Here is a 72,089-nt window from a genome sequence, read left to right as displayed (position 1 = left end):
GGAACTCTACTGTGGACAAGAGACACAACTTTTTCCCAACCATGTCAAAGGCACGGTGACATTTCTCAAGTCTGTCGACGCCTTTTCCCATTTTGAGTCTTTTCAGCTGAGGAGAATTTTGTACTTACGGTAACACTTTGTCTACTGTTGACCCTCTACAACATGTCAGTTGACTGTCAACAAGATTTGTCTCAACAGACAAGCAACATGCATTCAACCAACCAACTACCAACTGAGTAGCTGTTGACAATTAGCTAGGAAGAAACACATTCCTACATATAAAACTGTTTCATGAGTGAATTGCCCTACTGTCCTATAACCCTAACCAATTCTTTAATGTGGCTAATCTTAAACCTAAACCTTACCTTAAACTTTACCAAGTTCTTTTACGTGCCTAACCCTAACCCATTTCTTTCATGTGGCTAAACATAGCCCTAACCTTAACCACAGTTGTTGACAGCCTATAGATAGTTTGTTGAACACTAGTTGATAGTCAACTGAAAATACCTAACTGATAGTCTGTTGAAACATTGCTTGTTGACAGCTGACACACTGCTGAATATCTACTGAAACACTGTTGAGAGTCAACAGGGGACTCAAAGGGGAAAGTGATACCTTACTTTGTACTAAGCATGTATTTATTTGATTAATATTAATTATGCACTTAACCATTGTACAACAATCAAATAAAAAAATAACAGGCTGTAGGACATAGCTTTTTATACACTGATCAACCAGCATATTGACAGACTCAAAAACAAATCATTCAGAATAGGTTAAAATATAAAAACAGCATATTTATTTAACAGAATGGGTTAATAAATAATAGTGTGGTAGGTTAGGCCTAATAAAAGAGAATTACATGGCATACACGGTCATGACAACGCTTATGAACTTATGAAATTTTTCACTCCAAAAGCATAGATATTGATATCAGCACTGCTTCATTTGCCAATCAGAATGTGAGTACCTGGGAGGTGAATCACAGTCGATCACGGTACTACAGATATTATCGGTGCAGCTTCACTCGCTGATATAAACTATCCTAATAACCATCTGTGGAGGGACCGGGGGGGATTCTGGGATTGTTATGCAAGACAACTGATGGGTCACTGTGGATGGTGTGAGCTTTCAAGCGAGGCTCGGCCCCATTGTGGTCTTACCTTTTGTCTGATGCCCGCAGGACTTTAGCAAAGACCTCCAGCTCACAAAACTCCCCTCCCAGCTGGCAGAGCCGGCCCTGCTGGTAAAGCTGAAGAGACAGAGAGGGGTTGGGGGGGGGGGGGGGATAAGGTGAGCAAGGGTACTCGCTATTCACTGGCAACAACATGGATGTTAGTTCTTCGATGGGAGCACAATGACCGTCCGTGGGTCACAAGTGATCCAATAAACACTGCGGAGGTGGGTAAGTCTCAGCAGAAGGGCCCTGTGTCCATTCTGTCCCACACTCACTTGTACATGAAATTCAAGGCCTTTTCAATGCTTTTCAATGTCTTGTCTGATGAAATTCAATTCAATTTGACATCACAGAGGCCTTATCTTTCACTCATGAGCTTGTCAAGTCAAGAAATCGTTTAAATCGGCTGCTGCATCAACACAAATCTCCATCACAGGGTTTTCCTGTTCCTGATGCTAGGGTTGATTGACTGATTGAATTTATTTGATAATATTAAAAACAAGTACAGGAGGAGAATTCAGCCAGAAAATATCTTCACGTAGAGTTTTAAAGACCCCAGGAAATGGCACCTTTACTTCCTTGATTTGAGGTATTTCCTGTTGAAACAGGATGTTGGGGCGGGACATAATGCAGTGAGGGATCACTCAAACGTCTGTCAGGGAGAGAAAGGCAGTTTGGTTGGACTTTATATTTACTGGTGCATCGTGAGGTCACCATTACAGATACTCTGTTTTCCGGGAAGTAAAAGTAACGGGGGTTCATTTCATGGGGACTTTAAAAAACATAAGGATAACACAATAAAGCTCGAGAGCTTCTTTCCATTGTGGTCCTTTAAAGGTCCTAAGGATGGAGACAGCAATGATGAATTTGGGTGCTACATTTGTATTTTAAAAAATGAAGTACTTTCAAGGCCATCCACTCATTTTTTCAGTTTTATTTTTCTCAAATCCCCTGCTACTATGTCCCAGCATCAGTACCAGTATCATATATGTAGCACCCTTTGCCATCTGAAAATATCAAATAGCCTATACAATACAAGCTGACCACAAATGACACGCCAATTATGGATTTGTTTGTAAGGGAGGCTTCAGCAAATGCTCCCCGCCGTTCAGAAGTTCAAACAAAGTGATTCGCTGATGTCTGGCATGTCATCAAAATGTGCTGAGCTGGAAGTTGGTAGTTTCACTGCCTCTAAACGGTGGGTTCTATTGTGGTCTCTCTCCCTGTCTCTCTCTCTCTCTCTCACTTTTAGGGTGCGATCACAACTACAGTTTGTTTTCTTTGGTCCAAACCATATTGGAAAAGTTCACTTTGTTGTATTTTTGTGTTTGGTTCGCTTGGGTTCACACACTGCAACATTACAAGTGAACCAGGACTTGTAAACAAAAGCCACACGGGCTCACAAGTGGCTTGTTTTGAGTTTTGCGAGGTTAGAGATTTTGGTGGCAGGGAGAGACAAAACAAATCCATCCAGCTGAGCATGATGGACTTGTCTGTGCTCTTAGCCATAATTAGTCATGAGTTATGAACAGCTATGGTGATAAAATCTGTTTGACTCACATTATATTTAATCACCACCTCAAATGTGTTCAAGACAAATGCCCTTGAGCATTTGGCTCATATTCACCAACGGGATGCTCCCTACCACTGTTCAGGCTGCATTACTACCACTGATGTTTCATTTTCATCAGATGACATGGCCATGAAGGGAGCTCAGATTAACATTTCATTTCTTCTTTAACTTTGACAAGTAACTTCTGTAAATGTTCCCACTTTTTCTGGTATTCTCCCTCATTTTGACACTCTTTCTTCTGATGTGCGCCTGTGATGTCAATACTGTAGTTCAGAGAAATTAAAATTTATAGTTAACATGTCTGTGCTCTTTCACACATTCCTGCTAAAGGAGTGATACAGGCTACAGAAATACATACAAAATACTGGCAGTTAAATAATGAGCTATGTCCATGATAAAGGGACAAGGAAACAAAATTACCATTGAGATGTGATCTACAAGAGAAATTAGATTTATTGACCAGACTGACCGAACATAACAGATTTCTGTATCTGATTTTGCTTACTGTTTGTATTTCTGATTATTAGGCTATATGTATTCATGAGGGCCCTACCCAGTCTGTAAGATGCGGACTAAGTAGATGAACTAGGAACTGAGAACCCACTAAGGTGTAAAACACATTTTGCATTGAAATTGACATTTGTGATATCCAAACATAAATAATGATAGCCTAGCCACAATTAGGCATGAACTTTGGGTAGTCCAGAAGACTAGTAAAAAGTGTTGTTTGTGTTTGCATGTGTGTTGAGGTGGGGAGTTTAAAGTGCTGGAAAACTGATTGAAGCATTGTACTGCCACACCATCCTGAGGGCTCCTGGTGCCGCGGCTGAGGAAAATTACAAGGTAACCCATTTTCACACCAAAAAAAAAGAGTTTTATGGCAGTGTTGGCAGCTCTGAATCAGAAAATGTGTCCATAACTTGGAAAAAAGTTATCGTGCTTCCACACTGTGAGCAACACAATCAACAAGTCCATTAATTTCCTATAGAACTGAGTGACAAAGGAAACTCGGACAATGTGTGGACAGTCAACAAGCTTGTCACCCGAAAAAAGTTGGCCACAGTCGAACTTTCCATGGTCACCGGCCATCAACGGCCAATCATATTTCCATGCTTCCTTGAGTGCCTACCAACGTGATTTTGCTTCATGAACAATAGTTCAAGACACTGTTTTTGGAAAGGCTGCAGGAATTTGTCTCAAAAAATGACGCTTGGAGAATGTTTTCATCCATCATTGGGGTTGATGATAAGCTCTGATGGTATTTTAGTTCGTTTTTTCTGTTTTTCGATTCATTCTACCTAATTAGCACTTTCTAGTTAGCTGTGTTAACTCATCAAAACTATGTAACATTATGAAAGGCAGTACCAAACAGTGAAAAATACATGATTTGCCTGCTGCACCAGACCATTACATAGATCGCAGCTTCTCGCACCACCCCATAATCACTCAGAATAGAGAGACCAGGGTTTCTGTTAGCCAGTATGTGCCAGTTTTGGGCTGGTAAAATGTGCAGTTGGCCACCAAAATATCATCCTCCAAAACGTCCGGTAGAAAACACAGCGACAGATTGTTACCATGGCGTTTGCACAGGTATTGCTCCAACTTTACTTTAAACAGAACAAACACTGTGTTGGGGCGGGCTTTTCTCCTGCTTTTCTTCTACAGCTGATTGAATGTTTACATGGCACGTAATGGTTGCCATGGCATTCGTACCTGCGTTTGTCGGGCTTTACTTTACACTGAATAAATCCCGGTTCTGCTCCGTTGTTTTTACTAGGTCGAGATAAGGACATTTTTTTATGCTGGTATAAATTATCTTTGTAAAGATGGCTTTAGAGCTACAAAAAGGACAAAACATTACCATGAAAGTACTCTAAACAGCATAATCCAAGTGTTCTGAAGCCAAGCGGCTGCACTGGGAGTTTTGTTATTTCTGAATGAAAAGTACTTGAGTGTTTGCCATGAGATCTTTCTGAGTTTGAAGATGTGCCAATCCAATAGAGGTGTGCTGGCTGAGTTGATTCTATGAGATATACTTGAGAAAATTGACAGTTTCTTGGCCAGCAAAGGGAAGGCCATTTCCAAGCATACTGGCCAAAAATGAAAACATAATTTAAAAACCATTCGCTTACTCTGCGTGCACATTTTGATGGAAGCACTGAGGGCTCGTTTTCAAGGTAATATTTTACAAATTTCTATGACGGATTAGCATGCCAGTGAATCAAAAAAGGCACAGTGACCCCAATGGGTTATAGCAACTATGGTGATGAAATGCGTTGGACTCAAATCATATTTAATCACCACCTCAAATGTGTTCAAGACAAATGCCCTTGAGTATTTGGCTCATATTCACCAACGGGATGCTCCCTACCACTGTTCAGGCTGCATTATTACCACTGATGTTTCATTTTCATGAGACGGCATGGCCATGAAGGGAGCTCAGATTACCATTTCATTTGTTCTTTAATAGCCGGTAATAACCATGGCAACTGTCAAATTACATGAATGGGAGGCTGGATTAATACAGACTTCTATTACGACCCTTGAGTTTTATAAAAACGGCTAAATGGCACTAGAATACTGTGACTGGGGAACACTGCTGACAAGACTTTTCTGGATGGGATGACAATAAGGAACATGGAAGGGTGATAACTGTAATCGCCAGAATCTAACATATCCAGTGACTTATCTAATATATCCAACTTCTGTAGTTTCATTAGCTAGCTATTTATAGATATCCTAAAGCTAACTAGCTAACGTTTGCTAGCTAATGCTGACCTTACACTAGACAATATTTGCAGCGATTTCACCGTTTTAGTCATATTTTCAAAGTCATTCACTCCTCACCACAACTGTTAGGTGGAGAACTCAGTTGGAGCATCTTAATGCTGTCTTTTTCTCATCTTGACCGTTACAACAAAATCAAACATGTTTAATATTATCTTATGTCTTTAGGCTTGGCTCAAACGGTGTGTGATGGTCAACGACGCGATGTATAATGCTACACTGTCAATAGCCAATAGGTGAGCTGTCTTTGGCTGACATAGCATCTGTAGTGACAGGTGACAAGACTCTCTAGTCTACAGACAGAGGAGTAAACACAGTGATGCCGGACCATCGAACTGGAGGAGAAACTGGTGGAGCTGTGGAGAAAACGAGAGTAGCTACCTAGCTACATTTACCTCTCGCTCTCTCTCTCTGTGCAGTGTAGACCATGTGTGGTTTGTTGTATGTGTGTGTGGATGGTGGAGGAGGGGGATGCTGTAGCTTCATTCACACTCAAACATCATAGTCCATTATCAGTGTCTTGAGCCTGTATAATCCTTCACATGCGCTGACAACCTGCGTGATGCAAACAAGGGACTAGTCCCAAATCTCTGAAAAAAAACGGTGAGCACCTCTAGGACTAAAACCTCATGACTTGAGACAGATTGTTGTTAAGTATGAGAGTGTGTCAGACTTAATGTCTTCTCATATATGGTAGGCATAAACGTGTCATCTCTTGCTGACATCTTAAAACAGTTCTTTATTTAACCTAAAGTAGCCTAAAGTTGAAGGCAATAATGACCAAATTCAATTCAAGTCATTACATATGGTTTGACATTATACAATACAAATTCAAATTCTGAAATTCAGTTTCAGTTTTTGCATACAATGATTAAATTCACGCATCAAAAATTCAAATAAATGCAATTCTCACTTTTTCCGTTTCTGATGACACTAAATTTCTGCCCATAAAAATCGCCCTGTCAGTGTTTACATGAACAGGGTATTCTGGATAATAGCCAAAGTGTTGGTTAAGGTTTCACTGGTAACAATATCATGAGATCATTACCAACAACCAAAATTTCATTTGATGATCTACCTTATTGATATTAAGGTAGCCAGCCAAATGATAAGTGTTGCCTGTCAGAAAGACATTAATGCACCTCTTTCCTCTTAAAGAAATTTAAAACAATGGTTCTTAAATGTTCACATATGCAGGTGACATAGTAACCTAAACACAATCTTATTCCAACACTGAGTAGAATTGTAACGCATTAAGTGCCGTTTAGTTGGTAGCCATTACATTTGGAGAGGCCTGGGTAAGCTTTAGCCCCAATACATGCCGTTCTCTTGTATGGAGACGCAGTCTCGCCAAAACCAATTCAAGAATCTGAACATGTAATGTTGTTTTTCTTACCAGTAAAATATACATGCTTGATAGCGCATTACTCAATACCTTTTACGAAACGCTTGGAGCATCTGGTAATTCGGCATACATATGACCCGCCGAGCGGTACTTTTTCCGGCAAAATTTCAACTTTTGGAATTTCCCACTGTGGTGTATTTTGCTGAAAGAAGGTCTTGGGAATAACAGAGGATCCATTTATAAACGTTAACATGTTATTTAAACAAATGCTGCTTTGTTTACTGGACGTATGCCGCGATAATGAATGATTCCTAACGACTCGTAAAAGGTCTTAGCCCATGTATTATACCAGGTATGTTGGTCGATAAGAAAGGCACCTTTAAATTGTCAGATTGTTAATGGAATTCGGCGCGTCGGTCTCCCCATTCAAGATCGAGGCTAGGTGGGTGGATTTGATAGGTCAACACAGACTCTTCACAGGTTAGAAACAAAACTACAAAGCCACGACAGCACTGTATTATATACAAATGGCTTTAACTATCGTTATTGATTTAACCAGCTTATGAATCAAGGAGCCATGGTTATGATTTCTTAGTTAACGTTAACGTTACCAGATGTTAAATTAGATAGCTAGGCAAACTCGCTAGGTAGAATCTTCAGAAAAGGTGTAAGGTTAACCTAGTTAGCAGGCTAAGTCAGTCAGAACCCCATGAATGTTATTTACGTTGTCGCTAGCTAGTAGTAACGTTAACAGCTGATTACACAAATTCAGACAGTCGTGTAGTTGTCGGATACGTCTGACATGCCGGGGCTGACAAATCTTACCTTATAGTAGACATCGAATTGTATATTTTCTGGAAGCGAGCGTATGTCCCTTCTCGAGCGACTATAGTTATCCACCACAGCCGAGATAGCGGTGTTATACAGTGTTTCTGGGATCCATTCGAGCTCCACTGCAGCCATGTTGTTTTCCCTCTCCAAAAAAACCCAGCAGCGACAGCCCTCCCCAACTCTCCCTACATTCGCTACCTTACCGCGATTAAAGCACTTCCTCTGCGACTCCTCATATAACCTTTGCTTTGTGTTCAAGTTAGAAATAATTGCACTTTCGCTGAATTACAACCACAGTCCTACAATCGCCGTTTAATTTCCATCTTTCCCCTTCATCTCCGATCCTTCGTCGTCCCTGCCTACAGTTCCGTGCCCCAGTCCCGACGCAAACGTTCGCTGGCGGTGACGCAATGACGTAATTTTGCAGTTGATGCAAAAATGCTTTTTATTTCCTAGAAACTAATTGTATCATAGTTTGCTCAGTCTTTTGGACAGATTCCACATACACGAATTTAACAAGCAAACCAATGAGGACAAAATCAAGACTTTATTACATTTAAATTTCTCTGTTTTTGATATAGAATGTGAACAGTTATTATTACAACCTCAAACAGCAAGAAAGCTGTGAATATACTGCAAACATTTGTCATCTTTGCAGTGTTTGTATAACTATGCACAAATGCTGGAAACTTTGCTTTTTGTCTGTCTCTACCACAGAGATGTAAATATGATCATTCATTACATATTTATGATCCCTACCCTCTGGTTTCTTTGATTTATATCCCGTGTTATGTGATGCTTTTGATTGATATATGGTTTCCAGTATACTTACTATTCATTTTCTATTCTTGTGCCAATTAAGTAAGGCTGAAAGTAAAAACAGTACTGCATTTATTTTGGATTTGCTCACGTTAGCAAATTTTGGAAAAATGTTTGTTATTGACCATACCTGCAATAACGTTGTCCTATTATGGCAAAAATATTTTTTGGCTTCTTCAAGTGTAATAGATATATGAATACAATCCTCTATTCTTCCTGTAACAAAGCTATACAATTGATGAAAATGTGTTTTTCCAAAAGTATTTTCATAAGGAAACTGTGATAGTAAAACTGCTGATAACATTTATGACGCAAGCACCAGATTGGAGACGTACATATTTGTATTTAAAGCTTCTATTATAACAGAAAATCTGCATTATACAAGGTAGCATACAATATTCTTTCTATCACAATTAGATTGAATTACATAACAGATATACTTAAAAAATATATACTGACATTAAACATACATTAAAGAAAAATTATGTGACAAAAGGAATCAATCTAGTGCTGTCACTGTCATTATGCTTTAAGACCAACTAAACCCAAAATCCAAATCTGTGGTGAAGCCTGACATGAAGAGCAGGGTACTGAAGTGGTCATCTGCTATTGGCTGGCACAGAGACCAGCCAATAGCAGATGACCAGTTCAGTACCCTACTTTTCACCAGTAGGTGTCAGGCTTCACCACAGATTTAGGTGGGGTTTAGTTACTCTTTAAGTAGTGTGGTGGAGCTATGTCAAAAAGCAAGGCTGCCGCAAAGCAGCTGTACAATGGATTCATGACTGAATGAATGTACTACATTGAGACAAACAGTAAAGTTTGAGATGGATAACGTGGATACATACCCAAATGGAACTTTATCCACAAAAGAGCCTGTTTTTATCAACGATGGCAGAGAACATAAAGAACTGTCTTGCCAACTACAACTCACCTTGAACCTCACCGTAGAGACAGTGGTACAGGAGGTCCATCAGAGGAGGTAAAAAAGTCACATCAGTCAGCTAGGAGAGGCTGCATGTGCCATAGAGGAGGTGGCGCCGGGGTACAAGAAACACACAAAATGGAGGACCAAACAAAGGGACAAAGACAGAGTAAACTGCACCAAAGACAATGAAGACAATGAACGTGACAGTAAGTGTGGTAGATGTGGTAAAACACAACACAAGGAACAGGAAAGATGTCTATCCTTTACATCTACATACAACAGGTGCAGTGAAATAGGTCACTGGGAGAAGATGTATAAAAGCAAACTGTTGTGTGAAGTCACTGAGGATGTTGAGCATGAATGTTATTTTCTGGTGAAGACACTTTCACGACACTGGTTCCATGGATACAGTTACTATGGATTAGGACTATATTGAGTGGCCCCGAGCATTGTTTGAGGTGCCTAGGCCAATTGCCAGCATACAGTTTTACAACAAGACTAAGAGTCTAACAGCCCCGCAAGGCTGAATTTTGTGGAAGGGTCTGGGAACTGATCTCGGGTGTCCCACTTGAGTGTCTGCAGTCTAACTCCCTGGGGGTCACGTGACCTATAAAGTTTGTGAACAGAGCGACTGACCGACCGACAATACCATCCACAGAGCCCCTGCTGTCATGGGGCTAAAAACAAACAATGCTCTTTCAAAGTCTATCAGAGGAGAGTGCGTTAATAACCTACTCAGCCAATCTGTCACTACTGAAAAGGGCCTGGCTAAATGGGTCAACGAGGTCCACAGTGGTGGGGTAGAGTTTGGCTTACTCAAGACAGAGCCAGTGAAAATTGTGCTACAGGAGAATTCCCAGTCCTACGCAGTCCACACTACATGCAGGGTCCCTATCCTGCTCCTGAAAGCTGTCAAGGAGGAGCTGGATAGAATGGAGGCCAGGGGGAAGCAGTCTATATGGACAACATTATCGCACATGGAAGAGACATGACAGAGCATTACCACAGCCTGCAGCAGGTTATGGAGAGGCTGGAGTCTGTTAACCAGCTGAACACAGGAAAGTGTGCACTGAGACAGAGACAGCTACACTTCCTTGGCCAAGAGATGGACACAAATGGCCTGAGAAAGCCACCAAGTGTTGGCTGTCACCGCCTGAGAATGTCTCAATAGAGGAACTCAAAAGAGTTCTGGGCATGGTCAACTATTTGGGGGTATATTCCCAACCTATTAACAGTTGGCCAACCACTGTATGAACTACTGAAATCTAAGTCAACACGGACAAGGGGTCCAGCACTACAGTCAGCATTGCAGGACATCAAAGCACTCCTGATGATCTCGCCAACCATAACATTCTAGAATGTCTACAAGCTCACAGACACAAGCAGTTCTGGGATTGGTGGCGTGATGCTGCAGCTCCACAGGGAGGACTGGATACCCATGGTGTACTGCTCCTGACGCCTGAGTGACGCAGAAACCACATGTGCCCAGATCAAGAAAGAATGTCTAGCAAGCATCTGGGCCTGTGAGAGATTTTAATAGATGAAGTATCCATACAGCTTAGTGGGTTTCAATTTGGTCACCGATCACAACCCTCCCACTGATGAACACAAATGAGCTGGGGCCGTATTCACAAAGCTTCCTAGTACTAAGAGTTGGTCCTAGTGGTGAAATTCTAAGAAAACTCTGAGAGTGATGACATTTTCTAAGAATTTCCCCTTAAAAGTAAGACTAAATCCTAGTAAAGATAAAAGCTATTCACAAAGCATCTTAGCCCTTAAGAGAGCTCCTAAGGTGGAAAACTGTTAAGAGTAGAGAGGAGGAATATTAGGAGCTGAGGAGTTTCTTGGCTGAAAGATGCAGAAAAGACACATTAATGCTATTATTATTGTGAAAGTTATCTATTATTATTATCTATTATTATTGTGAAAGTTATTGTGTTATTGTGTGTAAGATATTGAGCAACAGGCAAACAGTGCAGCAGTGATGATTTAGGTTTATGCAACCACATAGTAGAACAATCACACAAACAGTCACAGCTCCTTCACAGACTCATATTGTGACGCAACCTGTTTAATTCCCACTGGACATGCGCACTGTGCACCAACAAAACAGCAGCTATGGATATAGAGAGTTTTCTCTGTATTGTCTGGTCACTGATGGGGACACATGTCCGCATCATCGGCAATATACTCTTGTTCAAAAATCCTATTCATATAGGCTTGCCAATATAGTCTATAAATTATACTAATACTACTGAGTCTTGAGCCATTTTCACCAAATCTTAACATCAAATTAGTAAAGTATAATTACATTACTGCAAGATTGACAGGTGCAAGTACAACATCCATTTATCCCTATTCTGAGAGACTATTTGCTAGCCATTTCTCTATCGCCTGCTTAAAATTTCTCTCTGCTTCAATGAGTTTCAGCGATACTGGAAGTTTATTCCATTCAATTGCAGCCGAGTATAAAACGGCATTTTTGCCCATTGAACTCTTGAATCTAAAAAGAATAAAATCTGTTGAGCTGCCTCTTGTTGCATAGTTGTGAATGTCTCTGAAGTGATTAAAGTAGTTGGACAGATATTTGGTCAACCACAGCTCTGGGAACTTTCCTAAATCACTCCTAAGCTAGGACTCTTTGCTAAAGAATTTTAGGCTAAGATAAGAGCTCTCTGAGAGGACTCTCAGAATGTTTGTGGATACGGCCCCTGGACAATACGGTGCTATTAATGCGGTTGATGAGATTTGACCCTACAGCAGAGTATACTAATGGGCCACAATTCAATGCCAAGTTCCAAGAACTAGTCTGTGAGCTCGACTTCAGACATTTAACATCAAGCCCGCACAAACCCCAGACAATCATTGAGTGCATGCAGAAAGAGCTGTGCACTGCAAACAGCAAAGAGAACAGGAGCCAGCCCAGCAGAACTCTTTGTGGGCCAAAAGATCGGAAGATCAGAGCAACCCTACAGAGTAACCTAGTGGCCTAGTAGGCAGCATATTAAGGCCAATTATGCCACTGAAAAGAAGAAGTAAGCCTACTAATACAACCAGCGGCACAGGGTGAGACATTTACCTTCACTGAGGCCTGGAGACTGTGTCCTCATCAGACTGGACAACCAAAAGTCCTGGCTGACACCAGTGGTGGTGACCATTGAAAGTGTGACACGCCAAGGTCATACCTCATTGAGACGGAGCAGGGTACAACACTATGCAACGCAACTGTTGTCACCTCCAAGCAATGCCTACCACTGGGCAACCAGTGTCGGACACCCACTTCTACTTCATACAAGGATCCCGGCCAGTCACTGGACAATTTAGTAAGCCCTGGGGAGGGCCCACCTGTCTCTGGTGCTAACAAACCAACAGAAATTAACAGACTATTCAAAACCTGGACCAGCAGAGTCAGCAAACCAGTTGATAGACTTACGCTGTGAGAGAGACTCTTTCCAAAACAAAGAGGGGCAAAAGGGCAAATGGATTGTTGGATGGTTCCATAGTGAAAGTTTGTGGTTTGTGGTTGAGGCTGGGCAGTATCTACCTTTATGGTCCCCGACTCTTCCTCCCTACTTGCCTCCAGTGGTAGTTGTTGTCCATAGTAGAATTGTAGAATTTTGTCTGTCTCACAATCATTTAATACACATATAGGGTTACAGTGACAGTGAAGGAATATGCCATATTTTTGATGCAAAACCCCAAAGTTTTATAGAAAAGTATTAAAAATGAAAGAAGGTCCGAGGCAACCTGTTTTAAATTTAAAAGCCTTTATTTTACACTGTGGAATTTAAATAGTTCACAAGTGACTGATGTAACAGTAAATAAAGTGAAGACATTTTACTATTACTTAAGGAACACTCTGGACATTCTACATAAGAACATTCTGTATAATTAAACTTTTTTTCACAAATATTACATACAGAAATGTAAATGGATAAATGAAAAGGCCTTTGTTAAATTATAAATGCTATAAATGCTGCATTATAGCATTGATGCTAGAGCAACCAAATGTCACATAGGCCTACATGTTTGGGAAGTACGGAGCCTGAGAAAAATATTTTTTCTTGTGGCCACGATTTACTGTAACGTGCACACGATATGCAATTCAAACCCACATTTTGTTGTATTTGTGCGCACGAGATACAATTATTAGTTCCTTGGATTTGTGCTATTGACGTGCGCTCAACATGTAAAACGTGTGCACAAGTTGCCAAAATGTTCCCTCAAATAGTGTAATTATGCTCTCAATATATAAAACGTGTCCATGTCACAAGCTTATAAAAAGTCAGTACACATAATGGTGATTTTCCCCCACCAAAGGGGGGACTATGGATTGGTCTCCGTCCGTTAGTTAGTTAGTTAGTTCGTTAGTCACACTGTAATGTTAACTTTGTGCCGCTAGGGGGCGGCATTGACAATGAATGGGGACTCAGTGGTAAAGCAGGTCATACAGTTAAAGTTATCATACAATGTGGGGGACAATGAATGGGGACTCAGTGGTAAAGCAATACAGTTAAAGTTCTCATAGGTAACATAATAGTCTACACACGCTACACACTTGGAGACATCAGACTGGGTTGATGTGTTGAAGTGAGAGTCAATGGAGAATTTTTGGGCAAACCTCTAACCACAAGACACTGTAGTTATTGTACAGTTGTTGGACTGTTGTGCTGTTATTGCACTCATCACTGCACTACCACTGTGCCTCAGTGTTGACTACGTATATCATATTACCACTCACCTACTGTGAAATACCATATATCACTTATCATTTAGCATTTATATCATTCATAACACTCACACTCCTGGTGTTGTATGTTATATTGTATATTGTATTATAAATTGTATATTGTAGTATTGTAGTGTACATTGTGTAATGTACGGATTGTATTTATTGCGTATTGTAGTTCTTATATTTTGTACTGTACTGAGTAAAAACAGGACAATTACAGTTACTACATTTCAAGATATAACTTGTAAGCCTAATTCTGAGGAGAGTAGGCAACAGAAATATATGGTCAATCTGTCCTTTCATTGTCCCATACCAAAATGCTTATACAATTTCACTCATATTTCAAGTACACTCAGCAATCACTGACTGACCCAAGGGTGGAACTACATCAGTGGTGGGGGACAACATGTTTACTATTTGCTTGTTTTTCATTTCATTGTGGCTTGTGGCTGGTTTTGTGATAATTTCGTGCTGTGTGAGGTCCGACCTCTAGAGGGCAACAGCCCTGCCATGTTGTCTATAGTGTTTCTTCGGTGGGCTAGAAGAAGACCGATGGTGACGTCAACGCGTTCGAGCATGCCTACTACACTCGAACATAAACAAAGGCTGGAGTCTGCGCTGCAATAAACTCAACTAAAACACTCCCGTTATTGTTTTATAAGCTATTAATATCGGCAGATTGGAGAAAGATCTGTTCTTGAGCCATGGAAAACGCCTTATTGATGAGAGTGAGCGTGTTTACCGACCAAGGAGGCAGAAAATACATGGAGGATGTCACCGAGGTCATAGTAGAGCCCGAGCCGGGAGAAGATGAGCCGACGTCGGGTGAGACAGATGAGAGCAGCGGGGAAAATTGGACGTTCTCTTCCGTGGCTGGGAGCTCGCATCCAGACCGGACTACAGACGCCGTGGAGCCCCTGGTGGTTTCAGCTCCGTCTTCTCAACCTGGACAAACCGAAGACCAAACTATAACAACGGAAACATCACTGCCGACAAGTCAGAGCCCGCTGCCGGCTGAGCCTGGCACCGCGGGTCGTTCCCGCCGCTCCGTGGCTTTTTTCGCTGTGTTCGACGGTCACGGGGGTCGCGAGGCTGCGCAGTTCGCACGGGACTATTTGTGGGAGTTCATGAAGAAGCAGCGGGGCTTCTGGTCAGAGTGTGACCGGGAGGTCTGCTCTGCTATACGTAAAGGATTTGTAGCCTGCCACCATGCCATGTGGAAAAAGCTACGTGAGTTGACAACACTAATGATAATTGACGTTATCAGCTAGGTGCCTTTTAAACCCAATATGTGCCGTTCTCTCCCTGTATGGATACAGCTGTATGCCAAACTGCATTCAAAAATTTGGAAATTGAATGTTGCCTTGCTCATCGACAAACCTACACACCTCGTAAAACATGACTTAACACCGGTCACAAATGGATAGAAACCACTATTTGATCCGGCATGCATGGAATCCACCAAATTGCGCTTATTTCACCAAAAGTTCAACTTGTGTAATTGACTTGCCTGTTAAATTCCGACAGTCTTTCCAGCAAAATACACCGCGAACGGCTGTAGCGAGCAGCCTGCACCAATCGTAAAAGTTGAGATTTTATTGAAATAACGTGCTGCTTGGGAAATCATATATATACCGATTTTACCTGAAGACCCATTTGATCCGTAAATGACCTTAAGTCACGTTCTACCAGGTATGCAATTAGACCGAGAAGCAAGACAACCTTAACCTGTCAGATTTTTGAATGAGGTTCTGTCCATACGAAGAGAGAACGTTTCGTACGGCTACAGCAAACCAAGGTAGCAGAGCTAGTTAGGTTAGCCGTAGCTGACTTCAGCCCAACATGCACAATTATATCGCATTGCATGGACGCACACTGTAAGATTGTCACGATATTTAGGTACATAACTCATCCCACATTGTTTGGGAAAATGTTTTTTTTTTCAAATCGCGGCTTTCTTGCAGTAGCCGGTGTGTGCTATGCCTATAAGAAACCAGCAGGCTGTTTTGGTAACAGCCTGTGATATGTCCGGGCATGTCATCGACTTGAAACAGCTGGTCAGAGGTGACGTGCCTGTGTCATTGTATGCCTATGGAAGAGAGGTAGCCTACTACAAGACAGATACACTCTAAAATTCAGTGGTTCTCAACGTGGGGTCCGGGGACCACCAGGGGTCCTTGAGGGCATTCCAGGGGGTCCCCAGCAAATTGATGAATTGTTAAACTTCATTATTTTGTCATTTTAGAATGACTATTTTGATCATAGTTTCACTGTTATCTCTCTACCTACAGTACAGATAGTCATGGAATTCTGGACAAAATCATATCTGACAATAAAAAATCTTCTCAGATTTGGGTCAGAGAGACAAAATGTCATCAAATGGGGGTCCGTGGCCCTAATGTAGACTAAATTAGGGGTCCTTGATATGAAAAAGGTTGAGAACCACTGCTCTAATTCACTGATCTGACCATATGGTTATAGTGTTGTGGTCCGGATTTGGTCATTAAGTAGCCTAGTACCTACAACATACTCTGAAGCAGATAAAGTCACCAGTACCATAGTGATAGCAACACAGAACATCATGTTTTAGGGCTTTTGTTGTCCTGTAAATGTATTCGTCCTATCTCTCCGTCTCCTCCTGTTAGCTGAATGGCCAAAGACGCTCACAGGCCTGCCCAGCACATCCGGCACCACGGCCAGTGTGGTGGTCATCCGGGGCAACCGCATGTACGTGGCCCACGTCGGGGACTCGGCGGTCGTCCTCGGAGTCCAGGATGACCCCTCGGACCAGTTCATCAGAGCCGTGGAGGTCACACAAGACCACAAACCTGAGCTGCCCCGGGAGAGGCAGCGCATCGAAGGCCTGGGGGGGAGGTAAGTCTAAACCTGGTCTAAACCCGAAACTCTCTGGCTCTGCGTTTTCCTTCACTCTGTTATTGCGTTTGAAAGTGCCATCTTTGAGGTAGTTCAGCTTTTCGCAACTTGATGTACGCATAATTGCTCATCAGACAGGAATGTATCGCTCAGGTCAAAAACAATCAAAACATAAACAAACCTCTTTCAGCTGGAAAATTAATTTAAAACTCATCGCTGTCATACGGGGCTGCTTTGAATCCGACTGTCAGTTCTTGTGACAATCAGTTAACTCTAAAAAAAAAAAAAATGTCCCCAAACTGATTTTTGGTTTTAATTCCATTACCGAAACACTCTGAGGGAGAACGCTTGGAATCTGCAGTTCAGCCTTTAGACAATGCAGAAATAGAGGCTTTTCTAATTCAATTCAGCTGTGACTAGAACATCAGAGACAGGCTAATAACTTCTAGTAACCCAGGCCAGAGTAAGACAAGCTCCAGTTCAATAACAGCAGATTCCATCGCCCACAACCCCTATGATAAAGGAGCGAGTTCAACCAATAAGCTTATCTTTTGCACAGTAGCAGATCAAACTGGTATCTAGCTCGGGAGATAGTGTCCTTTCTTCCGTCTCCCTGTGTGTCTCCTGATAACACATTGTTGTACTGACAGGCCCGTGCACGGCTAAACAACGACCACAACTCTGTACTTATACAATTGAGTAAGCTCCATAGCCTTGTGACATGCAGCCTAGTATGATAACAGATGGAGTACAGCATTTCTTCATAGACATAGGCTCAGACAGTATAAAAGCAAGATTACAGTGTATAATACTGTTATATGTTAGTGAGGAGTAGTGCAGGTTTAGTCTAAAACCCTTTGAGAGTGAACACTTAGGATTGTAGCAACTGATAATGTAACAATTGACATATAATGTAATAATTTGTCAAAATGTAATAAAAAAAATCCCTCTAAATAGTATCTAATAAATATAGATAGATATAATAAACTGCTGGATAATGTAATAACATCTTCAGACTGATAGTGTAATATAAGAAGGAAGTTACACCACTTATAATGTAATAATTGACATATAATGTAATAATTTGTCAAAATGTAATAAAAAAAATCCCTCTAAATAGTATCTAATAAATATAGATAGATATAATAAACTGCTGGATAATGTAATAACATCTTCAGACTGATAGTGTAAAATAAGAAGGAAGTTACACCACTTATAATGTAATAATTGACATATAATGTAATAATTTGTCAAAATGTAATAAAAAAAATCCCTCTAAATAGTATCTAATAAATATAGATAGATATAATAAACTGCTGGATAATGTAATAACATCTTCAGACTGATAGTGTAATATAAGAAGGAAGTTGCACCACTTATAATCTAATAATTTCTGATTATTGCCATAATATATTACATTACCAGGAAAGAAAATATTACAATATCAATCTACGTTTTCTGGCAATGTATTCCATTGACAGGTTTGATTACATTTTTCATTTAGAGGGATATTTTATTAAATTTTGACAAGTTACTACATTATCTGGAAGTTATTACATAATAAACTGCTACAGTGATCACAAGTGACACTCAAATAGGGCACTACATGCGCTACACTGGCCTACTCATCTACAACATAAGTCATTTCGGCATTCCAATACTGTGTTTTTAGGAATAAAAAAAAAATGGACATGCTATTTTAAAGCTTGTTCTTCTGTATTTTTGCAGTCGGACAAATTCATAGTTGTAAATATCTATCTTCTACCCTCTCTGCCCCAGAGACACAGAGGATCCTACTCAGACAGCTGGTTTGCTTTTGGGCAGTGTTCCTTGTCAGGGAATCTGTGGGTCTGTAAAAAGTCTGGAAAAAATAACATTTTCCAGCTTTCTGCATGGTTATGAGGGATTTGGGCTGTGAATTGGCATGAATGAATGTTGAAAATCAGGGTTTGTGATATTTCAAATATTGTATGACCAATACCTGCATTGTTTTCCCCACGCCTTTCCTAATCCCAGCAAACACACCACCTTCCTGGTCACTGTGCAAGGGTAACCGGCCTGTTGTGACTTAAAGCTCTAGTTACTTTTGAGAGGCTAATCATTTTGCGTGCTGCTGTCAACCTGCAGAAAGCCCAAGTTTAGATTCAGTGTCCCTATGCAGTGAATTGCTTTCTGAACACTGTGGGTTTGCCAAGTTTGCTAGGTTGACAACTGATGCCATTCCTTTAATCAACTCAAATAAGCAACAATCTGCCAGAATCCACTGCTTTTTATTGATAGTACTAGTATTTTTTTAAATTGAAGGCAAATATGTTGAATTTACTGCTCTTTCAAGGTTGCACAAACTGCATTTAAAGTCACCAACATGGGTCTTTATCTAAATTTAAGGCTTTAAAATAAGTATACTTTAGAATTAAAATGTGTTAAATACAGTTATTACAGGTGTTATTTTACTCACTATCTAATTAAGTTACATTTTGATGCAAATATGAAATTAGAAAGAGGCATTAACAGATTCTTTACATGTGGTGATATCTAGTCAAAGCAGATTTGGAAAGTAAGGCAAATGAAATAAGGTGAATGCCATGAGTTGTTTAGTTTCACCCAAAGATGTAAATGGGACTAGCAGCCGTGTCGGTTTTATTATGTTGCATTATTTGCACTTCCAGGTTCAGAACATTCATTAGCTATGTTCAATTGGTAATATGTTTTTTTTCTCTCTGCTATGCCCTCTGCTTCCATTCTCTGTTCCCAGTGTGATCAAGAAGTCTGGAGTGAACCGGGTGGTGTGGAAGAGGCCCAGGCTGACCCACAACGGCCCGGTCCGCCGGAGCACCGTCATCGACCAGATCCCATTCCTGGCAGTAGCCAGGGCTCTGGGTAGGAAAAGCAACCATCACAGTAAACACAATGACTGATGATAATGATAATGATGATAATACTTTATTGTCAGATCCAGTCTGAAATGTTTCTTGCATCACAGCAGCTCCATTTGCAACATCACAGAAAAGACAAAAATTAAGACAGGACACAAAGATACATACATTCAACATATCATTACAATCACAAAAGACAATATTCAAGGCCCTTCAACGTACATTTGATCAGGGATTAAGCTCCATATTTAATTTTAGGATTGACTGTGTACAAAAGAGTGCTTCAGTCTAACCCTATTAAATCGTGGAACCCTAGATCTCCGATTTGATGGTAACAATTTATATTCACTGTTCAGGACGTGGTTGGGGTCAGAGGCGATGTTGTTGGCCAGCTATAATATGTTATTATGTTAGGCTGATTCATAGAGTTTCTCAAGTGACTGGCCTACAATCTTTGAGCAGATTCTGACCTGTTAGGGAAGTAGTCAGCTTGGACCCACATGGGGAAACGTGCCTCAGGCCATTGACAGATTTGCATAGCATGATGTTGGACTTCAAAGGTTTCTGCAGTGCATCTAACCGTGCATTCACACTGCAAGCAACCAAGCTATTTTAAATCGTGTATTATTTGCTGCTTTGGTGTTTCCTTACGTAATGCTACAGTATTTTAATGAAGTAACATAGCTTGCTAGAAAGCACTAATTAGATGACAAACTCTAGTATTAATCAAAACCGAAAAACTCAGTAAAATGACTAAAACTTTCCATTGATTTGAACAGTGGATGCAACTGTTCTACAAGCATCATTTTTTAGATGTTTTAGATGTAAAAGTTGTAGAGAACTGGGAAACTTTGAAAGGCTGTAATCAATCAATAAACTGTGGCTATTGCACAGAACCTTTAGACCAGTGATTCTCAACCTTTTCCATCTCAAGGACCCCTAATGTAGTCCACATTAGGGCCACGGACCCCCATTTGATGTGATTTTGTCTCTTGGACCTAAATCTGAGAATATGTTTTTTTGTTAGATATGATTTTGTCCAGAATTCCGTTGAGAGGTAGAGAGATAACAGACAAACTACGATCATAACAGTCATTCTTCTACATTCTCTAATTGTGTTCACTTCTTGTAAATGAAATAATGCTGAAGTTTAACAATTCATCAATTTGCTGGGGACCCCCTGGAACCCCCTCAAGGACCCCTGGTGGTCCCCAGACCCCACGTTGAGAACCACTGCTTTAGACAACCACAAAATGGCAGCAGTGGCGAGTTACCTGAAAATAACTGGACACCCTCTAGCCAGTCAGAATGGAGTATATTCACCCCGACGTCCGGTGACTTGACTTCAGCTCCACTTTTCTTCCCAGGCGACCTGTGGAGCTATGACTTCTACAGCGGGGAGTTCGTGGTCTCCCCGGAGCCCGACACCAGCGTGGTGACCCTCGACCCCAGGAAACACCGCTACATCATCCTGGGCAGCGACGGCCTGTGGAATATGGTGCCGCCCCAGGACGCCATCTCCATGTGCCAGGACAACGACGAGGCGATGGTGAGTGGAGCGCGACGCCAAGTCGAGATCCGGGCCTGAACCGGGCTGCTTATGTTTTTTTTTTTAATATATCTGTGATTAGTCTGGATCGTTAAGAGATAGATGACTTCTCTTCCTGCCTGCCTGAACTGTAGGCAGTGGTAGCTTAGAGCAGTCATTCTCAACCTTTTTCATATCAAGGACCCCTAAATTACTGCACATTAGGGCCACGGACCCCCATTTGATGAGATTTTGACTGTGAAAATCTGAGAATATGTTTATTGTTTGATACGATTTTGTCCAGAATTCCATGACTGTATTGTAGGTAGAGAAATACAGTCAAACTATGATCCAAATAGTCATTCTTCTACATTCTCTAATTGTGTTAACTTCTTGTAAATTAAATAATGGTGAAGTGCTGGGGACCCCCTGGAACCTCCTCAAGGACCGCTGGTGGTCCCCGGACCCCACGTTGAGAACCGCTGGCTTAGAGCTTAGAGAAGCCAGCTTGCGACTAATAGGTCGCTGGTTCAAATCCCCAGACCAGCTGGGAAAATGTACATCAAGTAACTCTTCCATTCTTTGGGGGCGGTAGCCTAGAGCAGTGGTTCTCAACGTGGGGTCCGGGGACCACCAGGGGTCCTTGAGGGGGTTCCAGGGGGTCCCCAGCAAATTGATGAATTGTTCAACTTCACCGTTATTTCATTTACAAGAAGTTAATGCAATTAGAGAATGTAGAAGAATGACTATTTTGATCATAGTTTATTATCATAGTTATCTCTCTACCTACAATACAGATAGTCGTGGAATTCTGGACAAAATCATATCTAACAATAAAATTATTCTCAGATGGGGTGGATTGGGAGGATGAGTAGGAGAGATCAGGGGGTTGGGAAAGGGAAGGGCGGTTTTATATTTTGTATATTATATGATGATCTTGTATTATGTATACCAGAACCTTTTGAAAATTCAATAAAGAGATGTTTAAAAAAAAAAAAAAATATTCTCAGATTTGGGTCCGAGAGACATAAATCTCATTAAATGGGGTGTCCTTGATATGAAAAAGGTTGAGAACCACTGGCCCTAGAGGTCAGAGAGGCCGGCTTAGCGACCTGAGGGTTGCTGGTGCCGATCCCCCTGGACCGGCTAGGAAGACGCGGGGCGGGGAAAGTGGACGATTAACCCGTTTTTGGAGCTGGGAAAAAAAAAAAAAAAAAAAACGACACGGGAGCTCATTAATAATAACGCCCCCCCGCTCCGTTGCCGCAGGCGCCGTGCGGGGTGTCGAGCGCCCGGCAGCTGGTGAGCCACGCTCTGCTCCGGTGGCGGCAGAGGATGCTGCGCGCCGACAACACCAGCGCCATCGTCATCGCCCTGCAGGAGCCCGGGACGCCCCAGGACACGCTGCACCACGAGGAGGTGCTGCTCGACCTGGCCAAGGTGTCCCAGTGTCCCCCCGCCTCCGTCTCCCGCGCCGACACGCCCCTCCTTCAGGTGAGAGCAGGAGCGCATCGGACGAAAGGCGACAGAACACGTGCTTTGGTATTGTCGAAAAGGGCCGGGGTGAAAAATCGGTGTACCAGTGGGGCGTGAGAAGATGCAGATTTCATTTTTCACATTTAGTATGGAGTATGGATCTAAAGGCAGATGTTTGGGCACCTTTCATATTTGAAAAACAAAAAGGAATGACATACACTCAATAAAAGCAACATTATCTGCAAGCTTTGACATTCGGTATTAAATTACTGCAGCAACATAACAAATCTGACAGAACTGAGCCTGTTAACTAGTGTGTATTTAATGTCAGAACAAGAGTTGTGTGTTTCTCTGTTATTTCAGTTCACTACAGCACACAGAAATCTGCGTTATTTACATTCAATATGCCCAGTAAATTTAAGTAAACCATATCAATAATGCACATAGTCATGTATAACAGAACTACAAAGATACACTGTATAGTTGGTATCAATTCACTGCTAATTTCAGTTATTTATGTGTACAATTTCGATACTTGTGTGATGTATTGTAGCGTGAAAGATAGTATTGAATTGTACAGTGAGGTCCTTCATAATACCCAGCCCTATTGTTGAAACGTGAAACTATTTCAAAGGCGTGTGTCATACTAGGGCTGGGCGATAATTCAATATTATCGTTTATCGTCTTTCAGTGGAATCATATCGTGATGATATGAAGATATTTTGATATCGTGACACACATTTCTGCTGTCTAAATTGATGATGACAAGCAAATTTGACTTAAAAACTCTCATAAAATGAGGTATGGTAGGAATATTATTTGAATATTTCTGTTTTGTTTGACATCACACCTAACATTACCATTCGGTTCAATGAGATGAACATTAATCTGATTATTTAACGTGATTCTGCATACATGAACCATATCGTGATATATATTGATATCGAGAGAGAAAAGCGAGAAAAATCCTTATGATTTTCATGATATTGATTTCAACCATATTGCCCAGCCCTATCAATAATGCACATAGTCATGTATTACAAAACTACAAAGATACACTGTATAGTTGGTATCAATTCACTGCTAATTTCAGTTATTTATGTGTACAATTTCGATACTTGTGTGATGTATTGTAGCGTGAAAGATAGTATTGAATCGTACAGTGAGGTCCTTCATAATACCCAGCCCTATTGTTGAAACGTGAAACTATTTCAAAGGTGTGTGTCATACTGTAAAGCTTGAAAGGTGAAGTTTCTCCTCACTGTCTCCCCCCCCCCGTCGTCCCGCAGCGGCCCCAGGAGGAAGACTCGGTGTCGGCCGTGTGCGAGCTCCTCCCCACCCTGGAGCGGACGGACGGCCTGTCGGGAAGCCGCAGCCTGTACCACATGGCCCTGTCCGGCTCCTTCGCCGCGGACGAGCCGCCCTTCCGCTCGCTCCTGACCGCCGGCCCCACCCCGAGGGCGGGACTCGGCGGCAAAAGGACCCCCAACGGGCCGCCTCCGTCGGGCCAGTCGGCCAAGAGGGCCCGGCGCAGGACCGCCGAGAGGCCGCCGCTGCTCCGACGCAACGCCGAGAAGAACCAGAAGGAGTCGGCCAGCGTCCCGCCGCTCCTCCAGCAGCACAGCAAGACCACAGTGTGTGTGTGCTGAAACACACACACACACTACTACACATATACACACACACCACACACACAGATGGACACATCAACATGCTGCCTCCCCCCACTCCACAACCTTTCCTCCATAAAGACCAGTCTGAGTGTCGTCTCTGTGGATTTCTGTCGGTCGTGTTGGCAGACCTCCCGCACATTCTGACAGCTGAAACCAGCCAACATGGCGGACCGAGAGTTTTTGTCCTCTCACACAACACCATCAATAACACTCAAGTCACGTCCACACTCCAGTTTCCTTGAAAGAGGGCTCGGTTATCGCAAGACGGCTCGTGTCTTCATTTCCAAATCCCCCTTCCTGAAACGGCGGAGATTGAATTTGTCTTATTTCACCTTTTTTTTTTTTTTTTTTGCCGCAAACAATTGTAAGAAATAAGTATGAATAACGGATCTCGATGTAAATATTCCACATTTTCTAGGCAAGTGCTGAGACGTAAGTAAACATATGTTCATTTAAGACGAAATGCTATATTTTTATACATGGTTTTATTGTATTGTATAAAAAAAAACCACGAGAATTCCTTTTTGGATGAGCTCCACCGCCGCAAAGCTGAAATCCGCCTCGCTCAGTCCCTAAAACCCTTGTGCACACCCCGTGTTTAGAAATGTTTCTGTATTTTTTAATCCTCCATCTTATTTAATCACTGGATGAGATTTTGTCTTGAATACTAACCCGAAGGTGCTGCTACAGTGAAAAACCAGTAAGCTAATGAATCGTTCATTGTTGATGATGTATACACGTATATATAAGTGAGGGTGATGGGGACACATTTCACTCGACACATAAATGATGGGACAGTGTTTGAATCACACACTTGCTTCTTAAAGGAAAACTCCACTCTTCCTACACTCTTCCTACACTCTTCCTACACTCTTGGATTTCAATTTGTGATGAAGTGTTGTCATTTACTTTTACTTTTTTTTTTTTTTTTTTTTGGTGTATCCGCTTTCCATCAACCTGCCTCATCTACTTTGCCTGGGTCCAGACCTTTGAATCCATCCACACTCCACCAGGTTGACTGATTCTAGAGAATGGATGGAGGATGGATTCTGAAGATGGAAATGGAGTGTAATTCTGTCTGATATCTACTTCTACTTGAGTTAGTGATTTCTTACGTTTCCCAGAATGCCTTTCAAAACCCCCACCCCTACCCAGAGAACGGGTATGCGGAGAAATTGGTATCTTTGCCTCTTCTGCGATGGATTTCTCCCTGTTCTCCAGAAAGAAGCTCTCGCTCTTTGATTCTGAGGGATTGTCCTTATAGATCGCTGAAGCATTTTCTGCTATCAACATGACATCATGTCTTCTACATTTGGCCAGTTTATCCACGGGAATAAGAAAAAATACACTACCGAGCAACAAAATGGACCCAGAAACGCAGGCTACATCGACAAGAGCATGTTTTAATTGTTTTTAGGGTGGATTCTTCCTTTAAGTGTCGCAACAATTGGACCAGTGGGATTTGAGATTTTAATTTCCACCCTGCCACCATGTCATTTCATCATGTTCACCTTATGAGGGCGATGAAGATCCATGCACAAAGAGACAGCATTGTGGTGGTGTTGGGTAATGGCAGATTGAGAGCATTCTCTTTTACCAACCTTATAGCAGGGTTCCTACGCAGGTCTGGAAAGTCTGGAAAAGTATTAACAATGAATTTGATCATTTCCAGGTCTTGAGCAGTTTGGGAATTTGAAAAAAATGTCTGGAAAAGTATGGAAAATGTTGCGGTTCAGGTCCGATACACACATCATTCTAGCTTTTATGTTGTCGTAGAGCCACTTTGAGTCCACAGTTTTTGTTGATGTGAAGAATAATGTTCAGATAGAGGGACGCTCTTATTACCCAGCCGCTGTCAGCATGCATTATATCAAATACCCACCAAAATCAAATCCAGTCAAGAACATAGGGTCTGGGAAAAATATGGAATTTTAAAATAGGAACCCTGCCAATCATCTCACATATTCTGATATTTGTGGCTGTGAAGAACAATCTTCATCTATACAGTGATATGACCTAGTTAGCAGGGGCAAGATGTCTATCTGCGTAAATCATATTGAACACCAGACAAAATCTTCACATCAAATCAAGGTCTGGGGAAAAAGTATTGAATTTTTTAATTGAAAATATGTAGGAATCCTGTTATATTCCTCACCATTATACAAGCTACTCTCCCTCCATTCTGCATCTGCTGCAGTCTACAACAGCCTACCATGCTGCCCCCCCCCCCCCCCCTTCGCTCATTTTTGACTAAAACACACCCTGCATGGACTTTCTAAGAGAGTATTTTTGCACTATTACGGCGACCTTAATCATCTTCTTATACGAGGAGGAGTTTTGTTGGATGAGATGCGATTTGAGTCTCGGATGAAAAGACACGGCAAAAACAGAGGCAGCGTGATAAAGCTGGAATAAACAAGTCATTCAGATGTGTGTACAGAATATGGCCTCGCCCCTCGTCCGCCCCACAGTTGATGTTTTCCTCTCGTTCTGTGATCAGCCAGACAGTACAGCATGGTTCTGTTGACCTCTTTTCAGTGCAACTGTGCGCCAGTGACATTAATGACAGTGACCCGGAAACGATAGACGTCTCATTCTATATAAGATCTTGTTAAATTATTAATGTTTATGTATTTTCATAGAGCAAAGTGCAATTTTTTAATAAGGATTTGTAGCATTCTGGTTTTGGTTCAGAAGGATACATCACTGACGGAAGATGTGGGAGGAATGACAACGCTCGTGTTTGACACATTCTCTCTGCGGATACATTCTGTTACTTGGCTGGGGATCTGTGTATGGTTTCTAAATACTATTTTTATGGTAAAGTGTTCTTAGCTAACTGGTTCACCCTGTTGAATTATGGCATCCTTTATGCAGGTGGCTGTGCTTACAGCAAGCGGTGCATGTGTACAGTGTCAATGTGAAAAACACTTATCTGGAAATGAACCTATTTAAATAAAAAGTTCTCTGAAATGAAGTCATGACTGTGTTTATTTAATTATATTCCTTCACACAGTTTTTGCTTTAAATGATGGCAGAGTGGCATGTTATATGCTGCCTTTAGGGTCTGATAGAGGGCTGCCATCCTTTAGTATAATTTCCAAAACACACAAAATTAATAACTACATTAAGACAATAAATGATATAAACTATGGAATAATACATTATATAGTTATGTTGGCTAGATTCTTAGTCTATTGCAAAAATGTGTACTGTTTTGGTAAAATCCATCTTCCTGTTTTTCTGCCTTAAAATGAGGTATAGGTCAAAAGGTCATGATCAGGCACGATATGCAAATTAGTCCATATTTGTTTAGTGTAAAGTTTGAAAATGTAACAAAATTTTAACTTTGGAGAGAAAATTATGAAAAAAATCATTCACCATTCTGGTGGTCACAGATTTTTTCTTTTTACCCCGCGACAGCAGGGGCTCTATGGATGGTAGGCTACTGTCGGTCGGTCAGTCGGTCTGTTCGCCACTGTATGGGTCACGTGGTCCGCAGGGAGACGGCAGACTCTCAAGCGGGAGACTCGAGTTCGATTCCCGGCGGAGACACTTACACAAAATTCAATGTCGCGAGAGTCTAACAGCCCCGCAACGTCCCACGTGACCCAGAAAGTGGTGAACAGAGCAGCAGGTAGGCTACAAATCGACGCCATCTAGCGTCCCTTTGGTGCTTGGCGTCTCTCTCTCTCCCCATCTAGGCTTGCTTATTTCTGCCCGCTGCCTGTCAGTCTGTGAGGAGGGAGGCGGTTCCACTCGACCTCCATCCGACTCTCGCTCAGGCAGAGGAGAGAGGGAGACAAACTTCTTCTCTCATTGTTGTAACGGTACGGAGAATAGAATGTGAAATATCAGAAAATGTCGAACGACGGAGAAAACCAAATGCACCACCAAACGTCTATGAATCCCAAATGCGGACCCACTTTTGTATAAGAGGTTTTATAAGAAAGGCGGGACTGGACAAACATATGGCAGTGAGTGTGCAAAATCCGCTGAGCAGCAGTGAAATACAAAGGTAACTTCTGAGACCCACACTGAACGACACCACGGATTTGCTGTCGGAGAAAATGTACCTGCTTCACTCTCGTCGTCTGCAGGTACTTCGAGTCATATTAGCACTATTAGCATCTGCTATTACAGAAACCTAACGGTAGCTAACGTTACATGAAAAATGTTTTAGAGCGGCATAGGCCTATCTGTACTTTGCAATGGAATTACAACTTGCCACAGGTGGTCCTGAAATAGCCCACTCCCCTTGCCTAGCTAGCACAGCAGTCAGCTTTGTTATTATTTTTTAAGCAGTTATACGTTATATTTGCATTATTTTAGTGTATGTATAATTGCAGCAATACATTACTTCTTAAACATTATTTTTTACATTTAGAAAGACATTCAGGGCCTACACTGTTTATTGCCTATTTTGGTCTTGAATAAGACTCATTTTGACTCAATCTTGACTTGGTGTCAACCCCCTTTGGACCTGGTCTGGACTCAAACTCAACTAGACCTGGTCTTAGAATTGACTCAAACTTGACTAAGGTGGTCTTGAGTACAGCTCTGGGCTATGAGGTGCAAAAGTCAAAAATAATATTATAAGTCCATCTGTATTACCTCAAAATGTTGAAGCCTGAAAAAATCTGGAATGGACAACACATTGACAGTATTGCAGGTAAGAGCTTAAACAAACCAAACTGCTGCTGCTCAAACAATTCATTGAAACAGGCATTAACCTGTCAACTTGACTAACAATCCCATGTCCCTCCCAGGCCGGACCGGCCCTTAACGGGAACTCCGGTCCTTCCAGTCTGCTCAAGTAATCCGATAACAGACAGTCACACACTGTTGCCACTCTCTGGGCGCTCCCAGGAAATGGGTGTGATTGTTTAAAGTTTTCAAGTTCAGGCTCTAAAAAAAAAACACGAGTTGTTCTCTGTTGCTCAGTGAAAGCTGGACTCGTACGAGGAACCATGTCTGCTCTCCTGCTGGTCGCGGGTGTCGTGGTCGGGGTCGCCTTTGTTTTCCATCACGTCGTGGTGAGAGGAAAGCGATGCGTGAGCAAAGCCAAGCTGCATGGGAAAACTGTGATTGTGACAGGTAAGACCTTTGTCCTGGTTTCCAGTGGGATTGCCAGACTTGTTGTGTGTCAACAGCGTGGGATCAGAAGTCAAGAGGGGTCAACACCCACCCTTTGGTCTTGTTTCTAGCTTTAGACTCAATTAACACATTAATGAGTAGTGTTGACTGGATTATAGTCTACTATTACTTTGTATTTAATGGCATACATGGACTGTATCTATAGAGTCTGTACTAAATATCTTATTGTCAATGCAGTTGGAGCCAGCACATGGAATACAGACTTATCACCAAGTGTTAGTTCAGTTCCAATTCCAGCAAGTAAGCTTCATTGGAGTGAATGGAAGAGAACCAATATTGCAATAAATACCAATTAGTTCATCACATTTAGCTTAGGTGTGCATCATAGAGAAAGAAAAGAGATAGAAAACACAGTGAAGACGATACTTAAAGTGGTACAAAGTGAAAAATTCAAACTACAGACCTTAGCTACTAGCAAGGGTTAGACTGATATATGAGGCCAATATTGTGCTTTTATTAAATATCAGATATCAGTCAGTTAGTGTCGTCCACCTCTATATGATGGAGATTCCTCCCTGACCACAGCTGCAGAAAAACAGTCTGGAAAACCTTTTATTAACATTTTATTTATTCATTTAACTGTTCAATTATGTTTTCTGTAAGTTTATTCTTCATTTAAAGGCAGTAATGTATCCCAGAGTTTCTCTACCGTTGAATAGGTGTGGTGGGTCAGCCTGGCTTAAAGAGCTGCTAACACTAAAAGAATTGCATTAGTCTGGGTTTCAGTGGAGAGTTTTAGTGTCCCATGATGTTAAATGTAATTGTGTCTCTTGTCTCTTGCCTGCTGACCTCCAGGCAGTAACACAGGCATCGGGAAGACCACAGCCATAGATCTGGCTAAGAGAGGAGCCAGGGTTATTCTGGCCTGTCGCAGCACACAGAGAGGAGAAGCTGCTCTCCATGAAGTCAAGATGGTGAGAAGACATCTACCTTGCTGTTTCCTTTTTTTTTTTTTGGGGGGGGGGGGGGGGGGGGGGATTTGTCTAAATGTGGGACATTTGTAACAGCTAGGGTTTGACAAGTTGGGATTTTGAAGGTTTTTGATGACCAATATTTTGTGTTGATATTTACTATCTTTAAATTGTATCTTTGTTATGCCAAACAGTTACAATTATTCAGTTTTTCCTCCAGAATGATGGAAAAGCCTCTGAAACCGCGTTTAGACCATGGATGATATCTGACATTTCATAAAAGGCCAATACCGGCCTCATATATTGGTCTAACCGCAGTAATAACACTATCAATCTCTGTCTCTCACAGGAGAACCACACTGAATTTTATATTACTTTGTAAAGTGTGCTTAGTCTGTTCTGCTTGGAAATGTTGCCGTCAGCTGAAATAACTGTTGACCGTCTCTCACAGGAGAGCGGGAGCAATGAGGTGGTGTTCATGCAGTTGGACCTGGGGAGTCTGAAGTCTGTCCGCCGCTTTGCTGAAACCTTCCTGAAGACTGAACCCAGACTGGACCTGCTCATCAACAACGCAGGTGACGATGCTACTGTTGATAGCCTCATCCGCTTTCTAGGGACACGGGACAGTAAAATGAGTTAATTTCTTGGTTCATTAATATTGGCTGCAATAGTGCCATTTGAAGGTCTTTTCGACACACTGGGAATAACAAAGTAGAGTTTTACAGACTTGCAAGAGCTAAGACCTGATATGTATGAATATGCTGCAATATTCAATGCAGTGTAATGGCTCATTTCCTGTCTATGAGATAGACTGTCAGAGCTGGCGTGTCTGGTGTCTAGCTGAATTGGTACACACCCCTTGTATTTAACAATACTGCAGCATGGCTATGCATTTGCATAATCAGTAGTGGGATTTAAACCAATAAGTCTGTGTAACAAAATGAGACATAAATGAACGTTAAAGCTACAATCTGCAACTTTTCTCCTTGAGGCGGGAAGTGTATTGTTAGTCCCGCCCTCCTGCCCCTCAGTTGGTCAATTCCCACCCCGACACCTGTCACTCATGTTGATGAGCTGTCATGTGTCCTGAGGCTGAGGTTACCAGCATCCCTCAAGCCTCCACAGGTGTTGAAGAAGCAGCCAGTCTGCAGTGTAAAAAAAAAGTAACACTGTGTTCACTGTGTTTTTCAACATTTGTTGCTGTGACTTCCCTGCTCTGTGGCCACTAGCCTCACCTTGGTAGCCACATCCAGCTCACCTCTGGCCACGCCCACAGCAAATGGTATACGCCCCAAAACGTCCCAACATCATTAAAATGAGAATTTCAGACAAACAGGGGGATTCGGGTATGAACACACAAATCGATAATGTAGAATGTATCCTATTTATTTATTATTTGAACGTGAAAAAAGTTGTGTATTGCAGCTTTAAGAGGGTTTATAGGTTTTGAGACTGTTGAGGGTTTGATGATTCGGGAGCTCGTCGACTGCACTGTGAGGTCTGACCGCTTAAAGACATGCTAGTTTTTGGCGTTGACATGTCTTTAAGCCGTCCCGTGCTTTCGTCTCAGGGGTTTACATGCAGGGTAAAACGGAGGACGGGTTGGGGCTGATGTTCGGCGTGAACCACATCGGCCACTTCCTGCTGACCAACCTGCTGCTGGAGCGGCTGACGGAGTGCGGCCCGAGCCGGGTGGTCACCGTGTCGTCGGTGGGTCATAATTTCGGAACCGTCGACTTCGACTGCCTGAACACCCACAAAGCTTTGGGGCAGGGGAACTCGTTTACGGACGTGTTGAAGATCTACTGCGACAGCAAGCTGTGCAACGTCCTCTTCACCCACGAGCTGGCCAAGAGGCTGCAGGGCACCAAGGTCACCTGCTACAGCCTCCACCCAGGTCAGTACAGCGGGACGGTAAACGCATCTCACCACTGAACACTTCAAATCAAGATCTCAGGTCTTGAAACAGGGTATTGTAGTGCAGTGGCTCCCAAATTGGGGTCTTTGGGGATCAAGAGGGGTCCTGGAGAGGGTTCTAGGGAGACCCCAGCAAACTGAGGAGTTTAAAGTCACAAGGAAATTGCATTTTGAAGGCGTCTCGCTTTCATAATTCAATGTATTTTCGATAGGAAACAGGATGTGGGAGGGTCCAGAACAAACAAAGGCAGTGCAGCCCATTGCATTCTTGACATGGGCTTCACTGTGAAATGCTTTGTGCATAATCTTGAAAAATCTCTAATGTATTATTGGTGGGAATTTACTGGCATGCTGTGAGGTAACCACTAAAACTACACAATTTTACAGGAAACAAAAGTATAGGATTTTGATATGAAATATGAGAAAATAAAGATTTTGTAATTTTGGGGGGATTTATTGTTAATTAAGTGTATGTTATAATATGGAGAATTACTTACAAAGGTGAATTATTATTATTTTTTTTTTCATTTCATTGTGACTAATTTCAGTATTTTCATCATCGGTTTCCCTCACTCTGCCCCACCTACAGTAAAGACAGCTCCATAATTTAGTACCAAGTCATATTTAACAAAAAAGATGTGGTTGCTCGGGGCAAACTTTCTACCTGGGTGTCCTGTTATCTGAAAAGGTTTGTGAACCCCAGTAGTAATGGGAATAAAAACCATGCCATAAGATTGTAACATTTCTTGCAAACTTTAACACAAATGCGTACTCCAATCCGTACAGTCGAAAAGCAAAAATGCGTGATGCAATTTGCAAACAAATGAATTTATTTGACGTTATGAGCTATAGTCAGTATTTCCTTTAGTGAATCATAAATATTCACATTTTGGTGGTATCCTTTGCCACAAGCTCATGTACTTGTATTGTAAGATGTGTGAGGTTGTACCTTGACTTACAAACGTACTCTAATCCATAAAGTCGAGGAGGAAACTCATGCATTTGTGTTACAAGTTTGCAAGTCATGTTACAACTAAACACATCTTACAATGCAAGTGTAACTTAATTTGGCAGCTTTTTATTCCCATGAGTAGTTGGCTAAGAGACTGTAGTTAAGGCTCCCTTAGTGTTGTTAGCTGTTGACAGAAAGGAAAAGGCTTAAACAGCAAAAGACTAAATCACCAGTAGCTAATTGAAGTATATCAGTCTCTCAGATGGGGTTCTTAAGCCAAAATCATATTAAATGGAGGTCTGTGGTCAAATCCGTGTCTACCTGGGCGTTGTGTTTGCACTGACAATTAAAGGTTTATGGTTAACTTGGTTTTTGTATGGTTTTTGTTGTGTTTTTTGCAGGAGCCATCAACTCTGAGCTGGCCAGGAACACCAGCTCATTGCTCCAGACCCTCATGAAGCCCGTGACTAGCTTCTTCTTCAAAAACACCGTGCAGGGAGCGCAGACCACCCTGCACTGCGCCCTGCAGGAGGGACTGGAACCCCTCAGCGGGCGCTACTTCTCCAACTGCACCGTGAGGGACGTCTACCCCAAAGCCAAGGACGCCGCCGCGGCCAAGAAGCTGTGGGAGCTGAGCGAGAGACTGAGCGGACTAGCGTGAAAGCCTTCGCACCCGGTTACTGAAAGGGTCAGTACTCAGAATAAACCGGCGAAATGTCCAATTTTGATTTTGCTCTTTACAGGTTGATCATCGTTTAGCTGTTTGTTGATGAAGCCGTAAATGAACGATTTCCGGTTTAATTTGTCCAACAATATGGCAAGCTTCTTCCTGATGTTTGAGTGAGCTATTATGATAAGAGACAAGACCAGTCTGACTGGGTGGACTGTCTTATGTAAGTCACCATGACTCAGCATTTGTTAACAGCACTGTAAGAGACATTGTAATGAAGATTGTCTAATTCGTTACATGTTTAACCTGTGTAGCAGCTGAATGTAATAGCTGACAATGTAATGAGCTGTAAAAATGTAATAAAATATCCCTGTAAGTGGTTGAAAAGGTAAAAAACCTATTAATGTAATAAATTCCTGCATATTGTCGTAACTTCACATTGTTACATGCCCCATATGATGCAATAATAATATTGATGAACAGTGTAATAAGAAGAATTGGATTAAGAAGATTATAACTAGAGTTATTACATCATCCATTACAAACATGCTACACCTCTCATTAAGTAATAATTGCGGGTCAGTGTAGTAATGTGATGTGATGATAACATTAGCTGAGAATTTATGACATTTTCAACCCATTTAGAGGGACATTTCTATACATTTTAAGTTGCGTTATTACATTATCCAGCAGCTATGACATTATCAGTTGCTACATGCTGGTAATTCGTAATATCTCTGAAAATGAATTAGCAGCATAACACCAAAGACAACACAGTTTAGTTTATTATAGGCTGTAATCAGGGATGTAGTGGGTCAACCTACTTAAACTCATTTTTACCATTCTTTTAATTTGCAGAATAGAGTTTACCACCTTTTTTTTAGGCTAATATAAATGTTTATTACTTAAATTGATAGTATACATCCTAGTGAGTAGTATCAATCTGATGTAAGGTATATGGGGATAGGGTCTTTTAAGGGGAAAACAGCATAAATGAATGCTTTTCTGAATATAGAATGGGTTTTTCTTCGTATTGGTGATTGTTTGCCTTATGATGATCACAGACATAAGGTCATACAGTAGTTTACCCACTACATTTATTCATCACTACATTACTTGCTGTAATACTTTTATGTACTGTAAAAGCAAATGGATTTAACAGTATATGGCAAAATCATTAATTGTATATACAATAAATTCTATACCTGTTGACATATACAGTATATGGGATATATTTGAATTCAAAATCGAATAAAAAAAAAAAGCATCTCGGCAAGGACGGACTGCGTGATGAACTTATTTTAACAGTATAATTCTATTTTAGTCATTGCTGCATTTTGAAATAAAACCACTTACTGTATGACGTGAAATGACTGTACATTCTCTGTTCTGAATCTAACTTACTGTAACACCGAACACCAACCCATTAGATATTGAAATACTGAAAGGAGTAGAATAACCAAATAGCTTTCCTTGACGTAGTTAAATGATTAGTATTATTGTTGCAGTGCTACTAACTTGGGAAATGTCATTGGAAGTAACAAGACATGATTGAAAATACATGTTAAGTTGATTTATTGAACACCATGTGTAGCAATAAGCAGAGTTGTGACCTTTGCATCTAAGCAGCATTTTGTGTCTTAGGGTAAGCCAGGTAAGTCAGTTTGCCTCTTTGCAATAGATAGATAGATAGATAGATAGATAGATAGATAGATAGCTTTGACTGTTGTGTAGAGGAATGTTTCACACTGAAAACTCAATACTGTCTCTTTCATCCAAAATTCTAAATCTCAAGACATCTACTGTGACATCTGCTGGTCAGTAACAGTCAACCCCGGAAGACTGCAGCCGGAGGTTGCGTCAAGTTGCCGGAGTTGGCCAGACTAACAGCGGAAGTAAAGCGATTTTACCTTCAAAATATAACCGTAAATTTTGTCATTATGATAAAACATTTTTTTTTAATTCTAGCGTCGGATGAAAATGACATTGTGTTATGGTGCATGGTATTATTTCCTGATGAAAGAGTGCCTGCTACAGGTAGATTGCCTAAATAAAATATATTTGATGTCTTAAAAACGGCAAGGTAGCCTACCAGAAAACTTAGAAGGATACTATCTAAAATAAGTTCAGTCAAACCCATAGAAGCGGCAAAATAAAACTATAAAATTTGGAAAAAACAATAAAAATCATATCTCATACTATATGGAATAATTACATGAAATATGAAGTGAAATATGGCTTATTCTATAGCCTTGAAATATATGGTCCATTCTAAAGCTGTAGTACGCTATATTTTGCAAAAAAAGAAAAGAAAAAGAAAACAGCAGTTGCATTTCCATTTGCAGCTGATTCCTCTTTATGTGCATTCTTTAATTTCATTTGTGTAGGCTACAGGCTACTACTCAAACCCTGAAACGCATGCGTCAATAAGGGTTTTATTTTGAAAGTTATGACCGGAAGAGTAATTTATTAATTGTAACTGGCTTGACGCTGCTCCAGCTGGTGCAGCTATGTCGGTGTTGCTGTCTTTCGCGGCAGGAGTAATTGCCTTTTATATTATAGTTTACTATAACGTCTTCAGAGGAGGGCGGTGTACAAGTTCTGTAAAGCTGAAGGGGAAAACGGCCATAGTGACAGGTAATGAGGGGGGAATTCGTGCTTTCCCCTAACCTCGGTATGCAGGGTTTCACGCCCAACTCCATTCAATAATCTTGCAATTTAATACTGCCTTGGTTATTAACAAACGTACACACATCGTAGAACACGACTTAAGAGCTTTTCTGACTCGTTAGGAGCCGCTCCTCAATTCGGCATACATCCCATAGACCAGGTAGCTCTTTCTCCAATAAAATTACAACTCTTGTAACTGGTCTGCTTGTTAATCCCTCCGCCTTCTCCCACGAAAATACAACGTGGTGTGCAGCCGCTTGCAGTGTGAACCCGTTCTTAAGAGTTTTTATAAGAGATTTTATTGAAATAAAACGCTGCATGATGAATCGTCTGTACGCCGAATGTACCAGAAGAGTCTAACGATTTTTAAATGCTCTTACGTTCTGTTCTACGAGGTGTTTTATGTGTCCCGATAAGCGAGGCAGCATGAACTTGACACTTTTTTGAATGGAGTTTGGCCTAAATCTATCTCCATACTAGAGTTGTGTACAGTGCTTCACTTGTCAGGTGTTGTGTGTGGGCTGTGTTCCTCTTCAGGGAGCAACACTGGTATCGGCAAGGCCACCGCTCTGGATCTGGCCAGAAGAGGAGCCAGGGTCATCCTGGCCTGCCGCAGCAAGGAGAGAGCCGAGGCTGCTGCTTTTGACATCCGAAGAGTAAGAGACAGACAGGCCCAAACGTACTCATTTCATTTCCACTTATACTGGATTGGGTTAAGGTAGTCTAGTGCAGAGGTTCCCAAACTTTTGCACCACCCACCATCAGCAAAACATAGGCTATCATCCACCCACATACTGTGCAAGGCATAGCACCATCTGATTTGGAAAATACTGTTATTAAATAAACAAGATATTGCTTCATTCCCTTTATCCTGTTAATTTTATTTAATTTATTGCCCTTGTAAGTATTAAATTTCCATTTAATATTCATTGTCGTCAACATATATTTAAGTAAAATCAGTCAATATTTCCTTATTTACACATTAATGGGGGGAAAAAGTAGAGTCTGCATAACAAATCAGCTCCCAATGATTTATTGAGTGACTGATGTTTGGGCCCCCTGGCCTTCCTCAGAATGTCACCCATATATACACCTTACCTGAGGTCAGGTGACAGATTGAATACATGACATTTAAAGTGCCATGTGCTATCAAGTGCATGAGCAAGGGCAATTATTCACACAAGATTAGGACATTTGCATACACAGATATGGCAAACAGCAATCTTTCTGGTATCTTATATGAACACTTTTGGATGTGACAACTCTTAAAACCACAGACCAATTTTCCGAATTTGATGGACAATTCATTTGATCACAATTCATAGCAATTGCAATATTCAGCAATTGTTTTTTTCAATTTCTTTTGTCAATGTTGTGCAATTCTAGTAGATATAGCTATTACACAGCCATTCTTATCCAGCCTTAATGTCCTCCAGGAGAGCGGGAACAATGAGGTGGTGTTCATGCAGTTGGATCTGGGGAGTCTGAAGTCTGTCCGCCACTTTGCTGAAATCTTCCTGAAGACTGAACCCAGACTGGACCTGCTCATCAACAACGCAGGTGATGATGCTGAAAGAGCACGGGATATTCTTTTTCATGGTAAAGTTGGAGATGAAAAAACAAGGTAGCATTTTACTACATATATTGCAGTCAGATTGATCATAACAGGAACCTTTAGCGCTACTTGCATTCTACATATCTCCCGTGATGTCGCCCATAGTGTAAAAATTTGAACCGTTGGATCCACCCAGCAAAATCATTCTTCGGTCATATTGCCATATGACCGAATGCCGCATCACTTTCACATACGCGAGTCAAGCACCAATCAAATACCCACTTTTCCGTACTGGGTACTCAGGTCTGATGGGTCCCGGGCGCACCGAGGACGGCTTCGGCATGGCCTTCGGGGTCAACCACCTGGGTCACTTTCTGCTCACCAACCTCCTGCTGGAGCGGCTGCAGCAGTGCGGCCCCAGTCGCGTGGTTAACGTGGCCGCGCTGCTGCACCGCTTTGGCGCCGTCGACTTTCCTCTGCTGGCCTCCCGAAAGGATTTAGTGTCAGGCCGGTCCGCCTGGCACAACTTTAAAGCCTACTGCAACAGCAAGCTGTGCAACGTGCTCTTCACCAGGGAGCTGGCCAACAGGCTGGAGGGCACGAGCGTCACCTGCTACAGCCTCCACCCAGGTCAGTGTCACCGCCATGTTTTATAGGATTTCAGTTGATGTATCACACTCTTTGGTGGCCATATTGGAGGTCTACTTACATTTCTGTGCTGTTTTTGACTGGGAACTGATCATTTTGTCACTGATAACATCTGATCAATTTTGTGTTTAGATAATGTCAGCTTGTTAGTTGGCTAACTAAGCATATTATCTGGTCAGCTATCACTGTGTTATTGTAAATACATTTGCTTTGCATAGCAGCTAATGTTACATGGAGATTAGCTAGTATTGTTGAGTCGTTGCATGCTAACTGTGACATTAGTTGATAAAGTTAGTTAGTTTTGTGTATTAGCTTGCTCGCTAGTTAGCTAGCTAAAAAAAGCCAAAAACCAACAGTTTGTTCAGGTTAACTGAGCTGACTCTTCTCAAGCTACAACTCAGAGTGTTTTGGAGTAAGACTAGAGCTAAAGACAAGACAGTTTACTGTGTCACAGTAACCTACATTTGGAAAGAAATCCACCTTATCACACTATTCAATTTTGCTATATTACTGAACTGACCTACACCCACACAATAACAATATCAGCTTGGTTAAAGGACCATTCCAGCAGGAGAGTTTGCTCTTTTTTTTTTTACTTCTCAGTCTCATTCACTCCCATTCAGTTCCAAACCGCATTAGGAAACAACTCTTGAGACTTCTAATTCGGTCGGTAAAGGTAATCTATCACTGTGAATGAGGGGCCAACAATATCATGCGAGCCGGTTCAAAATATCTTGCTTATTCACATCCGGCTAACTGGATTGATTTGTCAAACTTTGATATCGTTCTGCTAATGGGTGAGGATCTCATGCGCTTCGTTCCATCTGTATCGGGAACCTCACAGAATAGCACAGTCAAGTAATTCAAAGTCTGGAGAGTCTGGAGCACTCGGATAAAAAAAAACAACCTGGTATTGGCTGATCTTTGGCCCTCAAAATGAACCTGACAGCAGATGTTGCAACTGGAAGCTCAGCATTAGACGTCTACGAATGTATTAACAGAATGCCGAGTTCTGTCCTCCCATCAAATTTGGTATACTTGATCAGATCATTTGTGTTCTTCCACAGGAGTCATCTATACGGAATTCTGTCGCAATATGAGCCTGTGGCAGCAGCTCCTCTTGATGCCCGTGGCCAAGCTCTTGTTCCTGGACCCCGAGGCGGGATCCCAGACCACCCTGCACTGTGCCCTCCAGGAGGGCATGGAGCCCTTCAGCGGACGCTACTTCTCTTCTTGTGCACTGCAGGAAGTGGGTGCCAAGGGGCGCGATGACGCCTTGGCCAAGAAGCTGTGGGAAGTGAGCGAGAGGCTAACTGGCTTATCTTAAAAGACTGAATCTTAATCCAGAAACTTTTTTTTTTTTTTTTAATAATTATGGACTTCTGTGTAAAAAGGAAAAAACTTCAGAGGAATTTGTGCCTTATCATAGACCTCTAAAGGCCTCCAAAGTTCAAGCTGTGGACTGTATTTGTGTACGGTCTTTTGAATTATGATGGGACATTTAACAGTGCATACCGTTACTTTGTCTGTTTGTTTTTTTTAATCTGTCACATGCTTCATGTCTTTGTCACATCTTCCATAAAGGGACATCATGAGGGGTGAATGAGGAAACTTGTGGTTATGCCACATTTTCTCAATGCAGCACATCTAGGAATTCAATCGTGATTCCTATCAGTTATCAAATTCCAGTCATTCAGGACATTCACTTTCTCAAAATAACTAGGTAGCCTACTCAGGATGAGTCTGCAGAAAACACAATTATTTATATGTGGCACGTGCTACACTATTGTATGTATATTGATATTGTTTACAGCAATGCGTTTTATATACAACACTTTTCATTCAAAGGAAATTTCAAAGTGCTACAAGGAAAATGCAAAGACAATTAAAAGCAAGTAAAACAGAACAGGTAAATGTTTTTTGCCCATATTCAGTATCTTTAAATTTGTCAATTTTTATGGCAAAAATCCTAAGTATTCAGTGTTTCCGCCAGAATTTTCTTTTTGTCAGATAAAAGCCTCTGAAACTGCTTTTAGATCATTATGCAACACTAAAAAGTCTCCACTGAAACCCAGACTGATGAAATTCTTTTAAAGTTAGCAATTCTGTAAGTCAGGGTCCCACCCCCAATTCTACAGACACACACACACACAGACACACACACACCACACACACACACACACACACACACACACACACACACACACCCCTATTCAATATTCACTTATGCATATAGGCACATACATTGTACATAATGATGACATCTTAAAACTATTTAAATCATACACAATATTCTCAGGTGCGAGCAAAAGTACATGCCTGCAGTGCAATATTGTTTAATTAGGTAAAAGTTCCAGCAACACGTTGAGTTGTTAGTTATAATACATTATAATTACATGAAATTCTCTGATGCCATCAGAAAATGTCATAATACACAAAAGTGCATCATGAATCAGCACAAGCATTATCATGCAACAATTATAGTACATAATAAACTAGGTGCATATTACAATGTGTCATGCCTCACTTATAATGGCATAGTTTCATCTCACTTTAAGCAACATGATGAGTTTATGAAGAGATCATCATCATTATGCCATACTAATAAGACATTTACAGCTCATAGTAAATGGAAATGCATGTTGTTTGTCATCTCTAATAACACTTTAGATAATGAGTTCATAAATTGCTAATAAGATATTGTAGCACGCCAATAAGGATCCCACAGCTTATAATACATTTGATGTCATAAACAAAAGAAACATATACAGTAGCTTCCAGTGGTAAATACATGACTTATAACAGCCTTATAACCTGCCCATACCAGATTCATAATGCATTCTAGCGTATTATGACATTTCTGACAGAGTTATAATACTATTATAATGTTCTTATAATGCACATGATGACTTATGTGTTATAACCAACAATTTCAGAGAGAGCTGCTGGTCCAGGCCATTTATGCTGAGGATGTGAGGAAGAGGAGAGAGATAATATCCACTCTATGCACTCTATGCATTGCCTCATAGCACTGCCTTGTAGCACTGCCTCGTAGCACCTATGTCCTGTTGGACCAGAACTTAGCTTTATAGCACTTACTCTCGTTGTTCTCTCCGAACTAGAACCTTGCTTGTGTTGTATGAAAATCTCATGTGTAAGTCACTTTTGGATAAAAGCGTCTGCCAAATGTGAAATTGTAATTGTATAATGATTCTTATTATTATTATATATGATTATTCTTAGTATGGAGAGGGTTGGGATGCACATTGAACATGCTTTGTAGAAATTGCGTTGCCTAATAATGCTGCTATGGTCGGCAAAAAGGCCATTCACAATGTAAATATAAAGGCAAGTAAACTATGATCTCCAGTTGGTGATCATCATTCGGCAAACCACCACCAATATTAACAAAAATTAATTAGATTTTCAGAAAAGCATTAATTAACTTACTATGATGCATACTATGGATTTACCTCAAAGTCTATTTTACATTTTAAAAAGGTGGATAAAGTGAGCTGTCTGTCAAAGATTCTGCTAACCTGCAGTAAAAGATGAGAATCCACTGGTGTGGTAGAAATACCTCCTGTCTCCACAGGGGGGCAGTAGCGTAGCACGGCTCCGGCAGCAGGCGCCGCGTCTCTCCGTGCTGCTCCTTGCCGTTGTTGCTTGGAGCAAGGTTGTTGAGGACCTTAACCCGGCAGACCTATGGATTCTGTTCATTATGAGCGCTGATTATTAACACGGGTAGGCATGAAAGCCGGGTCAGTTGTGTGTGTTAAGAGAGGTGCTCTTGTAATTACTCAGTAGGACGTTCTTTGGTGCAGGCTTCTCCTTTAACCTCGGCGTCGGTGGGGAGGGCTGCACCTCCGCGATCGATTCCTATCTCCTGCCTTCGCCATCCCTATGTGTCCTCTTTCTTCACCCCCCCACCCCCCCCACCCTCTTCCTCTCCCTCTCTCTGTTGCATGCAGAAGGGAGGAGTGCTAAACTTGAATCCTCCTTGAGCAGCAGCACCGATGACAACCTCTCCTACCTCCGTATTTTAGAAGGGCCATCCCAGTGAGTGTCCGAGTTCAGCGTAGACCCAAACGAGCAGCACAAGTTTTCACAATGTAATGTCATGGCACGGTAAAAAAAAAAAAGCCACTTTGGAAACTGTTTTGAATTGATATCAGAAAGATACTTGGGTCCGAATGTCACGAAAACGCTGCAAGATCTATATACGAACAAGTGGTATCCTACGCCGTGCAAGTAAGGTTCCGTTTATTTGTACATTGTCAGATGTCAAAGCGGATTTCTACTGATCTCCTTGAAGAGCTTCAGCTGTTGTTACGCTTTTTTTCGGTGTAGTCTAGTCTAGCATTAAAGCTGCACTAGGCAACTTAGGTACCGTAAAATGTCAATTTATAGCCCAGGCTTTTATTTGCTTCAACCGGCCTATATTTGGGACAGGCGTCTACAGTATATGGGACAGGCCTTTAATTCCTTTCGCACCAAACTCTTGCTTAGCAAAGATGGGAAATACTATCAAATTGTTTATTTAAACCAGTATGAATATTACTTGTATAAAACTTAGGCTATCGAATAACATATCAATTACAAATCATTAATTTGATCTTGCTCCGAGAGACAGCGCATCTAGGCGAGAGAGAGAGAGAGAGAGAGAGAGAGAGAGAGACCTGGGCAGCACCTATCAACAGAGAAATGTCTTGCTGCTGCTTCTCCTGAGTTTTGTTCAGCAAATTTGACAACTGACAGCTTGAATTTCAGGTCATACTTTTTTCTCTGTGCCACCATAGCGATCAGCAAATGTGACTGACGTTTGAATGCAAGTAAAAAAAATAAAATAAACTGCTTCGCAGCGTCAATGGCAACCAGCTTCTATTTGAGACCGGCCTTTATTTGTCAAAACGTGTAGCCACACCCGGCCAGTAAAAGGGACTCGGCGTTTAATTTAAGTTTTACAGAAATCCTGTAAGGTGAGGTCAGTAAACTGCACAAAGCGCGCCAACCAGGCCGGTCTGTGATGCTTTATACCGAAGGAAGAGAGAAGAGAGGTAAAAGGTCTAATGCTGGTGAGTCCAGGAGTTTAGGAGACAGTTTGGATTTCACTCCTAAGTTTGTCACCTGTGTGGAGAAGCTTTCCCACCAGTGACCACACTGACACCAGAATTTAATTTGGGTAAACAGGGCGAATCTACGGCGTGATTGAACAATCTTCTCCGTTACAGCCACACTTTGCGATCTAGACTGATAAAATGAGTGTATTTTTACATAAAAATCTGTCCGAGTGCAGCTTTAAATGAACTCCATTCATAGCAATCGCACCTGTAATATAATAGTATAGAAAAGGCAGGAAACTAGAACAAAAATGCGTGAAGACTTCATTTCCTGGAGGCTAGAACAACAGTGCTGTCGCAGGCCAAAGGTCTCGCAGTCTCCTAACTCAGGAGTCTGTACTTACCTTCCTAGATCTATAGTCCATAGATGTTCTGTCACTCCAGCTCCACTCTCCGGTTTGAGAAGCAGGACATTGATGACTTGCGTGTTGTGTTTGCTTTGGGCAGACTCCAGAGCACGGCAGTACTTAGCGACTGGATTAGTGCATCAATTAGGCAGCGACCGGATGCATAGAGCGATGCTGATTGATTTCGATGCTGTGGGAAACCGTGTGCGAGTTGTTTGTGTGGGGACAATATCAACACATTAGACCGGAATCATAGTAGAGTCCCAATAGAGTTCAGCATCTTTTTTAGCTGTAAATCTATATGAGGTAAACCCACAGTATACATCATAGTAAGCAGTATCAAACTGTGAGGGTAGGATCTTTTAAGGAAAAAAAACCATTTAAGCTTTTCTGATAATGTTCTTATTGGTTGTTGTTTGCCTTATGATGATCACTGACTGGAGGTCAGAGTTTACCCTCCTTTTTATTTACCACTACATCATGAAAGCTTTTCCACCTACAAGAACTCAAACTTCAACAGAAAACCCAAGGAAAAAGACGTCACCGTCCCGCCCACACTGTTTGATTGACAGGTGATCTCTGGGAAGTGCAGTGCTGAAAAAAACACACCGATGAGCGCTTAGCAACAAAGATGGAGACAAAAAAACAATTTAAAAAAAAGCAGGATCTTCAGAATTATTGCTTTCACTGCCCCAAAAATCTAAAACCTAAAACAGTGATTCTCAACCTTTTTCATATCAAGGACCCCTAATTTAGTCCACATTAGGGCCACGGACCCCCATTCGATGAGATGTTGTCTCTCGAACCCAAATTTGAGAATATTTGTATTGTTAGATATGATTTTGTCCAGAATTCCATGACTATCTGTATTGTAGGTAGAGAGATAACAGAGAAACTATGATCAAAACAGTCATTCTTCTACATTCTCTAATTGTGTTAACTTCTTGTAAATGAAGTAACGCTGAAGTTTAACAATTCATGAATTTGCTGGGGACCCCCCCTGCAACCCCCCTCAAGGACCCCTTGTGGTCCCCGGACCCCACGTTGAGAACCACTGTCCTAAAAGACGTCCTGCAAAAACCTCAAACCTTTATGTACACTTGGAAAAGGGCTGAATGAACATGTAAAGGATAGAGGAAGGGGAGGTGAATGGCATGGACCCCCTGCCCAAACACACACACACACACACACACACACACCCTTTCCTTTCAAATGTACACTTGCAACTCAAAAACCACAGGAGCGACATCCGAGCAGAAGAAGGATAGACTCCCTCCACTCGTCTGATCTGGAAGAATGGCCACAAGCGCTCCGACTGTTGTTGTGCGGCGTATGCTGTGTATTAAACACACCAGTAGCCCCCTGTACAATTTATTTATGGCATTTGTGTAAGTATCATTCATTATTATCGCGTCAAAGGGCCGGCTGCTTTCTCATCTCGCTGTAGCCGAGTGTGAAGAGAGATGGCTGAAGCTCCGTGATAGATTTTTTTTTGGCGAGATGTTTGCTGTGTGTGTGTGTGTGTGTGTGTGCGCTGTTTCAGCACATTTTGTGGTTCTGCTTCCCTGGAAGTCTTTTTGACGAGTGTGTGTGTGTGTGTGTGTGTGTGATGTGTGTGAAGCTGTCGTTTATAAAGTGTAGTAACAGGGAGCAGGTGGGGAGCCAATTTTCCCACGGGGATCATTCAATAAGTTTCATCTCACCTCTTCTCTTTTAGAATGAGAAAGCGCTAAAAGGTGTTGGTGAGGAAAATAAACAGCGAGGGGGTTGCTGGGTTGAATTTGTTGCAGCAAAGTGTGTGTGTGTGTGTGTGTGTGTGTGTGATCTATGTTTTTATTAGTATCTTAACACTCTAAAGTAGTTGCTTTTTCATTTTCTGATCATTATCCCGACCTCATAAGGAAAAGGAATGATGGTTTTGAATTATAAGTCATTTGAATATCTGTAGAAGTACAAATATGTTTGTGTGTGTGTGTGTGTGTGTGTGTGTGTGTGTGTGTGTGTGTGTGTGATATGGATTGAAGACAAAGAAGCAACAAAGAAAAGTGTTGGTAAGCTCCTATTCAACATGAAATCCCTCCCTGTCACCTTTTTCCTCCAGATACTCCTCACTCTTCAGCGCGACACACACACACACACACACACACACACACACACACACACACACACACACACACTCTTCCACCCGTCCAGCCCTTATCAGTAACAGTGGGAGTGTCGATAAATAGAAGCATCCTCTGGGTCTTGTTATTTCCTCCGCTGCAATTAACGTCCCCATCTGCTAACCTGTGATTAACGGTGTTTACTGATACGCCGCGGCGTGTTCGACTGTTCGAGTCGCAGCTCACACCTCTTCCTCTCCTCTTCCTCTCCTCTCCCCGGGCCCCGCCCCCGCCCACAACGCAGCCCAGGCCGTCAGCACTGACTACAGCAAACCCGCTCTTCGGGGGGAAATCCTATTACTTTGACACCGATGATGGAAAGTTGTTTGGTTCGTCTCGGAAATAAGGCCGGACCAATATGTTGTTTTGCATATTTCAGGCCAATTCGTCGTCAAATTAATTGTGACACTCTTGTATAGTTACCGTAAAGAAATGGGACTGTGGCGGAGATGAGTGTTAGCCTTTTATTTATCTTGGAAGTGATTTTTCCCTCCTTCCACCAGCTGTCGTTGCCAGAAAGTCTGAAAGCTTTGGCTCCGTTTGCTCTGGAAGAACAGCGCCCTCTTCCTGTTTCGTGCCGTAAAGCGATTCCAGCAGATTTCCCGCCAAATCCGACCAGGTGGCACACGATGTAAAATGCAGAGTAGAGGCCGGTAGAGGCTGTCAGTCTTCTTCGCGATGGTCTCGGCAATGGTAAAAGATTCCTCCGTGACCACAGGTAATTTCTTGTGTTGGTGTTGGAGGATTTTACTCAACAAATCGGCAGTGAAACCTGCCTCACTCTGCCTTAAGGAGCTGCTAACCCGCCTAAAAGAATTTCATTAATCTGGGTTTCAGTGGAGAGTTTTAGTGTCCCACGATGGAATGAATGCTCAGAGGATTTTTCCAACCTGACAAGAATACAATTCTGGGGGGAAACACTGAATACTTCGAATTTTTTTGTTTTTAGCATAAAAATTGACACATTTTAAGATTTGACTGTTGACAGCTTTAATAAAAACAATATTGCTATCGGAGTCTTGATTGGTCTCAGTCCATTTGTTCGTGCATTCGTCTGTCATGTTATATACACTTATCCGATTTCGATGATACCTTGGGAAATGATGCATCTCACCACTGTTTTGTGGCATTGTCGAAATTACACAGATTGGTCCGAGGGTGGCGCTACAGTTACAGGTCAAACGTAAAAGTTTTAATAACCTGTCGTATCTCTCACACAGCAACGCGGAATATTACAAAATTTGGTTCACGACAAACGCTAAAACCTGAAATTACAAGGTTTTCACATCATGGTATCAAATTTTCATCTGGCCTGCAAACAAAGCCCATTTAACTGATCAATTTTTCATTTTGTGCGAAATCACTACATCTGTCTCATTGTGCAGAAGTGTTAATAGAAGTTTTAATGATGTTAAAAATTTTCCTTCTTCTTGCTCGTGTTTTAATTATCCTGCCTGTTACCCACTGTGTCTAGAGGCAACAAGGAACAGACGTGTAGCGAAAGCAAACCCCAGCTTCATAAAGGCGTCTTAAACATACATTCACTCACATCACTTAGGTAAATGAGCCCACTCCCATGCTTTTTGCAATTTGCAATAATCTAATGAGAAAAAGCTGCTTGCTGAGCGGAGACTGTGAAAAACCACATAGCAGGGAGGTTACTGCTGTAAAAGCTATCAATTAGAGAGGAACGATAGATTTCTGTTGGGCCAATATGGTTACTAATTGGCAATTAGCTGCACTAAAAAAATGCATTGTCTAGTTTTATTTGTGTGACTTCCTAAGCCACTGAGGCTTTATTTCCTGATCGTAAAAAAGTCAACTGTTGCAGAGGTGATGCCGCTTTGCCTTTGGGTGCTTTTGCTGTTCAAGATGGGGAAAGGAGATGGTAAGCACCTGTATTTGCTGATATACTCGGACAATATTGGCCTTTTATTAAAAATTGGGACTCTTCCACGTCACGTCATGCTTTGATGAAGGTGTTGTGGACCAAAAGCTTGACCTAATAAATGTAAATTTAATCCATGTAAGTGTGCATAAGATGTTTTCCATCCTGACAAGAACATTGAATCCTTGTCTTTTTTTTTTCTGGCATTAAATTGGTCAAATTTAAAGATAATGAATATCGGCACAAAATGTCAGCTGTCGCCAGCGTAGACGTAAAGCATACAAGCAAATAGTAAACATGTTGTCCCCCACCACTGATGTAGTTCCACCCTTGGGTCAGTCAGTGATTGCTGAGTGTACTTGAAATATGAGTGAAATTGTATAAGCATTTTGGTATGGGACAATGAAAGGACAGATTGACCATATATTTCTGTTGCCTACTCTCCTCAGAATTAGGCTTACAAGTTATATCTTGAAATGTAGTAACTGTAATTGTCCTGTTTTAACTCAGTACAGTACAAAATATAAGAACTACAATACGCAATAAATACAATCCGTACGTTACACAATGTACACTACAATACAATTTATAATACAATATACAATATAACATACAACACCAGGAGCGTGAGTGTTATGAATAATATAAATGCTAAATGATAAGCGATATATGGTATTGCACAGTAGGTAAGTGGTAATATGATATAAGTAGTCAACACTGACAGCACACTGGTAGTGCAGTGATGATGCAATAACAGTACAACAGTCCAACAACTGTACAATAACTACAGTGTCTTGTGGTTCGAGGTTTGCCCAAAAATTCTCCATTGACTCTCACTTCAACACATCAACCCAGTCTGATGTCTCCAAGTGTGTAGCGTGTGTAGACTATTATGTTACCTATGATAACTTTAACTGTATTGCTTTACCACTGAGTCCCCATTCATTGTCCCCCACATTGTATGATAACTTTAACTGTATGACCTGCTTTACCACTGAGTCCCCATTCAATGTCCCCCCACATTGTGCGATAACTTTAACTGTATGACCTGCTTTACCACTGAGTCCCCATTCATTGTCCCCGACATTGTATGAAAACTTTAACTGTATGACCTGCTTTACCACTGAGTCCCCATTCATTGTCCCCGACATTGTATGATAACTTTAACTGTATGACCTGCTTTACCACTGAGTCCCCATTCATTGTCAATGCTGCCCCCTAGCGGCACAAAGTTAACATTACAGTGTGACTAACAAACTAACGAACGAACGAACAAACAAACTAACGGACGGAGACCGATCCATAGTCCCCCCTTTGGTCGGGGACAGTTATTATGAAAAACCCATATCGGACAAACCCTGGTAAATAGGTCCTGCTTTTTTTCCTCTGTCATGGTTATGTACAGTAGTTGGCTTGCTACAGTATGTAAACACGTCTTAAATGATCATCTGGATGGGGGAAAGCAGGGAAGGTTACAGCCCGAGAAAGATTGGATGGAGAGGCAGCAAACAAAATCCAAAGCGCTCTAATGATGGACGCTCCGGAAAAGAGCTCCAAAAGACTAAATAGACAATGGGAGGAACACCCATCTCTTCACGTCGCATGCGAAAACAAGTGGATCTAATATCTCTATCGGAACGAGATTCGGGACATCTCGTACGACACTTCAGCAGCGGAAGCACTAAAAGAACTCCAGGTATGTGTGAACCTTTGTGACGTTCTGGAGCGCTCCGGGGCCGATGTTGACACCAACACGGGCTCCTCAAGGCTGCTGGTTTTGTGCGCTTTTCTTTGAAAATTGATTGAGAAATTCCGCAGGAGCGTCGCCATCGATTAGACGGCGATTGTGCCGCGAAGGAAAGCCAAACATCAATCGCCGGCGCTCGCCGATCGAAGTCGGCTATCTGCGCAATTAACACCGTCCTGGAAGTACAATGGCCCCGTGTGAAAAGGTGCGCCGTATGTAGGTGTGGGCTATTTTCCCTGGAGTGTCGCGGAGGAATCCGGTTGCCTTCGCGAGGCGGGCTTGTTTACACAGATCACTGTCTGTTTTTCTTTCACTTATGACATTTGAAAAGAGGTCAGCATTAAGGATTAGACAAACCGTTTACAATGGAGGCCTTGAAACCCCACTCTTCGCCGGGAGAGATTGCTGTTTTGAGGTGGTTGAGAGCAACCGCAACACACACACACACAAAGAAGAACGCTTATAATAACAAACACTGTCAGCTTGGCGTTGTGGTACAACTTTTTATCTTTTTTTTAATTTTTTTATAATATTTTTATTATGCTTTTAAACACAAACAAAGACAATACACAGTGGCCACAAGAACTAAACATCTGATTTAGATCCCTGATATATGACACATATAGCACGCAATATACTCGAAGAAATGATTGCACACGATCACATAAATATGTCGTGAAAAATGTCATAGCATCTATGTATGTATAAGTATAAGGAAACGCTCAGTCCATTACGATCGACAGTGATGCAACAACTAAACATCTGGAGAGAAAAAAGGAAAAAAAAAAAGAACAAATTATAATTAAAGTAAATAAATTAAAAGATTTAGAATGTTAAGAAAACTCAGAAAACAAAGCACAGAAATGAATAAATAAAAATCAATCAGCAAATAAATATATATACCACCTTATGACCCAAAAATGTCACTTTGCCAATTTTCAGTACTGCATTCTATCATTCCCTTTAATACAGTATTCGTAAGTCTTTTACCAGCATATTTAAAGAAGGATGTCCAAGTCTTAAAAAAAATCACCCGTTTTACATTTAAATCTGTATGTTACATATTCCATTGGGATTAGCTCAAATATCAGTTTATGCCATCCCACAATTGGTGGGAGTAATCTGTAAACAATGCAATAGCCTAAACTGAGTTTCTCTGGTTCTATTACATATGGAAATTTCCTTCGCAAATTGCCATATTTCTGCCTGTGTTGTTTCATCTATTGTGAGATTGAAGTCATTATTCCATACGTGTCGTAAATATTCTGAGGACACGTTACTAGCAAGGTGAAGTTCAGCATACCCCTGACCGAGAACCGATTTCTCCGGAATTGGTTTCTGAAGGCCGATACCAATTATTTTGGAGTGAAGCTGACGATATTTTGTGCAAATATTGAGTATCTTTACAATTTGACAGGGTGCAAAATCCTCAAGACCATCATGGGACACTAAAACTCTCCACTGAAACCCAGACTGATGACATTCTTTTCGGGTTAGCAGCTCTTTAAGGCAAAGTGACCCACCACACCTATTCAATGGTAGGGAAACTCTGGGATACATTACACCTTTTAAATGAAAAATTAACTTGAATAAAGAGAATATCACAGCAGGTTTGTTTTTGGAACCTCCATCATATCAGAGGTGGACGACACTGACTGGCCGATATGTGATATTTAATAAAAAGGTATCGGACCGCTGATATCCGTCTAACCTGAACTGGAACCACGGCCAAGAAGAACCAACGGGACGGACGGGAGACTCCAATACTCCTTCTTTCTATTGCCTCTTCATTTCCGCAACCGCTCTTGATGCTCTCCCCTCTTAATTCCCTTCTAATTGGCTGTAATTGTTGCAGCTGTTTTTTTTTTGTTTTTTTTTAGATTCATTGCTTGAATACGTCTACAGCGGCGGCCTCTTAAGCCTGCGTTTAATTTTAGGTGGGGGGGGGGGGGGGACCGTCCTTGAATGTATGCGGCGCGGGATTCGGAGGAGCGGGGGAAAATTGGGAAGCGAACTGCACCTGAGTTGCGGGACGAGTGCCCCCCCCCCTCACCCCCCCCCCCCCCCCCCCTCTGCTGGGCTCTCAATTGGATTTACTCCTTGTAGATATTTGGACGGGCTATGAATCTGGCAACCGCTGCAGATGAGCCTTGACAGAGCCACCTGGTGCACCTCCTAGTCCTCTGTCAACGTTTTCATCTAGAGTCCCGGATCGCATTTGGACGAGTGTATGGATTAGCCCGCTTTGAAATGGGACAGATGGACATGATTGGGTATTTTTTTTTTTTTGTGTGAGAGTGTGTGTGAGAGAGTGTGAGTCTGTTGTTTTGTGTGTTATTTCTGAGTGTGTGTACGCAGAGCGAGTGAGAACCGGAGCAGAGGTTTGCGTGACAGCGTTCACATTCAATACTGTACATCTGTCAGTGGGGATGGAGGAGGGGGGGGGGGGGTGGCGCTCAACAAGTGTATATGGGGGGGGGGGGGATGGGAGATGTGTGTGTGTGTGTGTGTGTGAAGAGTGAGGACCCACCCCTCCTCCTCCTCCCTCGCTAGCTGGGCAATGGACAGCAGACGATGTAGAAGTCATCGATATCAGTCACTCGCTATCGATCGACCGCAGTATTGATTGGGATGGGGCGTGCGTACGTGTTCGGGTGGTGGGTCGGGGCTGGGGGTGGGGGTGGGGGTGGGGGTCACGGGGGGAGGGGGGGGGGGGCTGTCCTCAGATCCCTGGCTCTGTCCCAGTCATTGTTTATTTAGGGTCACAGGACGGGCCTTTCATGGGAACAAGCGGCTGAAGTCGATACTCAAAGGGGGGGGACTTTTGGCCTTTCGGTAGCTGTCAGTCACAATTAAGCCTCCAGACTGGGCCCCGGTGCAGTGCAGGGAGGGGAGAGAGTTAGTAGGCCAGGTCAGTTCGGGGGGGGGGGGGGGGGGGGGCATTGTCTGGCATGACAGTGCTGTGAAAAAGTTTGTACACCCCTTGAGTTTTTGCACAATTTGTCGGGCTACAAAACGATCTTAAAATGCGTTTCTTTGACTTTTTTTTGTCTGAGACCTATACAATGTTTTCTATTACACTACAGTCATGAGAAAATTCTATATATTTTTATGAAGTGAGAAATAAATGAAAAATAGGGTGTGCAAAAGTAAGTGCACCCCTTATTTCTTTAGAGCTAAATTGTGTCACTGACAATATTTGATTTGATTTAATGTAGCGGAAGGGTGGAAGTAACTAATTACAGTGGCAATTACTTGAGTAGCTTTTTCGAGTCATTGTACTTTCTTGAGTATTTTTTTAAATCAGTAATTTTCACGGAATTATTGTGCATTTTAAATCCCATCCATTAGAGTTAAAAGACTCTAACCACTTTTTACTTATTCAGATTTTTGCAGCAGGAATTTTACCTCTCTCTCAAATTAACAAACCAAACTGTCTTCATTTACAAGAATTTTATTGGATGACACAACGTTTTGGTCAAGTGACCTTCATCAGGTGTCTGAATAAACAATGTAATGGGGCCTGTTTATATAGGGGAACAGGAAATAATATGGTCCAATCATAGGGCCAAGGTTTTTTTTAAACATCCATAAATCTATACATTCAATATCAAGACTCCAAAAAATATATATAATATAGGAGTAAAGACCACAAAACTGTAGGTTATACAAAACTAGAATAAATCACAACTAAATCACACCTAGAAATGTAGCTCCAGCCATTATAGTCTCTGTAATGACAACCAGTTGTCTTAATTTTGGCCACTTCTTTTTTTTTTTATACTTTTTTATTGTCATCATATAATTTCGTACATCTTACCCATGCTATATAGCCTATGTAGTGATGACAACATTTTTTTTTTTTATGACATACATAAATGATGTGAGTAAGTGTGTCACCCAGTGATACATCATAATAACAATCAATCAATATGACAATAAATTAAGATAAATAATGACAATATTTACAGTACAGGTTTAAATTATTACAGTATGTTATAGTAATTTTGAATTTATAGAAAAACATCTTTGATCCTATTGCATATTTGAAAATCTGCCTGCTGTATTCCATAAATCCATACGTTTTATTATATCAAAATTTCCCACCTTCCTCAACAACAACAGAAAGCTAAGATAAAGAAAGAGAATAAAAAAATAAAAAAATAAATAAAAGAAAATGCAAGAAGAATTTTGGCCACTTCTCTGATGACAATCGCACATAGGAGTAAGATCCCAGTGGAAGAGAGACAAATCCAAGCCATATAGTAGGCTAGGCCCCATTACATTGTTTATTGTTTATTGTTTATCAGTCAAATTCTTTTAATTGAAGACAGTGTGTGGGAGTCTACAGATTTCTACCTCTACTCAAATAACATTTCAGCAAAGTAACAGCACTCTACCTAAGTAGGATGTTTTGATACTACTTTCCAACCCTGCTGCTCCACCTAGTTTGTTCAACTGGTGTTACATCTGTGGAGTCTACCACATATTTAGTGTCACACAAATCTTTATGAGGTGAATTCATAGAATACATCATATGAAGTAGGGTTGCAACATATATGGGTTTTTGTAGGTGTCATTCGCTGATATTTTGTGTTGATATTCAATATGTTTTAAATTCTCATTCTCATTAAAAACTCAGTTCAGGGTGGAAAAGTCTGAAACAGCAGATCATGGGACACTAAAACTCTCCATTGAAACCCACAGCAACAAGAGGCACTTTATCTGCCTAATGTCTCGCCACACACTGATATACCATATTAAACATAACCAGTTATGCTAATGAGGCCATTAATTAAGATAATTATTGCGTTATTAGCAAATATGTCTATGTCAATATACTTGTCTTCACATAACACATGGGTGGTATCAATATGAACCGTATCTTAAAGCATTAAGGAGTTATTGTAGTTTTGAAAAAATCTGTTTTCCCTCATCAATATGCAAATGCAATATGCAGCAAGGTGCTCCAAAATCTAATCAGATGATCTGATCTATAGTTGGAACCTGTGGTGTAATTATGATGTTTCTATCACGTATTCCATCATATCCGAGGTGGACAATAACCCATTTATAATAAAAGGCCGATATCAGCTTGATATATTGGCCAATTTGTATATCAGTAATCTGATGTATTGGTACTGGCTAATGTATAATACATGGCTATATCTATTATGCAAAATCTATGTATCCATTGATGTTTTTACCACATACAAAAGGCCAATATTGGCTTGATATAGCAGCAAACCGATATAACAGTCTGACCCCTAACAATAAATAACATCAAAACAATATACGTTTTATGAAGATAGTCTTTTAAGGAACAAAGCATTGTTTATCTGAAAGTATAATTGCTTTTTGTTTGATATTGCTGTTTTTTTCCCTGTACTGATCACCAACTGGAGCTCACAGTTTAATTCACCACTACATCACCGGTCGTGTGGAATGATGAGGGACATTGTTTTTCGAAACATCCCTACTGTTAAACATGCATTTTTACCATCACCGGGACCAAAGTTCAAGTGAAAAAGCAATTTGATCCTTTTTTTTTTTTTTAGACAGGGCAGAATACTGTATAACCCTCTGCTGCCTTCGCCCCGGCTCTGGCTCTTTGCACCTCTAAAAAACTCTCGTCTCTGGCAAAGCGCTGATTCATGTAGTTTAGGCTTTGGGTCCATAAAGCGCGGTGAAAACATGTCGAGGTCAAGTGTCTCACTTGTAAACTTGAGGGGTTTTGATTTTGTTGGTCCAAGCACAAGTTGTAATATCAGAGCTGTAACTTCCTTGAGCTCTCGAACACGTCTCTCAAGGCAAGCAATTACACAGCCACCCACCCACACACACACACACACACACTGACACATAGAGTATATACACCTTACTGGCTTTCCAACCTCCCTGTTGACCCCTCAAACACTTTATGGACTTCTGTTTCTCTACACACACACACACACACACACAGATAAACACACTCGCATACCATGCAGCCCACCTACAGTAGCCATGCTGTGCGTGTCAGTGACATTTTAATCCTTGAACTGTCCCGTTTCAACAGGCAAGGTCACTTCTTTTTTCTTTGCAAGGGCTGTGAGGCTCCGCCGCCACGAAAAGTAGGGCAGTGCAACTTGTTCATGTCGAAGGGTGTTTTTTTAGGGCATGTTGATAATCAATTCTTCAATAGCTGTAGAGTTCCATTGAGGTTGCATGCATACGTACATATAGGCCTATACAGACATGGCCATATGAGTGTACGTTTTCTTTTTTTTTTAAACTTATTTTTTATTTGGTTATTTCTCACATCCCCTTTTACATCAAAAATATTTCAACATAGGCTGACAGTTTCCTTTACAAGGGGTTACAATTTTTGTAGAGTTTTATATATCCGAACAATTCAACATGAAAATATGTATAAAAATAAATCAAATTGAAATAATAATAATAACAATACTGAAAATAACCAACATAAATAACACAAACCTATCAAAACTAAACATGGGTTATATACAAGTTCACCTTACATAGACATACATACAGTATCCAGTCCAATATACATAGGAAAATATCCATATTATTTATCAAAAAATAAAAAATAAAATTTCCTGTTTATTTTGTCTCACTTTAAAGAAGACACAGTAGACTACCCCAGAGCATCACCTACAGTCCAGTTCCTTACTAAGGATATATTCGTTCAGTTATCAATCCCAATGTTCCCCCATTGCCTCCATTAGTGGTGTCCATCTTTCTATAAAAATTTCCCTCTGTAGTCTTAGCATATATGTAATTTTTTCCATTGTATAAAAGCTTCTTAGAATTGTTAACCACTCATCATAGGTGGGGGGGGGGGGTCATCTTATTGTAATTGCTTTCTTTGCTGCTGTTAATAATATTTGTAAGAGATGCATCCTTTTCCTACTGTGAATTCCATCCGGTTTCATCCCAAGAATTGCTATCAGAGGGTCTCTTACCAATTCAACATCTAATACTTTGTTCACAGTGGTAAAAATTGATTTCCAAAAGTTGTCTAACAATGGGAATTGCCAAAATATATGCAAATGGGTAGCCAGGGTCTCTCCACATCCCCTCCAACATCTACTTGTGGTGTTCTGAAAAATTTGTTAATTATCTTCCATTGAAATTCTCTCCACGAATTGGCGTTAGTGACTGTATGGGCCTGAGCACAGATCTTTAACCAAACTTCCTCAATTATTTCCTGTTGTAGCTCTCTATCCCACTTTTCTTTCACATGACAGGTATTGTCCTTTGTCATTGAAGCTAGGATTCTATATAAGTTAGTTATTGGCTTATTCCCATGTATTCCATCCTGAATTTTCAATAAATACTTTTCCAAGAGGGAGGGATCTATCAGTCTGTTCTAGTTTGGGTGTTTGAATATAAAGCTTCTTACCTAGAGTGTACGTTTTCATCTAATATTGTTGCCTTAGTTTTTTTTTTTTTTGGACAAACAAATGTCCTTTGTTCAGCGAAGACAATTGCTTGTGTGTTCACGCATTGTGGCTCATCACCGTTCGAGCAAGTGGTGCTGCGATGATCCTATCCTCCAAGACACACACACACACACACACACACACACACACACACACACACACACACACACACACACACCGCAGAGTTCCCGTCCTATTGCAGCTGTGGGAGTTGTCCTGCTTCCCCCCAGCCAACAGTCAGTGTCACAGAGAGACGGCGGTTGCGGTGGCTTTTGAATTAAAACTATGGCTCGGGGCACTTCGTTAACTTATTATGGAAAACAGAGGCCGTCGCCCACCCCCCCCCTCACACACACACACACACACACACACACACACACACACACACCATCTCTCTCTCTCTCTCTCACACACACACCCTCCTGTCTTTTGATAAGGCTTGTACCCTTGTCAACAAGCACACATTTTAATTAGTGTTGATTGTTGTTGGCGTGTTCAATAGTTATTAATTAGACTGGGGAGGGGCCCCAGTCTTGATTGCATGCCCGGAGCTGTGACGCATTGTGCTGTCTCACACTCCAGAATAACAGAGACGCTGTGAAAATCAAAGAGGGGTGGGTGGAGGGGTTGTAACCCTTTAGATAACATCTCCTTAACTAAGAAAATATAATTATACAGTAAAAAGGTGGTAAGTGCGAGTAGTTACTGGTAATTTCTCTTTGGAGCATGGATAATTAGTCATTTACTGACCTCTCGTGGAATGGTATAAAATATCTTACGAGTGTTTGAGTTTCTTTGTCAGAGAAACACTTCAAGTGAAGTGCATTCATAATTGCTACATTAGAGTATTACAGATGGCCCTGGAAGACATTCCTGACTACTTAACACAGTGGAGGGACAATGTTAGAGGTCCCATATGGTGTAAAACAGGACTCCCCTTGCCTCTGTGATGATAAAGGAGTTGGATGGTCTATCTAAACATGGTGAAAGTATCAAAACGCACGGTCGCCAACTAAATCCACACAATCCATATTAGAAAAGCGAGCCTCTAAACGAGCCGTTTGGACTTTGTGGCGTCACAAAGTTTCGCTCATTAGCATTTTTGTAAGAAATAATAGACTAACAAAGTGTTTTTTTCAAAGCGGTTGAGCGGTTGTCATTGTTTATTACCGGAGAGTTTTCCCTACCTGTAGCTGCCGGGCCACGGCGTCTCACGTTTCACTCTTGAAACGGTTAGCCAATCAGAACAGAGGGTTGTTAATATTAATGAGCCTTAAAGACACGGTGACAGAAACAGCCTGTTCTTGGTAAGGCTCAGAGAGATGCTGGAAAATGAACGTGGAGAAATGGATTGAGAGTGTTTTTGGTACATGACACCACACACACAGCTTTGAATGGACCTTAAGACAGAAAATAATGATGAAATAATGTGGGACCTTTAACATCGAAAATTTGTGAAATATTCGGTGCGTTTGTGTTTGAGAGGGCAAAGGCTTTGCCCAGCAAACAGAGTTGGGACTGCCTTGGGTCAAATCTGGCTAGCTATCTCCCATTTGTCCTGTATTTGCTTCATTCAGTCGCGGCCATATTTGATTGACGTCATACTGGGTAACTGCAAGACAGTGAGGCAGATGGAAACAGAGGCAAACTCAACTGGTCTTTGGATAAAAAATAAAATCAAAATGATCCTTGGATGTGGTAGAGATAAGTAGAGCTGCAGAAGGTCCGAATCAAAGACTGCAGCAACAGGAGCTGAAGGAACATCCACGATGTTGATCCATAATGTTAGCTAATGTTAGCAGTCAGCTACTTCATGTTGTTAATGTTAATTTATCTCCAAACCAACTAGATTGAATGGTGTAAGTTGGAGCCAACAACTAGCAACTCGCCTAATGCTAGCATTAGTGTTAGCTAGCAGACACAGCTAGCATAACTAATTTAACTGTCAAAGAGGCAGCAGTAATATGAAGCATAATTTTAGGTCATACTGAAGATCAAGATTGTGCAAATGCTGACAATGACTTGGAATTCAAACTACGTAGTTTGGAAATAAATGTAATGTTAACAACATGAGGTGGCTGAATGCTAACATTTGATAACATTATAACATTATCAACATTGTGGATGTTCAATCAGTTCTGTTTGATTTGGACCTTCTTGGGCTATTTGGCCTCCTGCTCTGCTTGTCTCTTGATTGTATTGAAGGATCCTTTGGTGTTTGTTTTGTTTTATTATTTGATTAATCAATCAATTGATTGATTGATTTCCAAACATCTGATGAGTTTGCCTCTGTTTCCATCTGCTTTGCTGTATTCTAAATAAAATAAATTCTAGGTAGTGTTTCCCTCTCTGAGTAGCCTACGATTTACATGAATTATGGCCATACACCAATTATGACCGTATACCATATCCATACTATAGATTTTCCTGCATATGCTCACCTCTATCACAAACACAGCATACAACATGACTTCCCCTGCAGACTTTTTGGGATCTGATAAAAGTCCTAACGCATTATTAAAGCAGCAATGCCACACCAACAAGCATAACTGTTGACTCTACCAACCACCAATATTTAGTTTTAATATAAGTTTTTTTTTCCATCTCATCCTCAGGCACTGGCTATTAAAATATATTTTAACATACTGTTTAGTTTGGGATTGAACCCACAGCCTCAGTGTCCATGGAGAGCTGCTGATCCCATTGAGCTGCTAATCTGATTGTGTTGAACTTTATGTTTCAGTATGTTCTGCATTGTCATAAAGCGATCAGATATATCTAGATGCAAATAGAATCATTTTGAATTACACTGAGTACTTGAACAGCACAACCTCAGCAAATACAGCTAGTATCTGATCCCAGTGAGCTGCTTTCATTAAATAGCTATTACATCTCTTATTCTGTACCGTGGCATCCGCGGCTAGCTATTATGAAATGGAAAGCCAAGTGCTATTAAGAACACTTGAACCAATGACCTTAACATTATCCTACCAAAGCACTGGGTCACATCTTTATATCGTTGTTGTCTGGTGAAAACCTTGTATCTCCAAAATGTCAGCTGAAAAACTGTCTTGTTTTTTTTGCTTGATCACCATGCATTTTTGACTTTATCCAGTGGGGTTTCAAGGGGTTTCATCAGCCCAAGGGTTGTAGAAGTTTCTCATCCTGTAGATGAGCATGTAATCCTAACATGGAAATCACCAAAATTGTTACGAGGTTTTCACCCAGCCAGACAGTGACAGTATATACATCAGATGTAGGCTTCATTTCTCATCTGCAGCTACGACACCGACTATACTGGCTGGGAACGAACGAAGAGTATGCAGATCAATGCGTTTGAATTGGGCTCATCATCGTTTGAGAGAGGCTTTCGATTTGTCAACACGGTGCTTTATGTCTTATGGCTGCGGTCGGCAAGATTTTGATGTAAAAATACATCAATCTTAGCCTAAACCACAAGAGCAAGAGCATCTAGATTCACCCTGTTTGTCCAAATGAAATTCTGCTGTTGGTGTGGCCACTGGTGGGAAATCTTCTCCATACAGAAAGTGACAATCCAAACTGAAGAGTGACAATCCAAACTGAAGAGTGAAATCCACATCTGTCTCCTAAACCAGTAGTTCTCTGCCTTTTTGGCTCGTGACCCCTTAAAACGAAGCCATGCCTCCTTGTGACCCCCCATCACAGCCTGCATATGCATAGTGTTTCATTTGATTATCAGAGGAAGCAGAGAGGCTGAAAAACGATTCTGTATTTCACAATAAAAGCCAAAATTATATTAAGAAAATCAGAAAAATAGAGATGATAATCAATTTGTATAGTAATAATATGTTTGTTTTCATGTGTCATAAATCATCTCTCAACCCCCCCAAAATTATCATGTGACCCTCTGTGGGGTCCCGACCCCCAGGTTGAGAACCAGTGTCCTAAACAGCAGTGAGCAGAGAAAGCTGGACTCACCAACATTAGATCTTTTGCCTCTCTCGTTCCTTTGGCAGTGGTTCTCAACGTGGGGTCTGGGGACCACCAGGGGTCCTTGAGGGTGTTCCATGGGGTCCCCAGTAAATTGAATTGTTAAACTTCACCATTATTTCATTTATAAGATGTTAACACAAGTAGAGAATGTAGAAGAATGACTGTTTTGATCATAGTTTCACTGTTATCTCTCTACCTATAATACAGAGTCATGGAATTCTAGACAAAATCATATGTAACAATAAAAATATTCTGAGATTTGGGTCAGAGAGACAAAATCTCATCAAACGGGGGTCCGTGGCTCTAATGTGGACTAAATTAGGGGTCCTCGATATGAAAAAGGTTGAGAATCACTGCCCTATGGGATTAATAACATTTAATCTAATTTGACCTACAATCAAAGACTCCACACAAAGAGTTGTCTTGTCGCATGAACCTTCCTGACCAATGCCTGGCAGTTTTATCACATTTAGCCCTTAATTTCATGTGATTTTCATAGAATGTGCTTTAATTTCAGGCTCTTTACCCCTAAACGGTCAGGCGCCAGTTTTCTCATAGTATTAAACCACAACAACAACCTTTTGGTCTTTGGTTTACAATGAAGCCGGAAGCAACTCGGTGTTAAGCGGGCCTCCATTCCCCCCCCCCAGTCTCTAGCCGTCCTCCAGAGCTGCACTCGTATTGACCTCCCTCCCCGTGCTCTGGGCTGACACTTCATCAAGGGGCCTTCTGACAGAACAGGAGTGACGAGGACCATCCTCCTCCCCCCCCCCCCCCCCCCCGTCCGCCTCTTCCTCTCTCCGTCCTTCCCCCCCCCCCCCCTTGATGTGCCTTTGTTTGGTGCCTAATGACAGCTGTGATGGAACCGTCATGCTCTGTGATCACACCGGCCCGCAGCCAAGGCTTCTGCTGCTCTTCTGCAGCCGCCGCTCCGCTCCCCACTCCCAGCCTCTCTGAGCTTTTGCGCGGGGTCAAACAAAGCCATCGCGTTCTCACCTTATCGCCCCCCCCAAATCTAAGGTGGCACCGCATCGAATCTCATTCCGGCGAGAGGAGGAGGGGGGGGCGGTTTGTTTTGTAAATATGCATTTATGTGTATATGTTTATGTAGATGCCACCATAAGCTACAGACGGTGGGGGGAGACCCAGCGGCTAAAAATATCATTTTCCCTGGCCCAGGAATTGTCTTGGAGGGTTCATTGGAAACTTGTGCAGCTGGGTGCGTTTCCTGCTGTTCGCCTGAACACATACCCTCATTCGGAGACGGTGAGCAGCTCTGCCTATTAAAATGTAAATTCCCTCTCGGTTGCGGCAGGCAGGCGGCGGGGCGGCAGGCGGGCGGGCGGGCGGCGGCGGCGGCAGCAGTGGCAAGCCCGGTCTGGGATGCAGTGGGGGGAAGGAAGGGGGGGGGGGGGGGCTGTGGGAGTGAGAGGTGTGCGCGCTATAGGCAGGATCTGTATTTGAGCACTGCCTCCCAGATAGGCAGCGTGCGGCTGTATAATCTGGTCCACTGGCTGGGCCCCCGTCTGCTGATTTCAAAGCCCAGACAGAAAACAAAAGGTGACTGGGCCATTCCGTTGCTTGGGAATGGCCTGCCTGGAGGAGTTCAGGCTGCGTCACGTCCCCCAAAAACTCACTGTAATAGACTGTTTTTTAATGACTCCATGGAGTCGCTTTGCCCACAGTTCACGTCTGCCTTTATTAAATCGCATTTGTTTCTGTTTCTTCTTTCACAGTGCGCGTTCTGTTCGAATGATTTGCTTGAAAATGCATGCTATTTATTGTTAAACCATTACGCGAAGATCATCATTTAGTCACGCATGGCCACCGATTGATTTGGATTTTGAAGATAGCTTACAGACGTTACCCACTGTAGTTCATTGTGTAATGATGGTGATTACCACCGGCCAATACACTGACAAAATGAATGCGTGGCCTGTTTTAAGCAGTCAACAAGCCACTAAAATTAGATCTTAAAGTCTAAGGCGGTGGTTCTCAACGTGGGGTCCGGGGACCACCAGGGGTCCTTGAGGGGGTTCCAGGGGGTCCACAGCAAACTGATGAATTGTTAAACTTCAGCGTTATTTCATTTACAAGACACAATTAGAGAATGTAGAAGAATGACTGTTTTGATCATAGTTTCTCTGTTATCTCTCTACCTACAATACAGACAGTCATGGAATTCTGGACAAAATCATATCTAACAATAAAAATATTCTCAGATTTGGGTTTGAGAGACAAAGTCTTATCAAATGGGGGGGTCTGTGGCCCTAATGTGGACTGAATTAGGGGTCCTTGATATGAAAAGGGTTGAGAATCACAGGTCTAAGAAAATATGCATTGAGTAAATATGCATAACCGTGCTCTCATAGCATGAATTCCCAGCCAGACTACATTTTGCTGTCAGTTTAGAGCAGTTTCAGAGCCTGACCAAATGACCGAAATTCTAAGAATTCATTGTCTCAAGTCTAAACCACCTTTCCCTACCCATTTTTACACTTGGCTGATTTTGACAGGCATCAGCCGAGTTCCCTGCATGCGCCACTAGATGGAGCTGTGATCATACTGTAGGGAAGCTCAGCCGCTGAGCCGGTGCACTGGCTATTCTCACAGCCTCTCATTTCCCTTGTCCCCCCCCCCCCCAACATGTTGAACAGAAGCAAATTTCATATCAGATAATGGTTGGGGTCCTCCAACTATTGGGTCATGCCGAATGATTTTACTGCTTTACTTTTTCCCACACACTGTGTAATGGAAATTAAAACCACTTCCGTATTGGCGATGACACAACACCATACTGAGACATAGAAGCAGGCCTATTGCCTATTGTGGTGGATGTGTCGTGGCGATGTATCTGCCAAATGCCTACGTTATTTGTTAAGCTGTCGTCACACACGGTGCACGCATGCATGAGTGTGTATGTTTGAGCACGTGTAATGGATCTAATGACCGAATCTCTTCTTCCTCTCAACACACACACTTACAAATCCAGCTCGGTTGGACTGCGGTAGTCGCCTAGAGGTGACCACGCAGTCGCAGACGTTGCTGGAGTCGGGGTCTGGACTTAAAATCCGGCACACAGACACACTCTACAGCCTTTCTCACTCTCTGCAGCATCTGTATCTTACCGAATGTGTTCCAGAGACTTCCACTCAGAAGCCCAGAGGACCAGGGCACCGAGTATTGTGTCGGAAGCTTAGGCTTGTAATTCACCGAAAGAGAAAGAGCGTGGTGGAATTCACTTGGCATGTTTCAGACGCTGTCCATTGTATGACAATAAGCAGCATTGATTTAGCAGTTACAGGCTGATTTATGTGCGGCCAAATGACAGTGTGATGTCTGCCGCTCTCTGAGAGAGCCAGTGTATTTTCTCTAGCCTTTGGAGGCTATTGGAAATTTGCCTTTTTTTTGTTAATTACCCAAGCATTTTGTGTCCTTGCATTGTCACAAGCTAGTAATGTCACAAGTGTCGATGTAATCCTAACAGACAAGCAGATTTTTGCATAATTTGTGTCGCAAATATTAGATTTTGTCTGCTAATTTATTCAGAATCCCTTACTAAAAAGTCACATGTGAATTCAAACCATGTTTTGGACATGTTGGCATTCAGATGTGAACTTTTTTTTTTTTTTTTTTACATTGTATTCTGACATCATGTAAGTTTTTTATTTCAGATGTGAAGATTTCAATTCATAGGTGAAGTGCCCCCCCTTCCATCACATATGACTATTTGTTTCACTTGTGAAAATCTAATTTCACATGCAAACAGACAACTTGTGACCTTAGAATTATACGGTTCTATGTGACTTTTTTTTTGTCAAAACTGAGTTGGTCACATAAACCTAAGTAACCTATTCTACCTATTTTTGAGTCTGTCATTTCTAAAGCAGAAGGCCCCATCTCCATTTAACTCAATGGATGCTGAAAATGTTGAAGCTCAGTAACTCAAAACTATGCTGAAGGCAGATGGAACCATATCACTCTAAGCTCACAAATTCCCAGGTGAAAATGACATTTTCACATAGGAAACGGGGAAGTTTCACATTCAAATATGAAAAACCGACATGGGTCCAAAAACCACGTGCTTTGATATCACATGAGGGTTTTCACATGTGACTCTTTTGTAAGGATATGTGTCTTCTGCTGGACTTTTATAAATACTGGCAGTGTTTATTTATTTGTTTGTTTTTGTTATTTATTCCTTGCAGAGATAAATGAACACTGACAGTTTTATTTTTATTTCATATAAGTAAACAAATAATTGTACATAATTAGAAAAAGACAGTGTGAGCGGAAGATGTGACATTGCGATTGCACCCATGCAGTGGCTCCGGGAAACTGTGCTCTGCCTTCAGTATTTGACCATGTATTGAATCACAAGTTTGTTTAAAGTCTCCATAATGGAGTAAGATCTGTGGAGGCAATTGCTTTCTCAATACTGATTAGCTTACACTGTGCTAGGCCTTGAAGCCTTCTGAAACTGCTGCTGGGGGTGCAGGACCTGACGAACGTGTGAGTAAGTCTGCTGTCTGCTGAGGAAGGAGCTGCATTCCTTTCCTTATTGGCCTCTGCTGTTGTCTGTGCTCACTATTCTGCTGCTGATGTGTTGTACATGCCGAGGATATTGACCGAAAAACTAAGGATAAATCTTTAAAAAAAGATTAAAAACTAAACCTAACGGAAAAAAAGAATGGAAAAAGTAAAACGAACAAGTCTGCTTCCAAAAGTAACTGAAATAAAATAAAAATGAAAGAATTTACTTAGGATTTAGGAAGAATGCTGTGGTCATGAATGAGTCCCGATCACCTATCAATACGTTATCAATACTCTGATGCCTACTGTGCACATCCAAAGACTGTCAGTGTGTACACACAGCAGCTACTACCAACACGCTCCTTACTAAAACTCTAAAACTAAACATCTATGAAAACAATAACTAAACTAAAACATGCAAATGCCATTTGAAAAATAACTGAAACTAAACTGAAATGGAAATCAAATTTCAAAATAAAACAAAAATAAAAGCTGATGGAAATTATAAAACTATACTGGTATATGCTATATAATATTGAACAAGCTGACTGTATAAACCTCATAAGGAAAGTACATGCTAAAGTTCCTGAGCTCCTTCACTGTATTGCAGTGATTCTCAACCTTTTTCATATCAAGGACCCCTAATTTAGTCCACATTAGGGCCACGGACCCCCATTTGATGAGATTTTGTCTCAAATCTGAGAATATTTTTATAATTAGATATTATTTTGTCCAGAATTCCATGATTGTCTGTATTGTAGGTCGAGAGATAACAGAGAAACTATGACCAAAATAATCATTCTTCTACATTCTCTAATTGTGTTAAGTTTTTGTAAATGAAATAATGGTGAAGTTTAACAATTCATCAGTTTGCTGGGGACCCCGTGGAACTCCCTCAAGGACCCCTGGTGGTCCCCGGACCCCACGTTGAGAACCACTGCTGTATTGCATATGTAAAATTGTGAAATAGCTACAAGCTAACAAACTGTGAAGTTTATAGTCATCTCCAGCTCCAACTGGTAAATCAATAACAATCAAAATGAAGCTATTTTTGTACAGTATTGTACTTTGTCTAGTCTGCAGTTGTGCATCACTTCTAGTGTTTTGGAGTAAGTACTAGTAAAGTACTTGAGTCCAGTCTCAGTCTCCACACCACTTTTGTGACATCTTGGACTTGTCTTGGTCTTGTGTCTATTTTGACCTGGACTTGTCTTGGTCTTCTTTCTATTTAGACTCAAACTTGTCTTCATCTCATGTTTATTTTGACTCTGATTGTGTTGGACTCGTGTCTATTTTGACCCCAACTTGTCTTGTACTCATGCCTATTTAGACTCAGACTTGTCTTGTGCATCTTGTGCCTATTTAGACTTGATCTTGTCTTCATCTTGTGTCTATTTTGACCCGGACGTGTCTTTACGGTCTCAGTCTTGGCCCCTATTGGATGCGGACTCGACTTTTTCCTGCCTATCTAAAAAAAAAAAAAGGTAATCTATTGACATTTGGTTTAATTTATCCCCAGCACTACAAACAATTGAAATGATTTCACCTGTAGAAACCTGTGTATGTAATGGTCCTCAAAAAATGCATTGATTAGTTGGATGTTGAATGGTGGAGTACAGACTCGTTTTGCTCTGGTCTCAGTCTTGACCTGGTCTCAACTCCAATGGACCTGGTCTTGACTCAACCTGGTCCTGGAATTGACTTTGACTCTACTAAGGTTGTCTTCACTGCAGCCCTGCAGTCAAACCTCTTTACCGTTTCTGTAACTGGACTTTGAAGAATTCCACACCTGTGCCAAGTTGTACCCCAATTCAGTGCACAAAATGGTCTTCTTCCTCCTCAAAGTGAAATGGTTCATTCCCTTTCAGGGAGACTTAAGAGTTCAAAATTGTTCATCTGTCTTTTTCACTGAAAAAGAATTCCAGGTCCAACCAATTGTCAGGCCTGTTGTAATTTAAGAGGCCGCTCCAAATATCTTCTAAGTAATGAGAAGTAATTTTCCTGGCTGTTGTTAGACCCTATCACACAAAGGCTTCCATTCTGTCTGAAATGGTACATTCAACCACAAAGCAAAAGAAAAAAAAAAAAAAAAGTGTAAGTCTGAGTGACTCTAAGGCCTTTTGAACTCCAAGTCAAATATCATTGTGTGAGCTCCTCTCCTGAGTGGTAGTCACCAAATACTGCTGTTAGTACTGATTGAAAATCCATGAGGACCCTCGTGAAAGCAGCACAGTGCCCTTGAAAAACGATACAAAAAATGTCTCTGTCCTTCCTGTCAAAATGTTGTGTCTGAGGTCCACAGCGCCTCGACTCCCAGCTCAATTATTTCACATGGAAGGAAAAAAAAAAAAAAAGATAGGCTAGAAGAAGTTTATAGACAATTTCACTTTATCTGGAAAGAATCTGACCACGGCTGTGACTATAGACTTTTTTAAAAAACCATTAAAGCTGTTTTGGTGCCATCAGTTTTGACCCCCCCTCTTATGGAAAAGAGGTAAAATTGTCTCATGGATTCATTTATTAACCGCCGTTAAGTTGATCATGATCATTTTTCTGGACCCCGCCGGAATGTGATTTAGGAAAAGTCTTTATAGCGCTTTCTAAAAAAGTGGCAACCCTTTGTCTTATCTGCTCTTCCTCCTGACTGATTGCCTGTGTTTCTACATGTTATCTGCCTGTAGCTGACCCCTGATCAGGGTACTCATTACCTCCATGGCTGAATATAAACAAGTTGAAACAGAGGGTTGTTTTTTTTTTTATATATATATATATACAGTACTGTGCAAAAGTCTTAGGCACCCTAGATTTTTTATATAAATTTCTTAGAAGTCTTTGATGTTTATTTGTTTTCTGCATTAGTGTGTCTTTAGACTGCTGTTTATTGTAAATTTTTGATATTCAGAAACTTCATTTCATTCATTTCTTTCGTTTTGAAAGCATCTTCGCTTTATGGATTTTTTGACATATGCCTAAGACTTTTGCACAGTACTGTATATATTTTATATATTTATTTATTTTTCTCCTCCACTTTTTTCTTGGCCATCTACTCCATTGTTAGTATTATCGTATTGGTTTTCATTTATCGCTGTCTTCCCTTTCTAATTTTTTACGTGTATTATTATTTTTTGTAATGTGTGTTGTTGTTGTTGTTTTTGTGCAGGGGTTGGGTGGAGTGGTAGGGTGGGTGGGGTACTAATGTGAAAAATGGTGACCTGTGAACCTGGCATTGTGTCTGTTGTTTGCTTATGCTTTTCACCAATAAAAACTATTCTAAAAAAAAAAAAAAAAAAAAAAAAAAAAAAGTCGTTATGACACTGGAATGTATTCAAATTCTTAAAGCTTACTCAAAATAAAAAAAAATGCATGCACGCTCATTCTGAAACGCTGTGTGCCGTCAAATCCCGGATTCAAAGTTGCCTTTATCATCAAGGAATCTCTCACAATTACACACAAGCCATAAAATACATGTCTGAATTCCTGCTTTATTAGCTCAGCATCCCTGTTTGGCAGATGAACAGTTCAGGTAAATGAGGTTTCACCGTAGCCGTCTTCAATTTATGAGCAATCGGCACTTAAGTTTGTTCAAAATAGGTTCTTAATGGTTGCTCACGGTATTTCAGGGCTTTTACGGAAAATATGATTCAAACAGGGAAAATCAGTTCATTACACTGTTAATGGAGAGACGCGCTGTTTTTTTTTTTTCCCCCGATACCTCGTTCCTAACGAATTGCAAACAAAGTAGATCGTGTCGTGTGGGGAAAGTGAAGGAGTGCCTGAGAATTTGATTGTATTCTGACCTCTGTTTCTGATAGGCATTTTCTACTTCATCTCTCTAACTCGGTTTGAAAGCGGGAAGAAAGACATGGGAGGCAAAGGCAAAGTCCCAATATAAGTTCCAAAATTTAAGTTTAAGTTTTTTAATCCAACAAAATAAACAGCATAAGAAAGTTTAGGTGACATCTGTGGTCGTCCATAGCTGCTACCTGCATTGTTTTGTGAAATCAGGACCTAAATATCTTCCTGATATCACTTCAAAACAGTTTCCAAAGCTGTTTTCATACGAATCTTTACCGCGCCATAAATATGATATTGTGAAAATATTGTGCTCATTTGGGTGGATGTTGAACTCGGCCACCTCCCTGCACATCGCCGTCTGTCAAACGCTTGCTGGGAAGTCTTATCATCCTATATTTAATGCCTTCATGCACATGTTTATTGGGATGTGTGCCGTTAAGAGGGGAACTTTGAATGCCTCTCCCTCTCCGCAGGATTGCTGGGATGAATAATTGAAGGAGATGTAATTATTTCGGTGTGGTAAGATAATTGTCCTGAACAGATTGGCAACGTGCAAAAAAGTTTAGCGCCTTCACATGATGTCCATAAGTGTGTGGACAGCAGCTTGAATTGCAACAAGCCATACAACAGTAAAACAAGATTAGTGACGATAATGGTTATGTGCAAAAAAATGCATTCCACAGAAAACAAAAAACAAAACTGGGTAACACTTTACAATAAGGGTACATTAATTAAGGGTTAGTTAATGCTTAATAAGCATTAATTAACCTTTTCTTAACTAATGTGTCTGCTAATCATTTACTAATGGTGTTCATGTTAACTAAGGTATTAATTTACATTATTTAATAGTCATCTTTATAAACTATCAAATAATGTATAAATTAATACCTTAGTTAACATGAACACAATTAGTAAATTATACATTAGTTAACTGTTAATTAAGGGTTAGTTAATGCTTATTAAGCATGAACTAACCCTTATTAAGCATTAACTAACCCTTATTAAGCATTAACTAACCCTTAACTTAGTGTACCCTTATTGTAAAGTGTTACCCAAAACTGATGCTGAACTGATATTGGCTGATGTAGACCAGTGGTTCTCAACGTGGGGTCCGGGGACCACCAGGGGTCCTTGTGGGTGTTCCAGGGGGTCCCCAGCAAATTGATGAATTGTTAAACTTCATTTACATGAAGTTAACACTATTAGAGAATGTAGAAGAATGACTGTTTTGATCATAGATTCTCTGTTATCTCTCTACCTACGATACAGATAGTCATGGAATTCTGGACAAAATCATATCTAACAATACAAATATTCTCAGGTTTGGGTTTGAGAGACAAAATCTCATCAAATGGGGGTCCGTGGCCCTAATGTGGACTAAATTATGGGTCCTTGATATGAAAAAGGTTGAGAATCACTGATGTAGACTGATGTAGAGCAATGCACGTTTGTGGTTTTGAGATAATAAGACCACAAAAAAAAGCGTGATCTCTGTTCATTATGAAGCAGCTAGGTAGATTACTTTGTAGGTTACCTTGTTTGCCTCACGGTTGGATTTTCAGACAGTAAAACAATCCAGAAAAGTTGAAAATTGTCTTGTTTTGTTTCTACCCTGGCGTGAAATTGAGATGATTTTTCGTGGAATTTCGGGGCACCGTTCCGCAGACCGTGTCCCGGTAAACGGAGAGGTCACGGTGGCTGAAGTGTTTTTGCGCCGAACGCCTGTAAGGTGAAGCGGTGTGCCTGCAGCTCCGTTAGGAAAAAAAAAACAAGCAGCTTAGTCGGCGACCGAGCGTCGGATGGCCGGGAACCGATGTGGAGGGCCGGCTTGTAGCGGATGCGGAATAAGCCTGCCTCCCATTACGGGGGGGAAAAAAAAAAAGGAATGAGCTTGCCTCCTCCCTCTCCCTCGCTGCTGATGCCTGCATGTGAATCTGTCATTAGTCGCCCCCTTCCCTCCCCACCACCACATCTCCAA

General features: G+C 41.3%; 4 protein-coding genes across 5 annotated transcripts in view; 3 read left to right on the top strand and 1 right to left on the bottom strand.

Moving 5' to 3' along the window:
• The window catches only part of appbp2 (amyloid beta precursor protein (cytoplasmic tail) binding protein 2), a 14,012-nt gene extending 5,951 nt beyond the window's left edge, over positions 1 to 8,061 (bottom strand). Inside the window, exons 1-2 of the mRNA XM_071518495.1 lie at positions 7,708 to 8,061; positions 1,164 to 1,252 (exon numbers count right to left, since the gene is read on the bottom strand). Of these exons, the coding sequence (XP_071374596.1) occupies positions 1,164 to 1,252; positions 7,708 to 7,845 (227 nt within the window). The 5' untranslated portion in view covers positions 7,846 to 8,061. The remainder of the gene's footprint in view (positions 1 to 1,163; positions 1,253 to 7,707) is intronic.
• A 6,746-nt stretch (positions 8,062 to 14,807) lies between these two features.
• Positions 14,808 to 27,561, top strand: ppm1db (protein phosphatase, Mg2+/Mn2+ dependent, 1Db). The gene is made up of 6 exons (XM_071518492.1): positions 14,808 to 15,422; positions 16,838 to 17,066; positions 19,822 to 19,946; positions 21,310 to 21,491; positions 22,740 to 22,964; positions 24,236 to 27,561. The coding sequence occupies exons 1-6, from the start codon at positions 14,897 to 14,899 to the stop codon at positions 24,593 to 24,595; spliced, it is 1,647 nt and encodes a 548-aa protein (XP_071374593.1). The 5' UTR covers positions 14,808 to 14,896; the 3' UTR covers positions 24,596 to 27,561.
• An 827-nt stretch (positions 27,562 to 28,388) lies between these two features.
• Positions 28,389 to 34,658, top strand: LOC139643355 (dehydrogenase/reductase SDR family member 13-like). 2 transcript variants are annotated; one of them, XM_071518489.1, is made up of 7 exons: positions 28,389 to 28,719; positions 29,564 to 29,716; positions 30,572 to 30,690; positions 31,139 to 31,262; positions 32,258 to 32,584; positions 33,958 to 34,244; positions 34,300 to 34,658. In XM_071518489.1, the coding sequence occupies exons 2-6, from the start codon at positions 29,590 to 29,592 to the stop codon at positions 34,215 to 34,217; spliced, it is 957 nt and encodes a 318-aa protein (XP_071374590.1). In that variant the 5' UTR covers positions 28,389 to 28,719; positions 29,564 to 29,589; the 3' UTR covers positions 34,218 to 34,244; positions 34,300 to 34,658. The 2 variants fall into 2 exon arrangements, with proteins under 2 accessions (XP_071374590.1, XP_071374589.1); XM_071518488.1 differs by having other exon boundaries at positions 33,958 to 34,658.
• Positions 34,659 to 36,693: 2,035 nt separating this feature from the next.
• On the top strand, positions 36,694 to 41,132 carry LOC139643356 (dehydrogenase/reductase SDR family member 13-like). The gene is made up of 5 exons (XM_071518490.1): positions 36,694 to 36,863; positions 37,434 to 37,552; positions 38,333 to 38,456; positions 38,755 to 39,081; positions 40,167 to 41,132. Exons 1-5 carry the CDS (start codon positions 36,737 to 36,739, stop codon positions 40,424 to 40,426), a joined length of 957 nt encoding a protein of 318 aa, XP_071374591.1. The 5' UTR covers positions 36,694 to 36,736; the 3' UTR covers positions 40,427 to 41,132.
• Positions 41,133 to 72,089: the final 30,957 nt, after the last annotated feature.

Source organism: Centroberyx affinis, unplaced genomic scaffold (genome assembly GCF_046629955.1).
Source record: "Centroberyx affinis isolate AG114_WGS23_722 - 3 ecotype Tasmania unplaced genomic scaffold, CSIRO-AGI_Caff_v1 ptg000583l_1, whole genome shotgun sequence".
Taxonomy (NCBI): domain Eukaryota; kingdom Metazoa; phylum Chordata; class Actinopteri; order Beryciformes; family Berycidae; genus Centroberyx; species Centroberyx affinis.
The sequence above is the reverse complement of the archived record's forward strand: the minus strand, read 5'-3'. Positions and strand labels throughout refer to the sequence as shown.

Coding starts and splice junctions, on each gene's coding strand:
- ppm1db (XM_071518492.1), top strand. CDS start 14,897: ATGGAAAACGCCTTATTGATGAGAGTGAGCGTGTTTACCGACCAAGGA. Junction 19,947..21,309: donor GGCAGTAGCCAGGGCTCTGG/GTAGGAAAAGCA, acceptor TTTTCTTCCCAG/GCGACCTGTGGAGCTATGAC. Junction 22,965..24,235: donor CCGACACGCCCCTCCTTCAG/GTGAGAGCAGGA, acceptor GTCGTCCCGCAG/CGGCCCCAGGAGGAAGACTC.
- LOC139643356 (XM_071518490.1), top strand. CDS start 36,737: ATGTCGGTGTTGCTGTCTTTCGCGGCAGGAGTAATTGCCTTTTATATT. Junction 36,864..37,433: donor GAAAACGGCCATAGTGACAG/GTAATGAGGGGG, acceptor GTTCCTCTTCAG/GGAGCAACACTGGTATCGGC. Junction 37,553..38,332: donor CTGCTTTTGACATCCGAAGA/GTAAGAGACAGA, acceptor AATGTCCTCCAG/GAGAGCGGGAACAATGAGGT.
- LOC139643355 (XM_071518489.1), top strand. CDS start 29,590: ATGTCTGCTCTCCTGCTGGTCGCGGGTGTCGTGGTCGGGGTCGCCTTT. Junction 30,691..31,138: donor CTCTCCATGAAGTCAAGATG/GTGAGAAGACAT, acceptor CGTCTCTCACAG/GAGAGCGGGAGCAATGAGGT. Junction 32,585..33,957: donor CTGCTACAGCCTCCACCCAG/GTCAGTACAGCG, acceptor TGTTTTTTGCAG/GAGCCATCAACTCTGAGCTG.